The following is a 71,017-nucleotide window of genomic DNA, read 5'->3' on the forward strand; positions in this document are numbered from 1 at the left end:
TCTTTGAATGTGCTACTGTCAAAGAATATCTTGAGAAAATCAAGAGTTAGTTTACTGGGTCTACCAAGGCCACAACAAGTTCACTTATTAAGAAGCTTGTGAATGAGAAATTCACTGGTGGTAGCATAAGAGAGCATATTTTGAAAATGAACACTACGACATCTAAGCTAAAGGAAATGAATTTGAAGGAGGAGGATTTCCTGATTCATTTAATTTTTGCTTCTTTGCCAAAAGAATATAACACCTTCATTGTGAATTACAATATGCAGCCTGAAAGATGGGGCATAGAAAGGCTCATCTCAATGTGTGCTCAAGAAGAGGAGAGGATAAAATCCTCACAGGGTGAATCCGCTCATTTTGTGAAGGATAACAAAAGAAAGAACTTTAATGGCAAGAATTCTAAACCACAAGGAAAATCTAAGCGGGATAAGGCCTCTTCCTCCAATTCACAGGGAAAGAAACCCCAGGATTCTGAGAATCAGCAGTATGGTAGAGCTGAAAAAGATTAGTGCAAGCACTGCTTCAAGAAGGGACACTACAAGAGGGATTGTCCAGACTTCCTGAAATCTCTGCTAAAGAAAGGTGATGAATTTATTACATTTGTAGATGAATCCCTGTATTTATGTTATGATAAATCCACTTGGTGGGTTGATTCAGGTGCAACTACTCATGTTGCAAATTCCTTACAGGGGTTAAGTGGGACGAGAACCTTGCAAAGAGGAGAAAGAACGATTAAAGTTGCAAATGGAGTGCAAGCCAATGTTGAAGCTATTAGAGTTTTTTCTTTAGAATTGAATAATGGTTTTGTACTTAGACTTAAAGAAGTACTTTATATTCCTTCTTTGCGTAGAAATTTGATAAGCATTTCGAAACTTGATGATGATGGAATCGATTGCCACTTTGGTGGTGGCAAGTGTAAGATACTGGTTGATAATAAATGTGTTGGTCTTGCCTTCCGACAAGACAAGCTTTATTTATTATCTCTTGCTAAGAATGCGAACAATGTATGCGATGAGAATGTGAATGATTCCCCATCTGCGGATGTAACTAAGAAGCGGAAGAGAATTGATACTGTCTCTTCGAAATTATGGCATTGTCGCTTGGGCCATATTTCGAGGGGGAGAATAGAACGATTGGTTAAGGAATCAATTCTCCCGCACTTAGAATTTTTAGATTTAGAATAATGTGTTGATTGTATCAAAGGAAAGTATGTCAAGAAAATTAAGAAAGATGCCAAACAAAGCATAGGAATTTTAGAAATAATTCACACAGACATATGTGGTCCTTTTCCTGTGAAAAGTGTGGATGGTTATGACTCGTTTATAACATTCACAGACGACTACTCTCGTTATGGCAATATTTATCCAATTAAAGAAAGATCAGAAGCATTAGATAAATTCAAAATATTTAAAGCTGAAGTTGAAAATCAGCACAATAAGAAAATCAAGATAGTACGATCAGACCGAGGTGAAGAGTACTATGGGCTACATACCCCATATGGCCAAATTCCTAGACCATTTGCAAGGTTCCTACAGGAAAATAGCATAGTTGCTCAGTACTCCACACCGGGGGTGTCGGGGACCTAATACCGAGGTACCCCAGAAGGTGGAACCGATAACCACCGAACGTAAAAAACTTCTGGACGCATAAGGGCGCCGTTTCATCCCTTGTTCGAATAACAGGAGTTTGGTTCCACCCCGCCCAAACGCCTTTGGGACCGGCTCGGTCTCTCCCGAGGGCCGAGGGATAAGCTCCGTCTCGCCCGACGCCTTTAGGGCGGGCTCGGTCTCGCCCGAGGGCTTGCGGGATAGTTTCCGCCTCGCCTGACCCCAGAGGGGCAGGGTCGGTCTCGCCCAGGAGATAGGGATTGGTCTCCGCTTCGCCCGATGGCGAGGAACGAGCCTCACCCTGCTCCGTATCTAAAGTTTGGATTCACCTTACCTGACCACTTCTCCCTGTTCCCTTAGGATGATAGAAATAGGGCAAGACAAGACGTTCGGGTCAACCATGGCTCCAAGAACCATACCCTGCGCCCTGACAGGAAAAGTACTACCAGGGGAGGATGGGACGGGTGCTTTAGACCCTTCCGGGCGCCGTAGGGCCCGAAAGGTTGTATCGGTGCGTGCTCCTCACCCTGTAGAATTGTAGGCGCCGCCTTCAATCCTGGGACACGGAACCCGACGAAGATATACGACAACCGCTACACTCCAGAAGAAGATTTGCTATTTCCACGAACGACGGGAATTCCGTCACCACGCTGTAGACCCGAGGGAGCGGCGCCCGCTTCCCGACCCCTCAGGTCCAAAGCCAGAAGGCCTTGACCTCGACGTTACTCCGGACCCCGATCCCACGACACTCCGACGAAGACTCACAAGAACCGGAAGACGTGCGGAGCAAGGCTGGGAAAGGCTAATGAGTCAAAACCACTGTACTACAGCCCATACCCTGAGCAGGGCAACATTCTAGTAATCAACCTGACACTCTACAGGGATATCAGCAGTGTTGTAGGCACTTATCTTCCTTAGCACTCATCAGAATAAAGGACCGAACCGGGTAGACGTGAACCACAAGACTAGCTAAAGCCCTTATCCTTGTAAAGCCAGCCCCTTGATCTATAAAAGGGGATGCGCTTCTCCCATAGAGGAGGGAGGAGAAAACAGCGAGACCACGGACAGATACACACAGTCAAGCGGCTACGAAGCTCTTGACCTCCTTTCAACCCTTTCATCAGAGACTTGGGACCAGTCCCTCTCTCGATCGTTTGTACCCTTTACTACAGACCAGTTCACGGTGCTAATAACACAAGCAGCAGCAAACTGGACGTAGGGACATTCGGCCCGAACCAGTATAAATCTTGTGTCCTTTAGCGCTCCATCTAGGCCTAACGCGCATTACTATAAATTTATTTGTCGGTGCTTGTACGAAACACCGACAGTTGGCGCGCCAGGTAGGGGCTTTGCGCGTTCCAAATCAGGCCTCGGATGGCCACCCACGCAATCACCTGGGCCCCGGGCGCACACGTGCGTTTCGGTGACCTAGACTTCATCATGACACTAGGAGGAGAGCTGGCGCTGACTCACTCAGCCGCCCCATCTCCCCCTTCTATCAACCTCAGCCGTCTTAGGCTCGATGGTCCACCGGGCAACTCCCTGGGAGTCCCGTCATCAAGGGAGGCTTCTCACAATGCCGCCTTATGTCCGGGAGGGTCCGTACGGAGCGCCCCGATAGCAGTTTCCGATCGGTCTCCGCAATGCTACGGCGACCACTGGCCGCCTTCTGGCGCTACGTATGGTTCAAACACCCACGGACATCGAGTTCGTGGGGGTGATTGAGCAGGATACGGAGACTCTCTATGGGCTCCTCAACGAGGAACCAGGATCGTTCTCCAGCTCGGATTCCAGTAGGGGGAGCCACCACCCTTCTCGGGAATGCTTCATGACGCAGACCCCCGAGGGTCACGTCGAAAGTGTCCCCAGGGAAGAGGTGACCCCCACAAACAACCCTGACTGTGGATCCGGGGATGAGACGGCAGCCCCATCTCGCCTAGGGATGGAGCAGCTGAGGGCCTGTCAGCAAGAGATCGATGAGGCCGGGCAAGGGCTCGTCCGGGAGTACGCGGACATCAATCGCGAGATTGAACGCCGCAAAGACGGGGGGCGTGCGCGCGCCACGGCCCGCACCGTGCACCAAAGGATCCTCACCGACGATGGGGCCCTTCCTCACTTTGCCCGAGCTAGTCAGAACATCACCGCAGCAACCGCCTTGCTGCGGGGCCTTCCGGAGGCCACGACGTCCGAGGATCGCCGCGCCCACCTGAGAAATTCGCACGTTGCTCGAGCGGGCGGGGGCACAGCAGGTGGAAAGTTCATTGTCTCGACGACACAAACCCAACACCAGCCAGCGCGTGCCCTTAGTGCGTCCCACCAAAGACGTGTCCGTCCACCAAACACCGCCAGGCGGCAGGCAGCTCTCTGCCGTCCCAGTGCATCAACGCCTCGGCCGTGACCGTGACGTACATAGCACCATCGATGCCTGGAGACGTGCCCACGGCGACGATGGTGAAGCAGCACGCCACGGCTACCATCCCCGATGTGGCGGACGCTACGACGGCAACGAGGACCGGAGCCCGAGCCCCGGCCTACCAGGCCCTCAGGCCTTCGGTCGACACATCCTCAACGCTGCAGTTCCCCCTAAGGTATCGACCGCCTACCAACATTCCGAAATATTCTAGCGAAACAAATCCCAGGCTTTGGCTCGAAGACTATCGGCTTGCATGTCAGGCCGAGTGGTGCGAGTGACGACAACTTCATTATTCGCAATCTCCCGCTGTTTTTGGCCGATTCGGCGCGAGCATGGCTCGAGCACCTACCGTCCAATGCTATTCAGTGTTGGGCCGATCTGATGGAGATCTTCGTGGGCAACTTCCAGGGCACGTACAAACTGCCCTAGAAACCCATGGGACCTCAAGAACTGCCGCCAGAAGGCCGATGAAACCCTCCGCGGGTACATCCGGCGCTTCTCTCGACAATGCAACGAGCTCCCGAACGTCGCCGACGCCGACTGTGATAGGAGCCTTTCTGTCCGGGATGACCTGCGAATCCCTGGTCCACAAGCTAGGACGAAGGGGCCCGCGGACTACCAAGGAACTCCTGGACATCGCTACCAGTCACGCCTCTGGAGAGGAGGCGGTCGGAGCCATCTTTGATCGCTCCGACGGAAAGACAAGGCGGGATGAGGACGCCGGCGAAGGCGCCTCCAACCGTCCCGCCAAAGGGAAAAATAAGAAGCAACGGCGCGACAACTCGCTCATGGCCGCTGCCGACCGCAAAGGTGGCCGGAAGCCCGCGGAGGGCACTCCGAACCATTTCGAGAAAATGCTCGAGGGGCCATGCCCGAACCACGCCTTCCCGGCCAAGCACCTATACAAGGAATGCGGCCTCATGCGCAAATACCTGGCCGGGGGCCTTAACAAGGGGGAGCAGGGGAAGGAGCCTGTCCCCACCACCGACTGACACTGGAGGAGAAGGACGACGCCTTCCCAACGCCGACCGGCGCCCTCATGATCTTCGGAGGATCAACGGCCTACGACTCCAGGCGCCGCCAGAAGGTCGCACGTCGTGAGGTTTATACCGCCGGACCGGCCACGCCAGCCTTTCTCCGGTGGTCGGAATCCGCCATAACCTTCGACCGGACCTGACCACCCGGATGCCATCCCACACCCGAGAAGGTACCCGCTTGTCGTCGATCCGATCGTCGGTCCAAAGCGGCTCACCAAGGTACTGATGGATGGGGGCAGCGGCCTTAACATCATGTACGCCAAGACGCTCGACGAGATGGGCGTCGACCGTACGAACCTCCGTCCCATCCGAGCACCTTTCCATGGCGTCGTACCTGGGAGGCAAGCCGTGCCACTAGGGGCAGATCGACCTGCCTAGTCACTTTTGGGGATCGGTCCAATTACCGACTGAGACCCTCACCTTCGATGTAGTGGGGTTCCCGGGGACTTTCCACGCCATATTGGGGCGACCATGCTACTGCGAAGTTCATGGCCGTGCCCAATTATACGTACCTAAAGCTGAAGATGCCGGGCCCCCGCGGAGTCATCACCATCAGCACCTCCTTCCAGCGCGCTTATGAGTGCGAGGTCGAATGCTGCGGACACGCGTCCGCAGTCATCGCCTCCGGAGAGCTCGCCACCCTTAGGGAGAAGGTCGTCGAAGAGGCACCCGACGCAAAGAAATCAACCGGGTCGTTCGAATCAGCAGAAGGCTCTAGGGAGGTCCTCTTGGATCCCAGCGGCTCCGAGGGCAAAAAAGCCCGTGTCGGGACCGCGCTCTCCTCTGAATAGGAAAGCGCGCTCGTCGACTTCCTCCGCGCCAACAAAGACATCTTTGCGTGGAAACCCTCGGATATGCCGGGCATCCCGAGGGAGGTCGCCGAGCACACTCTCTAGATCCTCCCGGGCTCCAAACCGGTGAAACAACGCCTGCGCCGCTTCGACGAGGAGAAACGCAGGGCCATCGGTGAGGAGATAGCCAAACTACTGGCCGCAGGATTCATTAAGGAAGTATACCACCCAGAGTGGTTAGCAAATCCTGTTCTTGTCCGAAAAAAGAGCGGGAAATGGAGAATGTGTGTCGATTATACCGGCCTCAACAAAGCATGTCCAAAGGATCCATTTCCTTTGCCATGAATAGACCAAATAGTCGATTCCACCTCGGGGTGCGAAACCCTCTGCTTCCTTGACGCATACTCCGGCTACCATCAAATCGCGATGAAAGAGTCCGACCAGCTCGCGACATCTTTTATCACTCCCTTCGGATCGTTTTGCTACATTTCAATGCCGTTCGGTCTGAAGAATGCTGGGGCAACGTACCAGCGCTGTATGCTTAATTGCTTCGGAGACCTCATCGGGCGAACCGTTGAGGCCTATGTCGACGACATCGTAGTCAAATCCAAGCGAGCTAACCACCTTGTCGCCGACCTTGAACAAACCTTTGCGAAACTCTAGGCAAACGACATCAAACTCAATCCCGAAAAATGTGTTTTCGGGGTCCCGAGGGGCATGCTACTCAGGTTTCATCGTCTCCGAGCGCGGCATCGAAGCCAACCCGGAGAAAATATCAGCCATCACAAGAATGGGCCCGATCCAAAACATAAAGGGGGTTCAGCGGATCACAGGGTGCCTCGCCGCCCTCAGCCGATTCATTTCGCGCCTCGGTGAACGAGGACTCCCCCTTTATCGACTCCTGAAGAAAGCCGACCGCTTCGAGTGGACAGCCGAGGCTCAGGAAGCGCTTGACATGGTTAAACAATTTTTAACTAAACCGCCAGTCCTAGTCCCTCCATGCAACGGAGAGTCCCTCCTACTATATATATCGGCCACCACCCAAGTGGTTAGCTCCGCCTTAGTAGTAGAGCGAGAGGAAGAGGGGCACACCTTCAGGGTACAGCGCCCTGTGTATTTCATCAGCGAGGTGTTATCCGACTCCAAAACCCGCTACTCCTAGATCCAGAAACTCCTCTACACCGTCCTCATCACCAAAAGGAAGCTACGCCACTACTTCGAGTCACACCCCGTGACAGTGGTGACGTCGTTCCCCCTCGGCGAGGTCGTTCGTAGCCATGACGCTACGGGAAGAACCACAAAGTGGGCACTCGAGCTGATGGATCAGGGCATTTCCTATGCCCCCCGAACAGCGATCAAATCTCAGGCACTAGCTGACTTCATCGCGGAGTGGACCGAGGTCCAGATGCCACCAGCAGCCATCGATCAAGAGTATTGGACAATGTACTTCGACGGATCGCTGATGAAGAAGGGCGCTGGAGCAGGACTGGTCTTTGTATCTCCCCTTGGGGTCCACATGAGGTACATGGTTCGGCTCCTTTTCCCCTCATCGAACAATACTGCAGAATACGAAGCGCTCATCAATGGCCTACGAATCGCCATCGAGCTGGGCATCCGACGCCTCGACGTCAGGGGCGACTCTCAGCTGGTCGTCAACCAGGTCATGAAAGAGTCATGCTGCCATGACGCCAAGATGGAAGCATACTGTAAAGAGGTCCGATGACTGGAGGACAAATTCGACGGCCTCGAACTCAATCACATCCCCAGGCGCCTCAACGAAGCAGCCGACACGCTCGCAAAAGCAGCGTCCGGCCGAGAGCCGGTCCCAACAGGCGTCTTCGCCAGTGATCAACACAAACCCTCGGTGCGCTACTGCGGGGTCGGAACAAGCCAACGACGGCCTCTCTAGTCCGACCCCTGGGGGCCGATCCGCCAACTACGCCGCCCGACCCTGAGGTCATGGAGCTTGAAGAGGACCCAGTAGGGGAGTCCGACCCTCCCGGTGACTGGAGAACGCTTTACCTCAACTACCTCCTCCACGACATACTACCGGACAGACAAGACGGAATCCCGACGGCTCGCACGACGCGCCAAGTCCTTCGTTCTTGTAGAGGGCGAACTCTACAAACGAAGTCACATCGAATTCTGCAACTCTGTATCCCTAGCGAACAGGGAAAACTCCTGCTGGGCGACATCCACAGTGGAGTATGCGGTCATCATGCCGCACCGAGAACCTTGGTTGGGAATGCATTCCGACAAGGCTTCTACTGGCCCACCGCGGTAGCCGATGCCGAGCAAATTGTACGCACCTGCGAAGGGTGCCAGTATTACGCTCGGCAAACGCACCTCCCGGCCCAGGCTCTCCAGATGATCCCCATCACGTGGCCCTTCACGGTCTAGGGGACTCGACCTGGTTGGGCCACTCAAAAAGGCGCCCGGGGGCTTTACCCACCTGCTTGTCACCATAGACAAGTTTACAAAATGGATCGAGGCCCGACCAATATCCACAATCAAATCCGAGCAAGCTGTTCTGTTCTTCCTCGACATCGTCCATCGCTTTGGAGTCCCAAACTCCATCATCACAGACAACGGCACGCTAGTTCACCGGTAGGAAATTCATTCGATTCTGTGATGAACAACACATCCGGATCGATTGGGCAGCCGTCGCACACCCCCGGACGAACGGGCAGGTCGAGCGCGCAAACGGCATGCTCCTTCAAGGCCTCAAGCCTAGAATTTTCAACCGATTGAACAAGTTCGGCGCACGCTGGCTCGCTGAGCTCCCGGCCGTGCTCTGGAGCCTAAGGACAACTCCTAGCCGGGCCACCGGCTACACACCTTTCTTCATGGTCTACGGTTCCTGAGGCCGTTCTTCCGACGGACCTTGACTATGGAGCGCCAAGAGTCAGAGCGTACGACGAGCAGGGAGCCGAGGCATCCCACCAAGACGCCATGGACCAGCTGGATGAAGCCCACGACATCGCCCTCCTCCGTTCAGCTAGGTACCAACAAGCGTTGCGGCGGTACCACAGCCGACGGGTGCGAGGTCGAGCCTTCAACGTCGGAGACCTCGTCCTCCGTCTTGTGCAGAGCAACAAGGACCGCCATAAACTCTCCCCACCCTGGGAAGGGCCCTACGTCAGTCGTGGAAGTACTTCGCCCAGGCGCCTACCGGTTGAAAACCATCAACGGCGAGGTCTTCACCAACGCCTGGAACATTGAGCAGCTACGTCGTTTTTATCCTTAAAGCATACACTATTCCTTATCAGTTTTTGTCATAATAAAACCCCGATCCTTAGTGACTTCCGACCCCTGCAAATCGCGAGGGGTCAGACCTCACTCGGGGGCTGGCATGTGACATATGAAATACAACTATTACGCTTGCAAAAAACCTCCTGTGTTATAGCTGCGAACATTCGCTAGGCTTTCCATTCTTCTCATAAATAAGTCCTAAGGGCTAAGATTTTGGGAACAAATTCTGAATACAACTAGTAGGACTGCGGGAGACCCGCGCCCCAGCGGCTGCGACCTCTTTGCTCACCAGCTCATTTCAGAACTGATTCGCCCACGTTCTTAGTTTTTTACGACTTAGATTGTGAGAAGGGTCGGGGGACACTAAAACCGTTTCTACAAAAAGAGAGAAACTTCTGAAACTACTTGCCATAGGCAATAGATGAAGTTTTATCCTTTTTGCCATAGGCAATAGATGAAGTTCTGTCCATTTTTTGCGCAAATTTGCTCATTACAAAAGGACTAACATACTTGTAAATTCAGGACTGCTTACTCGGGGGCTTCCCCCATAAAAGTATTTCAATTCCAGTCTCTGCTTAGCCTCCTACAGGTACTACTGCGACCGCCGCGCCACGCTCTCCATCGGCGACCAGGGCGTGTACACGGGCCAGCTCGTCTACTGCGACCGCCGCGCCACGCTCTCCATCGGCGACGTCCGGGGCGTGTACACGAGCCAGCTCGTCTACCCCGGTCGCCGCGCCACGCTTTCCATCGGCGACATTCCGCCGCTTCGCAGGATCCTCGAAGGCGCCATCATCTACAACGCCTCTGCTTGGGCGTCCGGGGACTACGCCATCGTCGACGACCACGGATCCCGACAGCGACGTCTCCGCCAGGGCGTCTGGGACTATGCCATCATCGCCGGCCACAACCCTGACAACGGCGTCAGGGCAGGGAACCCCTCCCGCCAAAGAAGGAGCACGGCGAACGACGCGAAGTCGACGACTGCACGGCGCCCCCCAGCGTCCCTTCTCCTTCGGCAGCAGCGACCCTTCACCAAGGGCGGCATACACCATCTCATCTACGTTGGATGACCTCCGGCTCGAACATCACGCTCCAGATTCACGAACGGATTTGTGAGTTTTTTCTCTCTCTCGGGCATTACTCTTCCTCACTCAGGAACCGCCACGACGCACGGATGCATTCGGGGGAAAGGAAGAAGAAGGAGAGATAGCGGCTCAGAGGCAGAAGATGAGGTGGGATAGGAACTCCCCTCCCCCTCCCTATTTAAAGAAGAGCCACTGCAGCTAAGGAAAGGCGAAAGGTTGGATGAATACCCCTCTCCCTTCTCCTCTTTAAAATACAAAATCAATGCTGATTGATACCTGAGGGGACGCGCCGGAACTAATGGGACGCGCCCCGAGCGATGAGGCGTTCCTCCCCTGGTCAAACTGGACACTGCCCGGGTATGGCCCGCCACTGACCCGCTCCGGACGCGGCAATTAAGGCGCCCACGTGGGCAGCCAACCCTTCGCCTCCCCAAGCAGGACCACGGGACGGTCCGACAACAGGACAAGGTTACTCCAACCTCATCATCAGGGCCCGAACCCCGCACGAACATACCGCCAAGGTAACGTTACCAACCCCGCCTTCATTTCAATTATATTATACATATATAAGACATCCCGACGCTTCGTGTCACATCACGAAACGACCGTCGCCTCATTCGATATAAGCAGCGATAGGCCGAGGTTCGAAGGCCGGCCCACGAAGGGCTCGAGGCCGCCTCGTGCCGAACAGAGCCAGGGAGAAATAACTGAGACAAGCCCCAGCGGCCCTGCCCGACCCCGCTCGGAAGCGGATAGGGACGTCTCAACCTTTTCTCGTTCGATTCTAACCCCGAGCCGAACCCACAGAATCTCCGTCGAGGAGAGGCCATCGGGCCGCCTGAGCCTATCGAATAGCTCGGGCATCTGCCGGGAGGCGGGTTAAGAAGTTGTGGAATGCCACCAGAGGGCTCTGCCGACCCCATCAGCAAATGATGGACCCGGACTCCACATGAACGTACCCGTTAGTGAGCTCGTTGAGCAGCGATACTCGAGCCGTCGAGGCAAGTGTCGTTCACTCAGCCCCTCCGATTGCGAAAACCGAGGACAGGGGTAACACGCAAATAACTGGCCGACCCCTATCAGACCCTAACAAGGCTCGGGGGTTCGAGCCTATCAATACAGGGGCACAGGTTCGAAGGCCCCACCTTGCCGAGCCCATAGAATCCTCATTTGGGGATTTCTGTTGGAAGACAGGGCGGGGAATATTGCGATATCATTCATGGACTTCGTCGACCCTGTCGCCAAAACCACAGTTCCGACCTCCAGTAACCCCCGACCCCAGCAAATGCAGGGGGTCGGACCTTACTCGGGGGCTGGTTAAGGTACGGCCACCTCCTTTCTTTCTTTCGAAACAATCTCCTCGCATCACGACCAGCGGCAAGATTCGGGGGAACAGGTTGGTAAGATCGCAAAAAATCAAACAAAACGAAATTACGACGCAAAATCACGAAACCGCGTCCAGACTCGAAAATACGACACTTGTCCACATATTACATATAAGTTGCTTTCAAAATTGTTCGACTAACTACTCCCGCGGAGGGAGAACCATCTCTTTCAAATTGTCCGCCAGGTTTTTCGCAAGGGGAGCAACCATCCTCTCCATCTCCTCCAGCTCTTCATCTTCGTAGATGGACGGGAAACCTTCACTCATCACCTTCAGGTTGATTTCCTTCTCGTAATGAGCATGAGCGACGGTGAAGGCCTGGGTGATCCCGGCGTGAAAAGCACTCTCCTCGAGTTGACCCACCCGAGCCGTGATACCTGCGGCACGAGCCGCGAGCGGGCTGGTCTCCACCGGCTCTTCCACCTTCAGGGCATCAAGGACCACCCCAACCGCAGCTTGCAGGAGATCGTGCTCATCGCTCTCAACCTGAAGGGTCCTTCGTACATGGGCAAGCTCCTTTTCCAGCTTGACGGAGACGTTTTCGGTGCTCAACCTACGGCTTACCGCGTCACCGAGCTCCGCCCGGAGAGAGCGGACCACCTCGACGTCCTCGTCCACCTTCTGCTGAAGGGCCGTGGCCCTACTCTCGGCTTTCCGCCGGAGGTCCCGCTCCATCTCCAGCTCCTTCAGGACCTCGCCGGCCTTCTGATTAGCCGTGGCATTCCTCTGCAGCAGCTCGTCCCGCTCCTTTTGGAGCCTGGCGATCTCCTCCCCATCCAGCTTAGACCTCGCTGACAAATCCTCGAACATCCCGTGGGCCTCCTCGCGTCCTGACGCGCCTGGGCCTCCCGCTCCTGGCGGTAGCAAGCTGGGCGGCCATGGCCGCTCGTAGCCGGGCCTCCTCGGAAAGGCGATCCCTCTCCGCCTTCTGCTCACGGAGAAATTGGGACTTTTTCCGGCTACGAGCAACAAGAATCTGACGAGGAAGAAGACCGGTATCACAAAAGCAAAAACACAAAAACATGCGAAGAAAGAGGAAGGCCCAGCAAATACCTGAGAAGTAGGAATAACGATCTCACGGAGAGCTCCTCTGGCCTGGTCCAGGGCGTCCAGCATGGTCGAGATCCCGATGTCAAGACCCTCCCGCTCCATGCTCTCAGAATGATCATCGAGCGAGAAAAGAGCCGACGTCGGGTCTTGAGCGGACATCCACTGGAGCGGCGGCTCCCCCCGCGCAGGGGAGCGGTCTCCTCCCGACAAAGGGGTCGGGGGCGGCTCCCTCCTGACCCTATGCGGCACCACCGCCGCGCTCGAGGATCCTCCGACTGGATCCTCCTCCATCTGGGCCACTTCAAGCGCCACGGGCGGATCCACCTGGGCCGCCGATGGCGCGGATTGAACTACGCCCTCGAGCGCTACCACGGCCGTTCCCGGCTGGTCCTGGCTTGGCGCGGTCATGACCACCTCCACCGGCGGTATACGGCCCTCGGCCGGCTGTACTACGTCCGCCATGGAGGAAGCAGCCTGCTCGGTAACCTCCGCGGGCGTGGGCGCCACCGCAGACGCCGTCGGGTCGGCCAACGCTGGCCCCGACATCGGCACCACTCCTGCCCGAAACAGGGGTGATGGCAGGCGACGCCATCTGTCCCGTTTGAATGGCGAGGCTCTTCCTGGGCGCCAGCCCCAGAGGGTGACCCGTTCGCAAGAACCTGTACAAAGGTAATAACCATTAGGTCAAAATAGACATGGAAAAAGGATGAAAACAGGGGAATCAGCAACTTACGTTGTCGTCTTCGGCCAGCGAAAGCGTTTTGGGGACCGATCCCCAGCTCCCTGCCCTGATTCATCTGGGTGGGACCGTTTCGAGCCTACCCCCTGCCCCAGGGCACTGGGGGCTCACCTCTTGAAGCGCGGCACCAGAGCCGCTCCCCTCCATCGTCCCATGGGGCGCGGCACCAGAGCCGCTCCCCTCCATCGTCCCATGGGGCGCGGCACCAGAGCCGCTCCCCTCCATCAGTCCCATGGGGCGCGGCACTAGAGCTGCTCCCCTCCATCACCTCACAGGGCGCGGCATCAGAGCCGGGCGCGGCTCCGGTGCCACCCCCCTCCACGATCAGCCTCGGGGTCGGCGGCAGCAAGCCCGCCTCCCCCTGTCCACCGATCCTCGGCCGGCACGCCGTGCGAAGCGGTGGACTCACCGGCCTCCACTGACCTCATCGATTCACTTCCCTCTACGTGAAAAGGGAAGGGCCCCTGCACGGGTGGGTCGCCACTTGTCAGCATGTCCTCATCCTCCAGGACGCCCCAATCCACGTCGACGGCTACCTCATCGTCGTCGTCATCATCATCATCATCATCGTCGTCATCCTCACTGCTCACGTCCTCTCCCCTATCCCGTGCCTCCTGCTTCAGTCAGTTTCGCCTTCTTCATCTCCTCCTTTGCTTTCTTGTCCCGCTCGGCCGCGAGCCGATTCGCCGCCGCCACAACCTTGTCCTTCGGCAGCGGAGCCGGACTATCCTTGAAGACTAGCCCCCTCGGCTAGCCCCAACATCACAAAAGCAAGTATTAAAAAAGGGAGATTCAGGAGAAAGAAAAGAGTGCGGGAGAAGAGGGCTTACGAATTCGAAGAACCCAGGCTCCGGCCGCATTGGAGGATGCCCGGGCACCGGATACACGATGTCGAGGACCCTGCCGGCGGAATCCTTCGTCGGCTCCATCGCCTCCTTGATACGCTGCGCCACTTCCGAATAAGGGAGCGCCTCGTCAACGAGCACCGTCCCCTCGAACGATATCCCGGGCATCATCCGATGCAGGGGAAGCACACGCGCCATCAGTGGCGCCACCCTCCTCGCGTGGTAGGCGCCGATAATCCCCGTCCCCTTTACACCCCGACCCTTCAGGGCATGGAGGGCGGAGAGAAGGTCAGGAGATGTGTTTCTTGTCTTTAGACTGGATGCCCTAGCCCCACGACTCCGGAGCATCCACAATAAGACGTCCGGTGTACTTCGGTAGGGTGGCACTCACATCATCCCTAACATAAAACCACTGCGAATGCCATCCCTTGTTGGATGTCGCCAGACGCATGTATGGGTAACCCTTCGACCGGGTATGGCGCAGATGAATGCTGGCACACCCCATCGGCGCGTGCACGTCTTTCCCCCCAATCTTCCTCTTCGACAGACTAATGTTAAAGAAGTACCGCCACAGATCAAAATGGGGATCGATCCCTAGGAAACCCTCGCACAGGGCAACAAACGCTGCCATGTGTTGAATCCCGTTGGGAGTTAGATGCTGCAGCTCTACCTCATAGTAATCCAGCAGCCCCCGAAGGAATCTATGTGCGGGTACCCCGAATCCCCGCTCATGGAAGATGGCAAAAGAGACGACATACCCTTCCGGTGGCACCGGCTCGCCCTCGTCGCCAGGTACCAGCCACTCCTAGGATGGCGGACAGCGGGCGGAGAAGGCCGCGGCGGACGAGGCCCTCCAGACGCCGTGGGGTGATGTTAGATCTGCCCCACAACTCCATTGAGGCGATGGGGGGAAGGGCGGGCACGAGCTTGACGACGGACTGCAACACGAGCGCAAGCCGGACGATGGTGGCGATACGGGCACAGGAAGCTGGGGCGGTTGGCGGCGGATGTTTCAGGACTCAAAGGCAGGGGAGCGAAATACGGAACCCTGGGGGCGAACCCCGTGGTTTTATAGGGGGCGACGGACGCGAGAAGGGCAACCGTCCGCCTCGATCTCCGGGCCTACCATGCGCGCCACCGCGTCACGTCGCGGGACACGCGCCCGCAGTCCCTATCCTCTCACCCCAAAGAATCTAGGCGGACGGTTCGCCTTCCCCAGGCAAATCCGGACTCTCTACCCACCTAGGAAACGCAAGCCACGAAGGCCTTTTTCTTTTCTCTTTGACCCACCTAGGGCCCAGAAACTCGGAGGCCGGCCCAACTAAGGTAGGATCCGCGAACAATCCGAAATCAAAGGCGGAAGCACCAGTTAGGTCAGCCCTGAATCAGTTCCCAGCGAATGGGATACCATGACCCACTCAGGAAAACATCCAGTTAACGAAAAGCCAAGTCCTTCAGCCTTACCCACGAAGGGACCGATACAACCCCCCGGGCGACTCTACTCGAATCACCCGGGGGCTCGGGGGCTACACCCATCGGGTGCGCTCGCGCGCACCCTCTGGCAAAAATAACTTCGACGAAATCAGAAAAAACACCCTCCAGGCGGTTCTACTCGAATCACCTAGAGGCTCGGGGGCTACTGTCGGGGACCTAATACCGGGGTACCCCAGAAGGTGGAACCGATAACCACCGAACGTAAAAAACTTCTGGACGCATAAGGGCGCCGTTTCATCCCTTGTTCGAATAACAGGAGTTTGGTTCCACCCCGCCCAAACGCCTTTGGGACCGGCTCGGTCTCTCCCGAGGGCCGAGGGATAAGCTCCGTCTCGCCCGACGCCTTTAGGGCGGGCTCGGTCTCGCCCGAGGGCTGCGGGATAGTTTCCTGCCTCGCCCGACCCCAGAGGGGCAGGGTCGGTCTCGCCCAGGAGATAGGGATTGGTCTCCGCTTCGCCCGATGGCGAGGAACGAGCCTCACCCTGCTCCGTATCTAAAGTTTGGATTCACCTTACCTGACCACTTCTCCCTGTTCCCTCAGGATGATAGAAACAGGGCAAGACAAGACGTTCGGGTCAACCATGGCTCCAAGAACCATACCCTGCGCCCTGACAGGAAAAGTACTACCAGGGGAGGACAGGACGGGTGCTTTAGACCCTTCCGGGCGCCGCAGGGCCCGAAAGGTTGTATCGGTGCATGCTCCTCGCCCTGTAGAATTGTAGGCGCCGCCTTCAATCCTGGGACACGGAACCCGACGAAGATATACGACAACCGCTACACTCCAGAAGAAGATTTGCTATTTCCACGAACGACGGGAATTCCGTCACCACGCTGTAGACCCGAGGGAGCGGCGCCCGCTTCCCGACCCCTCAGGTCCAAAGCCAGAAGGCCTTGACCTCGACGTTACTCCGGACCCCTGATCCCACGACACTCCGACGAAGACTCACAAGAACCGGAAGACGTGCGGAGCAAGGCTGGGAAAGGCTAATGAGTCAAAACCACTGTACTACAGCCCATACCCTGAGCAGGGCAACATTCTGTAATCAACCTGACACTCTACAGGGATATCAGCAGTGTTGTAGGCACTTATCTTCCTTAGCACTCATCAGAATAAAGGACCGAACCGGGTAGACGTGAACCACAAGACTAGCTAAAGCCCTTATCCTTGTAAAGCCAGCCCCTTGATCTATAAAAGGGGATGCGCTTCTCCCATAGGAGAGGAGGAGAAAAATAGCGAGACCATGGACAGATACACACAGTCAAGCGGCTACGAAGCTCTTGACCTCCTTTCAACCCTTTCATCAGAGACTTGGGACCAGTCCCTCTCTCGATCATTTGTACCCTTTACTACAGACCGTTCACGGTGCTAATAACACAAGCAGCAGCAAACTAGATGTAGGGACATTCGGCCCGAACCAGTATAAATCTTGTGTCCTTTAGCGCTCCATCCAGGCCTAACATGCATTACTATAAATTTATTTGCCGGTGCTTGTACGAAACACCGACAGGGGAAGCCTCAGTAGAATGGAGTAGCTGAAAGACGTAACTGTACCTTAATGGATATGGTAAGAAGCATGATGAGTTACTCCACATTACCGATTAGTTTATGGATGGAGGCACTGAAAACCGCCATTCACATACTTAATCGAGTACAAGTAAATCGGTGCCTAAAACACCGTATGAATTATGGATAGGAAGAGAACCCTCACTTAACCATTTGCGTGTGTGGGGCTGTCCAGCTGAGGCAAAAGTGTTTAACCCAAACATAGGAAAGTTAGACTCCATGACAATCAGCTGCCATTTTATTGGCTATTCAGAAAGATCAAAAGGATATCGCTTCTGTTGTCCTAACAGACATACGAAGATTGTAGAAACAAGACACGCTGTGTTCTTGGAGGATAACATGATCAGAGGAGCATGGTAGCACGAGAAATCGGCCTACAGGAGAAGTGGGTACGTGTACCCACTCCGATGGTTGAAGAACCATTCTTCACGCTACCTGCTGCTATTGCACCGACAGTGCAGGACACTGTAGTGCCAACACATGTTGCAAGTTCTCCCGTGGCGACAATGAATGAACATGAGGAACCTGTCCTTGAGGAACCTATCCTTAAGGAACCTATAGAACCAAATGTTGCACATGAGGAAGAACAACAACAGCCCAATGTGGAACAAGTGCCAGAGGCACCTAGAAGGTCTCAAAGAATAAGAAGATTAGCTATTACTGATGACTATGAAGTTTATGAAACAGAAGAATTTCAGATAGGGGATGATCCCACCTCATTTTAAGAAGCCATGAGAAGCGACCACTCATCAAAGTGGCTTAAGGCCATGGAAGATGAATTGAAATCAATGAGTACTAATAAAGTTTGGGACTTAGAAAATATTCCTAAAGAAGCCAAAATAGTATGCTGTAAATAGGTCTATAAAATGAAATATGATTCCCAATGGAATATAGAAAGATTTAAAGCGCGACTTGTGACGAAAGGCTTCACGCAAAGAGAAAGGATTGATTACAATGAGACGTTTTCTCCAGTCTCATGTAAAGATTCCTTCAGAATTATAATGGTACTTGAAGCCCACTATGATTTGGAGTTACATTAAATGGATGTAAAGATGGCTTTCCTAAACGGGGATTTGGAAGAAAATGTTTATATGGCATAGCCGAAAGGTTTTGTCGTAAAAGGAAAGGAAAATATGGGATGCCGCCTGAAGAAATCAATCTACGGATTGAAGCAAGCTTCAAGACAGTGGTATTTGAAGTTTGATAGAACGATAAAAGGTTTTGGGTTTAAGGAAAATGTTGAGGACAATTGCGTTTACGCAAAGTTTAAGAATGGAAAGTACATATTCCTAATTTTGTATGTGGATGATATCTTGCTTGCTAGTAGTGATATCAATCTACTAATAGAAACGAAGAAATTCTTGTCCTCAAACTTTGATATGAAAGGTCTCGGCGAGGCCTCGTTCGTTTTGGGAATAGAGATTCACCGAGATAGAAGAAAGGGGGTTCTAGGATTATTGCAAAAGGCATACATAGAAAAGGTCCTAAAGAAATTTAGTATGCATGCATGCAGTCCTTCACCTGCTCCTATAGTCAAGGGCGATAGATTTGGGGAACATCAGTGTCCCAAGAACCAATATGAAATTGACCGAATGAAAGCGGTACCGTATGCTTCAGCTGTTGGAAGTTTACAATATGCTCAAGTGTGTACACGCCCTGACTTAGCTTTTGTTACCGGGTTACTTGGTAGATATCAAAAGAATCCAGGAATTGAACATTGGAAATTAGTGAAGAAAGTCCTGCGTTATTTCTAGGGTACGAAAGGCCTCATGCTTACGTATAGAAGATCTGATACCCTGCAGATAGAGGGGTATTCAGATTCTAATTATGCGGGAGATGAAAGAAAATCCACGTCAGGATATGTATTTACTCTCGTAGGAGGGGCTATATCGTGGAAAAGCTCCAAACAAACCGTAACTACATCCTTGACAATATATGCTGAGTTTGTAGCATGCTATGAGGCAATGGGGCAGGTGAATTGGCTGAAGAAATTCATACCCGGATTGAAAGTGATTGATAATATAAATGAACCACTGAGATTGTATTGTGATAACAATCCAGCGGTACAGTATGCTCACAACAATAGGTCAAGTGGTGCTGCCAAACACATTGACATAAAGTACTATGTTGTGAAAGATAAAGTTTGGAATCATATAATAAATCTTAAGCATATAAGTACAGAGAAAATGCTCGCGGATCCGCTCACAAAGGGCTTACCACCCAACGTGTTCAGAGAACACATAGCCGGCATGGGTTTAAGGGAAAGCCTATGATTCCCGAACATACGAAGGGCCCAAAGAAAGTTTACATTTCAAAATGGAGAAGTGTATTGTGGCTGTTAGTCTAACGGCACTAATTGTTGTGACGATGGGACAGTTCTATGCACTAATCTGTGACGAAATAGGATGGAAGCAAGAAAAATATGAATTGAAAGTTTTGAGTATGAAATTAAGGAACGAAGAATAGATGAGAGATCAAGGGGGAAAATGTTAGGTTTGATCTCTCACCAGTTAGGCCCAATGGCCTTTTGGGCCTTGTTCTCACGCCCTGATCGGGGGCGCCCAACCCTACATAGTTGGTGGGCCCCCATCGCACAGCGCTATAAAGGAAAGGTGGGGGCCGGGGCTCGCGGTACGAGGTTCATCGCGCCGCCAGTCACCTCATCGACATCCTAACCCTAACCCGATCTTGAGAAGGGGCGTTGCCAGCGACGGGAAGCACCACCGATGCCGGCAACGCCACCCCGATGCACACGCCGCCGCCAAGGACGCCACTGCACCGACTCCTCTCTCTCCACCGAACGTCGCTGTCGGCGCATAGATGGCGTCCGCGAACGAGATCCCGACCGGTGCTTCGACCACTACGGCCTTCGATGGTCTGCAACCTCTCACTCCCCTTTTCTCTCTACCTCTCTATAAATCTTGAACATGTATTCCTATTCTATGTACCCGATCTGGTGAACTTGACTCGATTGAGTCCTAAAAAATCTAACACCCACGTCCATGTATGGCGCGGAGCTTTCGGAAACGGACGACGTCGTAGGGACGTCCGTGGCGACGCCGCCGCCGTCGCTGCCAGCCTTGTGGTTGCGGACCGTGAGTCTCCACGGGAACACAGACGGCTTTGACACCACCATGGCGTCGACGCGTAGTGTGCACCGGACCATGAGGCTGTCCGTGTGAAGGCACGACGATGCCTCCATCTCCCGCCTTCTGGAGAACTCAACGTAGCCCTTGCTGTGCTCGTGTTCGCGCACCGCCAGCGTGCTCCTGGTGGTGGCGTCGTCGAAGACGGTGTCCCGGCCGGTCGCGTCCAAGATCGCTACCGTGAGCTCGAAGCGGCCAAACGCCTCCGTGCGGAGAAAATTGCTACTATGTGACGCGAAACAATGGGCTTCGTTATTATAAGATTTCAATCATCGACTTTCCTAAAACGCCATTTAAAACGTTGGCACTTTGTTTTACATGACATTTGGTCCTTTTAATCACTTTTCTCATTTCAAATACATGTATTTTGCCATGGGATAACCGTATTGCCCTTCAGTCATATTCACAGTAAGAGTGGGCAGGCAGGTGCGTGGGCTGCCTGGCTGCTGCCGCCGCCGCCTGGCCTGGCCTGGGCTGCCTGGCATGCTTGCCGCCGCCGCTGGGGTATGTCACACATTATTAAAATTCACAAAAATACAGTAAAAATTCCTAGAAAATTAGAGTAAAATTATGTCCCTATCGCAGATTCCTACAAGATCGCTGCACTGCTTACCCTTTCTTGCCATGAAACCAAACAATTTTAGTGTTGCGATCAAGCGAGGAACAGAACAGAATCGAAGCTTTCCCAATCCCACGCGAGCTTAAACCGAAGGCAGCAGCCGAGGAAGAGGGCTAAATAATTTTTCACGTCCACACTGACGGTCTCGGACGGGCGCGGGCGGCGGATGAATCACGCGCTCCTCTCGTGCACGCACATACACAACTTCGATTTAACCTTTTGGCCAATCGAAGACCTGCCGTAGTAGATGCGCGAATCCACTACTGCCCAGGCCAGGCGGCGGCGGCAACAGCCAGCCTGCCCAGGCCAGGCGGCGGTGGCAGCAGCCAGGCAGCCCACGCACCTGCCTGCCCACTCTTACGTGAATATGACTGAAGGGTAATACGGTTATCCCATGGCAAAATACATGTATTTAAAATGAGAAAAGTGATTAAAAGGACCAAATGTCATATAAAACAAAGTGCCAACATTTCAAATGTTGTTTTAGCGAAGTCGACGATTAAAGTCCTATAATAACGAATCTCATTGTTTCGCGTCTATAATAGCAATTTTCTCCTCCATGCGGCACTTGACGAAGACGGCGACGAAGTCGCCCGTGTCGGGGCTGAGGCCCGCCGGGTATACCTTGATGTGCCAGGAACGGCCATGGAAGTCGAAGGGCTTGGACTTGAGCACCCCTCCGGCGGGCAGCCGCGCCGCCGCCTTGGAGTACTTTGGGAATGGACAGTCAAAGGTCTTCGTCGACAACATCTTGTTACTTATACTTTTGTGATTGGCCAGACAGATACAAAGCGGTAAGATAATAAGGCCCTGCCGTGCGAGAGCGAGAGAGAGAGAGAGAGAGAGAGAGAGAGAGAGAGAGAGAGAGAGAGAGAGAGAGAGAGAGAGAGATAACACGCTAGATATATGGCACGAAAAACGTGTTCCACCGTGTCTCCCCGTACATATAGAGGTAGTAGAGGAACTCCTTGTGTAAAGGGCATACGAGGAGTCCGTGGCGAGCTCGACCCGTACGTGCGTTTCTATATTCTATCATGCTGATGGTGCAGCACTTGTGTAACCATGGTTCAAAAAGGCGCTACTAGGCGCTCGTCTAGACTTGCTTACACGCTGGACGGAGGGGTGCCGCCTCGCCTATGGCGGTAGGCGGAGGGATAGGCGGCGTCCACCCAGATCCAGAGTCGCACTGCATGAGGGAGGAAGTCGCACCACGAGCGAAGGTCACTAGCGGGGGAGGAGGACCGGCGGACGGTGGGCGGAGGTTGCCGATTGGGGAGGAGGACCAGTGGACGAGCCGGTGGGCGGAGGTCGCTGGTGAGAGAGGAGGAGCGGCGGGCTCTTGCGCGTGCGGCCGGCGCGCCGGCCAAAGGAGAGAGAGAGAGAGAGAGAGATGCGGGAGAGGAACCAAGCGGCGGCGGCTGTGCGTGTGTGGCCATGCGGGAGACCGAGCAGAGGAGAAAGAGGAAGGGATAAGGTGTTGGGGGGACTTGGGCTTTGAGCCGTTTACTGTTTATAGGCCTTTCTCTTTAATGAAGTCAACTTATCTTATGTTTTCTTTTCCTTTTTTCAACATATACGTGTGTATATACTATCGCCTAAAAAATGCCTTGGGAACGCCTAGGCTAGCCTAGGCTCTAGGCCGTGGGTCATCGCCTAAATATCGCCTAGTGCCTTCTTGAACATTGTGTGTAACTAGCTACCATATTGACGGAGAACTAATTAATCTCGCGTCGAGTGCAAGCGTCCCTAGTTAATACCATCTAGTAGATGGGTTCTTGTCTCTCGGCCGCCGGAGACGGCGGGCAGGCGTCGGCGTCGAGCGTGTCCGGCACCCACCAGTTCACGATCCGGGGCTACAGCGCGACCAAAGGCATCGGCGTCGGCAAGTCCATCCTCTCCCGGTACTTCACCGTCGACGGCCGCACGTGGTTCGTGCGCTACTACCCCGACGGCTACAACTTCCAGTCGTCAGGGTTCATCGCCTTCTACGTGCAGACGCTCTACAAGCCAGTGTGCCGCCCCGTCCGCGCCCGCTTCACCTTCGAGCTCCTCAGGCCCGACGGCAGCGTCGCCTACGCGCTCCGCTCCGACCGGCCGTGCAACTTCGACACGCACTGCAACAGCTGGGGGATCCGCGCCTTCGTCGCCCGGAACGATCTCGAGGGCGCGTACCTGGGCGTCCTCCACCAGGACACCATCAAGGTGCGCTGCACCGTCGAGGTCGTCAATAGCCAGAGGAAGCGCCGCGGCGGTGGTCGTCAGGCCACCGTGGCGTCGGCGTCGGACTACGCGGCGAACGCCATCAGGTTCTTCATCAGCGGCACGGCGCCATTCGACGTCAAGTTCTCCGTGGGCGGCGTGACCTTCGAGGCGCACGCGCTGGTGGTCGCGGCGCAGTCCGAGTGGTTCGCGGCGGCGCTCTACGGCCACGGGGGCGGCGAGAGGTGGGTGGAGGCGGGGCTGCCGTGCATACCCATCTCCGGGACGACCCCGGAGGCGTTCCAGGGCGTGCTCCACTACGTCTACCACGACGCGCTGCCGGAGGACCTGATCAAGGCCAAGGGCGAGGCCGACATGATGCCGCAGCTGTTCGAGGCCGCCGACATGTTCCTCATCGGGAGGATGAAGGCGATGTGCGCCAGCCGACTGCGCCAGTTCATCAACGACGACACCGTGCGGAGCATCATGGAGCTGGCGCAGGCGCACTCCTGCGAGGAGCTCCAGCAGGCGTGCCAGAAGCACTTGGGCCGCCCTAGGCCGTAGGCGAACTCCTGCAAGGAGCTCCAGTTTTGTAGTAGAGTACCAGCTAGAGTCTCCTTCCATTATCTAAATTGAATTACTAGTAGACCTCGTTTTGGGGGAAACTGTTGTTTCGGAGATGCTAGCGCCCAGACGCGTCCAAATGTAGCTCCCACTGGCGTCGTGGCCCATCAACAGGAATCCAATCTCAAGTTGCCCGAAGCGGTATCCCTGCCCTGTCCACGTAACAAAGAAGGGGAGAGCATGCGCTCACGTCCGCGTTGCCATCCCTCGGCGCACCCCTCCACCTCCCCCCGCCGCGCCCCTCTACAGTCTGAGAAGGATGTAAGGTAGCAAAAGGCGAGGAGCAGACACCGAGACGTGCAACAGCAGACAAGGACGGAGCACCCGATCTACTTTTAAAATATCTAGATACAATACTTGCAACATTAGTATGAAGACAGGTGAAACACTTAAAACATGCTTCTGAAACACTTGCAAAAACACATGAAAAAAGCACTTGAAACCATTGCAAACATACGCAACATCCACATAAAACGCTCTCTACATACGTGTGAAATATACGCAATATGCAAATAAACACTCATGCAACATACATCTGAAAAAAAACAGATGAAACATTGAGAATAGACTTTTGCAACATACTAACTATTGCAACGTATGCAATATCCCGATCTAGTTTTGCAACATCCTGCACTACTTGAAACAAACGCCTGCAACATGCACTTTCCAAGCGCAACATCTACTTGCTGCTTATGAAATGGAGGCTCGCCGGCGTGTGGAGTTCACCAGAGGTAGCCTGCCATCGCCACCATCGACCAGATTGACTCTGCTCATGAGGCTAGTGGGGACTCCTTCGTGGCCGCCATTATCCTGGACTCCATGTAGGATATCAGCCCCTGCAGTCGGCGCCGCAGTCCCCACCATCATCGGATCTCTCGTCGCGCAGTGGATATGGTGGAAGGAGCAGTGAGGTGGAGTGGGGCAGAGGCGCAAGCGGTGCCGCGCGATGCGGACGAGCAGCACGAGCGGGTTGGTCCGTCCGTCCGGACAGACACCCGGGTCTAATCATCATCGTTGTTGATTGATATTCTTCTTCTTCTTTGCGGATCATTCCTTTTGTAATGTCAAATTGTCATGCTTTTGGTTGTCTTTAGCAACTCAAGTCTAACTCTTTGATTTGTTCTAGCCTGCAGGAGACCAGGAGGTTTGTATTGTCAGAAAACTAAAATCAGAGAAATATTAATCCAGTTCATATGTGAAAATTAAATTGCTAGTCCTTGAGAAAACAATTATTTATAAAAAAATGGATATGAAAGGGAGTCCTTGAGACAGGCGGAGGTTCATCAAGCACAAATATCTTCCCTTTCATATCCGTTTTAAGAAATAATTGTTTTTGCGGTAGGAATAGGATGGTCGGGAATTTAGGCCTCTGTAGTAGTCTTGTTTTTATGGACCAAGTCGAAAACCAGGTTTTGAACTTTTGGTTGACATGTTTTGGAGATTCTCTTAGGTTTGGTTGGCAATGTCGCTACGTCTATATGCTCATGGGATGGTAATAACGGATGCACACCATGTGCTCGCTGGTTTGTCCCAACGAGATGATCAACTGATTCAGTAAACTAACCAAATAACCATGCCTAGGTTTATGCAGAAATAAGGATGGTTGCCATATCTATTTATATCTCTTATATTTTCAATCCTCACAAGCAAATCTGTCTTTACATACATTCTCCACTAGATGGTGTTTGGTTCATTCTCCACTAAGATGGTGTTTGGTTCATTTTGGGAAGTGATACTATTAATATAAATGGATCACCCCGTTATCGGTTTGAGATAAACAGAAATCAAGCTTTGTTTGGTTAGCTCCCGAGGAGAGTGATGTGCGGGTCGTAATTGTTAATGCCGAAGGACAGACAATCACCCTGTTCGCTTGTTGGTTTCAGCCAACCCAAATCAGCCAGCCAACAGTATTTTCCTCTCACAACAAATCAGCATCAGTCAGCTCAAACCAGCCCAGAAACCAACCAACGAACAGGCCGAATATCATTCTTCTGAAGGCTCGTATATGATACCGCGCCAACCAATCACAGGGCAGCCAAACTAAACGTTAAGTAATGTGACTCAATCCCGCTGTAAACCGATAGCGGGCTAGGGCAAAAAGCTTAAACGAAACACGCTCTAAGTACCCTACTACCTTGGATACTCCCTGAACAAGTTTAGGACAAATTAGTATGACAGAGAAAATACCATAGTACCTTTTATTGATCGGAGTAGTCGCATAGTTGCACATTGATCGGTGACTATTTGGGGAAATTCAATCTTTGGAGTCTCATGGGATGGGGAATTTGAGGTTGTGTTCGTGGAAAAGATGGAGATGGGAGGGGTGCAGTAAATACAAGGAGCTTCTGAGAAAAATAATCCTAGAGTGTAGACAAATTTTTAGACTAGGAATCTATTTATTTAGGATATATGAAGTATTCATATCATCCCGGTTAAGTGTAACTTTGTAAGGTACTGTTTGATTATGAGACATAGTGCGATGGGACAGTTCAGATTCAATTTTGAGGACCTCACTATTTGGTCGAGAGACTGGTATAGTCCCTGTCATCTGTTTGGTTTGGAGACATGTGAAAGTGAGATTTGACTATAACATATGGGACCTACCTGTCAACATTTTTTATTTTTATTCTTCCTCTTTTCTTCCCGACCTCTCCGCCCGCATCCATCTCCCACGCGACGGGTCCTGCGCGCTCGCGCCGCCCGCGCCCGTGACTGGAGCCCTCGCTGCTGCTGTGACTGAGTCCACGTCATCACTCTGTTATGCACAATACTACTGTAGGATGGCAACGGATCGGGTTTGGTGCGGATATCCGCGGGTTTCGGGTTCTGCGGGTTCGGGTTTGGGGATGGTTTTTCACCCACGGTTTTCGGGTTCGGGGCCCCGAAACCAATCGGGTTCGGTTTCGGGTTTGGTTTTCCACCCGTGGATATCCAATGGATATCCGAAATAAATCATTTGGAATTAAAACTCATATTTTATAATATACTAATAATAATTTGTAAACTTAGATTATTAAATTTATTTAAAGTTGACTCATGAAAATATTTATTATTTGTTGCCTCTTGTTTATACATGTGAATATGTGTATATATATCCGTGGGTTTCGGGTATCCATTCGGGTTTCGGGTATCCGTTCGGGTTTCGGGTATCCGCGGGTTTGGTTTTGGTGATGGATTTCCACCCGAATCGGTTTTCGGGGTGGGTTCGGGTTTCGATTTCAGGTTTCGGTTTTGGATACATGGAGACTCCACCCGATCCGAACCCAACCCGTTGCCATCCTTAACTGTCATCCCTCTTGATTACAGTATTTTTTTTTAGAAAACCTCTCGTGACACGGAGTTTTTACTGATATAAGCTGGAGCGCTCTATAAGCTGCCCTCGTGTAGATTCCCTGCTCCCGACGACCCATCGACGCCGTCCATGCTGTCCTCCTCCCCGGCGCCGCCACAAGAGGGCTCCGCCGCCCCCTCCTCCTGGGCGGAAGCCGTGTCCTCGGCGGCGCTCCGGCACTACCGCTCCCTGCCCAGGAAAGGGAAACCGCAGGGGCGCGAGTCCACGGTCCTCGCCGCCTTCCTCCTCTCCTCCCTGCAGGACCCGCACAGCCTCACTGTCCTCTCCATGGGCACCGGCACCAAGTGCCTCGGTGCCTCGATGCTCAGCGCCCGCGGGGACCTCGTCCACGACGCGCACGCCGAGGTCATCGCTCGCCGCGCGCTGCTCCGCCTCGTCTACTCTGAGATCGGCCGCGGCGCCCCGCCTGAGTGGCTGGTTGCTTCCGTGGATGGTGGGAGATGGAGGCTGAGGGATGGACACTGCCTTCATCTCTACATCACCCAACTCCCATGTATGTGCCATGGCAACGAGTAAACACTGATGTTCTTCTGTTTGGATTTCGATTGCTTGTCCTAGAGCATGCTATGTAGGAGTAGAAGACAATGCTGAGCTAGTAATAGCTAAAATTTGCATTGCCCGGACTAATTGATCAGCAACCCTTCATCTGAATGTAAATTGGTACTTCTGCTGCTGCACTTTCTGAGACCTGTCCTATCATTTTTCGAGTCTGTTGTGGCAATATCCTGAAATAGTTTAATTACAGAACATAGTTTGATGGTTCCAGTTCATTTGGTAAATTTTTCTAGGTGGAGTCATGCCAGTACCGCTGTCACAGTCGGAGTTACCAAGGGAACAGCTGGATAGTGTGAATGGAGGTATGCTTCTATCTTGATGTTGGTGTTATGCATAGCAGTACTTTCAAGTTTTAGGTATGGTAGTGTCTTCCATGGTTCATGGTCTGGTGACAATTAGTTTGAGAATTATTTAGTTTACCAATCCGATGGATTTTAGTTATGATGGTTACATTATTTTGTTTGCTGCCCTGATCAGGGGAAAAAAATAGTAGCATGGAAGTGTGGTGCTCCTAGCGATGAATTTGACCTCCCTGCAACTGTCCAGCTAAACTGGAACAGTGGAACTGGACTGCTTACATTCAGCCTAACTGGCGCTGCAAGAGCCAGCCAGCAACATCTGCAGCCCAAACAGTGGTTGTGACTGTTGCTGCAGCCATGCAGAAGCAAACAGCCGGAGCTTGCTCTCAGTTCTTCAACTGCAGCCGATTGGCTGCGCAGCACAGCCACAGCGCAAACAGCGCTTTAAGTAGAAGCGAGCAGAGTTTGATACGGTCTGTAGGTGTTTTAAACAGCGCAAACAACACAGTTTTTCAATGCTTAATGGGGGATCATGTTTAAACTCTGTAGGTGTTTGATACGGTCTGCGAGATTGGTAAATGTTCGCCTTTGTTTCCATTGGTTCTACCAACAGAAATTGAATTCATTGTATTGCCGCAATTTAACAAAACTATATTTCCTCCTATTAATTTGCCATATATGTTCTAATATAAGTATACTACTCTGTATGTATATCAGATATTAGCTTTGTTCAGAGGAAGCCAGGGCGGGGTGATACAACATTATCCATGAGCTGCTTTGACAAAATCACCCGCTGGAGTCTTGTAGGAATTCAAGGTTCGGTGTCCATGACAGTCTCTGAATCAATTACACTTCTACGGATAAGATCAGAAATTTTTAACATGAGCTATTCATCATGTAACTGTAGTTATGATATGTGGAACTTCTGGCTTCTATGTGAACAGTAGAATTGGCTATGCATCATCAATTCAGCATTGCTATTTTCTTGCATCCCATTACTTCTTTTGTTATGTTATGCACTTTAGTGATTACAAAGTGCCCAAATGGGATAAATCCTCTTTCTGTGCGTTCTTCAACAGGTGCATTGCTGTCACATATACTGGAACCCTTGTATTTGTCCACCATTACTATTGGACAATTACCTGATGGTGCTCCTGAAGGGTTCTCTATTGAAAATAATATCAAGAAAGCTCTCGATGCTCGCCTGTCCTCTCTATCCAGCAAATTGCCACCTCCTTTTAAAACGCAGAGGGTTGGTCATCCTTTTCTTTTGTTCCAGTAACTTCTCTATGATAATGAATCATTTCTATCTGCAGCCAAAGGTTTTTGAGGCACCTGTCCCACCAACAGAGTTTCAACAGATTTCTGGAGACGTACCCCCCTTGACATGCGGGTAGTATACGGTTTGTTCCATGAGCTGGACATTTTTCACCCTTCTGTCTTTTTTCTTTAAGCATCCGTTTATTGTGCCATTCTTTTTTACTGAAGTGTTACCTTTGTCATTTATCTTTTACTAGGTACTCGATCTGTTGGAATAAATCCGGTTTGCATGAAGTTGTCTTAGGAACAACTGGTAGGAAACAAGGAACGTCTTCAAAGGCGGCACATTTGCCCTCCACCGAGTCATTGCTCTGCAAGTAAGAGGGTCCTTCCTTCCGTTAATTTCTTCCATCGCAATTCTGATGCAAAACTGTTGAGTGGACTGTGTGTTGACTGCTGTCCCAGGAGAAGACTGCTAGAAGCATTCATGTCCCTTGAACATCCATTGGTAGGGCAACTCAAGTGTGAGGAGCTATCTTACCGTGCGCTAAAGGTATTTCGTGATCTCTTGGATAAACTGATGTTTAATAACACATAGCGTTTGAATTCCGCTAGGTGCTTCCTATTTATTCACCTGCTACCATCCAAGAATCGATTATAGACGTGTCTGATTTTCTATTCCTGTTGCAGGATACGGCTCATGAATATCGTCACACGCTTGAGCTCCTCAGGAAGGCCCCATTTTTTGGCTGCTGGCGAGCTAAGCCTACATTTGTTGATTCGTTTGCAGTTTCACGGTGATGGCTCATGAACTGGTGAATACCATCACCTTGCTTCCTTTTATTTATTTAAAAAACATAGGACCGGTCCAGTTTTGTTCTGTGTGAATGAATATGTATATGTTGGTGGTGGTCCATGAATGAATCAAACTGAATATATGCATGCGTGCAGCTGTCACTTGATTCCAAGCACCCCTCCCCTGTATTTTATGATTTGATCATCTTAACTTCCTACTGCCTCCGCGTACTCTGTGAGTACATGACAGTGGCATAGAAATTCCAACAAGGGCCGGGTAGGAATGCAGGACCTAGCCAGTAGCCACTGATTCCATAAAATCACTCGTCTGGGAAGGAACAAAAACTATAATAACAAAACAGAAGAGAAAGCATATAATATGGGCTGAATTTTCATGGTGTATACGTATGCAGCCCATCTCCACCTCAACTTGCTATCTTGTCTGGTTGGTGAACCTGAGAGGTAAAACATCAGTTCTCTGTCTCTCGGACATTCTGAACGATAGGATTTCAAGTTCTTTTACTCGAGATGCCAAGTTTATCAGGAGGTGGCGCGAGCACTGAATAACTGACTTGCCTTTCTGCTCGCTTACTGCTTCCAGCACGCGGTGGACGCGGGCCGCGGCTAGTAGCAAAAATTCCTGGAGGGAGCCTGCGCTGCCCTGCGACGAGCTTTTCAAGTTCCGTTCATTGATTCATTGGTAGACCGCCAATGACCCAGGATCTGCCTGACTGTCTCTGTCCATCCAATCAATGATGGAGGCAGAACAGATGGGCTTGTGGCCGCGGCCACCACGTGACCCGTGAACGAAGCAACATGCCAACCACGTCATCCTCATCAGAAAGGCGATTTGCTGATCCCATATGAATCTGATGGTCCTCTCGACCTCTGCTGGTAGGTGGTGGCAGCGGATGGCTCATGCTTGCCTGGATGAGGAGCAAGCACGAGAGGGAAGAGAGACGGTGGGCGTCTCAGTCTGGCTCTCAGCCAAAGTAGAGTGACTTGGCCATCCGGGAAGGGAAAGGAAAGAGATAGTGATAGCACGCTTAATCGGGCGGGCAATGCCAACGCCCGTCGGCGAAACGGCTCCGAAAGCAATCAATCTATCAATGGGTCCAAACCCTGGAAAATCTCCCCTTTCGTGCAAGCTACTGAACTCGCTCGCCTGCTGGAACGGACAATCCTGGCAACGCATGTGGCCCGCCCTCGTTATCCTCCTTTTTTTTGGGGGGTCTGCAACTGCAAATGTCTACTGACAGGATCACAGCCGCTGGTTGGACTCGTCAGAGAACTCGCAAGACCCGGCAGCTCCTCCTGCTTCGTACTACCAGTAGCACGAAAACCAGGGCGCCACGCTAGCCCGATCCCGGGCCGGCGTTCCTGTCGACGAGACAAAAGTCTCCGCCCGCCCACGCCCACGCCCAAGGTCTTCGAGCCGGCCTCTCCACGCCGCCACCCACCAATACGGTGACAAGGATTGCTAGCGCCGATGAGCTATGCTTCGTGGAGTCTTTGCTCACTACTACTCCACGCTAGTCTTCAGTCCTCTCACACGGCTACACCAGCCAGTACCGAGTAGTACAGGCTTTCAGGTTTCCTCCAGCGCCGCTGGCCAATGGCGCAGCACCACGGCAGCTACCCCCTGGTGGTCGCCGCCGCCGGCCCCGAGCTCGACGACGACGGCCACGCCGCGCGAACCGGTACCACCACCACCACCACTGGCACCCTCTCTCTCCCGCGCCTTGCGTCCGTTGGCGGCAGTAGTAGTCGCGCTAACAAATCCCCCCCCCTGGTTTCTTTGATCGTTAATTCTCGTCGGTCCATGGGCGGCGGCAGGCAACCTATGGACCTGCTTCGCGCACATCATCACCGCCATAATCGGCTGCGGCGTTCTGGCGCTCTCGTGGAGCGTCGCGCAGCTGGGCTGGGTGGGCGGCCCCGTCGCCATGCTCTGCTTCGCCTTCGTCACCTACCTCTCCGCCTTCCTCCTCTCCCACTGCTACAGGTCCCCCGTCTCTGACGGTGACGACTCCCAGAAACGCCAGAGGAACTACACCTACATGGACGCCGTCAGGACGCACCTGGGTACGCTACCTCAAGTCTTTTCTTGCGTTGCGACCGTGCGTCTTTGTTCTTGTTCCTGTGACTCCTGTCGTCTTTGTTCTCAGCTCCGTGTATAGTACTGTATGTGCCTTTGCTCACTGCTATCTTTCTATGGCGACTGATGAGCAACACGTGCAGGGGAGAAGCGCACCTGGCTCTGCGGCCTGTTGCAGTACCTCAACCTGTACGGGACGGCAATCGCCTACACCATCACCACGGCAACATGCCTCAGGTACGTATACCCCGATCCATTCCCGCTCTTCGATCTCCTGGATATGTTTTCCACTTGGCAGCCGGGCCAGCCATGCACGGTAATGCTATGCTAGCCTAGCTCCGCTGCTGAGATCATGAGGGCACACTGTGGCAGGGCGATCATGAGGGCCAACTGCTACCACAGCCAAGGGCACGACGCACCCTGCGGCGCCGGCGGTGATCACCTCTACATGCTGCTCTTCGGGGCGGCCCAGGTGGTGCTGTCCTTCATACCCAACTTCCACAACATGGCATGGCTCTCTGTCGTCGCCGCCGTCATGTCCTTCACCTACTCCACCATCGGCCTCGGCCTCGGCCTCGCCAAGACCATAGGTAACTGACATGCATCATGTGCTTGACAATTTTGGTGGAGGTTCAGCAGCATTGATGCAAGCTTGGATGTGAATATTCTTGTGCGTATATATCGAACCGATCAGAAAATGGGGCGATCAAAGGAAGCGTCGCCGGAGTTCCGATGAGCACCCCGGCGCAGAAAGTCTGGCGAGTCGCGCAGGCCATCGGCGACATCGCATTCGCCTACCCGTACACCATTGTCCTGCTGGAGATACAGGTATGCAGCCATCTTCACTTTTCAGAGCGTGAACGTGTTAGTTAAAGGCTAAAGCAGCGTGAGTGTTCACTGTTCAGTGGATAGTACTGGTATATATGTTTTTGCTGACAACTCGCAATTAATTAAACAGGACACGCTCAAATCGACGCCACCTGAGAGCGAGACGATGCGGAAGGGGAACGTCGTCGCGGTCCTGGCCACCACATTCTTCTACCTCGCCGTGAGCTTCTTCGGGTACGCCGCCTTCGGCAACGCCGCGCCGGGCAACCTGCTCACCGGCTTCGGCTTCTACGAGCCCTACTGGCTCATCGACTTCGCCAACGCCTGCATCGTGCTCCACCTGCTTGGTGGCTACCAGGTATGTAGCAAGTGACACAGCACACAGGACACGCACGCTGCCACGCTCATGTCGCCACTCGCCACCGCCTGCAATGCAAGCAAAAAAGAACAGCGCTAGTTTCTCTCTGACAAAACAAAGTCGTCACTTGAGAGGCTTGGCTCTGTTTCATGCAGATGTTCAGCCAGCAGATCTTCACCTTCGTGGACCGATCCTTCGCGGCCAGGTTCCCGAACAGCGCGTTCGTGAACAAATCCTACGCCGTGAAGGTGCCCGGCGTGCCGGCGTCGTGGAGCTACAGGCTGAACCTGCAGCGGGTGTGCTTCCGGACGGCGTACGTGGCGAGCACCACGGGGCTGGCCCTGCTCTTCCCCTACTTCAACGAGGTGCTGGGCGTGCTGGGCGCCATCGTCTTCTGGCCCCTCGCCGTCTACCTCCCCGTCGAGATGTACTGCGTCCAGCGCAGGGGTCCGGCCGTGGACGCGGACGTGGGTCGCGCTCCAGGCATTCAGCGCCGTCTGCTTCGTCGTCGGCACCTTCGCCTTCGTCGGCTCCGTGGAGGGCGTCATCCGCAAGAGGCTCGGCTAGTGTTGTGTGCTAGTATTGCCTTTTCTGTCATGCATGTCACGATCGAAGTGTAACGAGAGCAAACTGTACCTAAGTTTTTTTTTATTTCCCTGTGTTGTGTGTTCGTTTTAGCCATGATGATTGATGAATATATATATCTAACCGTGCGTGTTTATTAGATCCAAAAGCTCTTTGTTTATTGGTGATGCTGTTCACCAGGTCGTTGTCTTTAATCCATGGCAAGAGGTTTGTTTGGTTGCTTGTAGAAGGGGCCACCTTGCACTGATGGGTGCGTATTAGTAATCTTTGGGAGAATAAGGTTAGGTGTTTATATTCAAAACCAAAAGAAAAGAACAAGGTTAGGTTGCTCGCATCAATATGCTGTTATGCCTAGATCAAGCATCTGTTGTTCATGTTAAATCGCACGCAGATTCTACATGATGGCTACTTGGATACACATACACAAGATTGAGCTTCCCCGACTAGTTTGCGAATCCTAAGAGCATCTCTAGCTGAACTCTCGCCTAGCCTCCTGTCTTCCTTTGAGCCCCTCATTCCTCCACTCTTCTTTCTCTCTTCCCATAAAAATGATAAGTGGGGCCGATTAGTAAGGCTCATGGCATATATAGGCCCCGTTCGGCTTACCTTATATCCGACTTGTTCGGCTTCTTTTTTCAGCTGAAACAGTGTTTTTCTCTCACAACGTTTTTAGCCAGAACAGTGTTTTTCAGCCGAACGGGGCCAGTGTAAAGTAGGGAAGAGTTAGGAGATCGTTCGAGTGCGTTGAGAAATAGGAGTTGAAATATGGATGAGTAACTCTCATTTGAGGTGATAACCAGCCAAAATACGAGGCATCGGTTAGAGCTGCTCTAAGACAGTTAGATTTTTTCAGGAGCGCCGATGAACCGAAGAGCAGGTCTTGAAACTGTGAGAGCATGATTTTTTTTTTGGAAACACACATGTGCAATTAATTGTTGTGCAGATCTTCATTTTATTAAGTCGCTCCAATGCATCAGCTAAGGTAGACTATTCAGAATCTAATCCTGCAAATACCTAATTCTTCGAGACTCCAAGAATAAAAAAACCTTGTTATACACATTTTGTACTGAACTTTTATATTATGAAGAAATCCCATTACTACAAAATAATGGACAATCGTTTTGTAATGGAACATGATCATGAGATATAGTATAGTATGCAAATAAACTCAAACTCTTTAAGTATTCTTTACCCAACAAGTTTGTGTCTTAATGTATAATAATTGCAAGGCTACTCCATCCGTTATGGACTTTTCTAGATACATAACTTTTACTATATATTAAGATATACACCTATGTTTATACACATAACAAAAAAACAATGTATTTAGAAAAGTCAAAACATTTTATAATTTGAAACAGGAAGTACAGACCTCGTGAATGAATTTTGCCATTAGTGCTCTGGGTAAGATGCGAGTTTGCAACTCTAATACCCTAAACTAGGGTTCGATGGGTTCCTCTGGTGGCGCCGCCAGAGTCAATCACGCCTCGACGATCTACATCGCCCTCCCCACCAGATCGAGCGCTGGTTTGCGGGTTGTCCTCCGGGACACCGGTCGTTGCTGGAGTTCTCTGCATGGCGGGGACGTAGGGCAAGGAGAAGGTGGATGAGGTGAACGAGGAGATGATGGAGCTAAGTCTGGAGGAGCGGCTTGAAGGTTTGAATCTATATGGTGAAGAGGAGGAGGATTTGGATTTCTCAAGGTGAATTTGAGGAGCTAGTGAAGGATGTGCAGTTGGCTTGCCCTCTTTAGGGATTCATACAACGAGACCCTTAAGTCATGCCACATTATTTGGAGCTATGAGAATTGCTTGGGCATCGGCAAAGGAGGTGACCTTCAAGGTGCTTGGCCCGAATCTATTTTTAGTCCAACTTCATTGTCTCGGAGATTGGACGAGGGTGATGGATGGAAGCCCCTAGCTGTTCAGAGGTGCAGCAAGCGGTGATGGAAGAATATGATGATTTTTTCGAACGTAAATTCTTACAAGCTAGACAAGATTCCAGTTTGGGCTCGAATCCAAGGCGTTCCGGAAGGTTTAATGAAGAAGAAGGAGCTTGTAGAAAAGGTAGCTAAGAAGGTGGGTGATCCAATTACAGTGGTGGTGAATGAAGGGAAGATAAATCCGACAACTTATCTCCGGGCGAAGATTTGGCTCGTCTTGAGCAAGCCACTAGTGCGGATGGTCCCGATTACATTGAAGGAGAGGATGACTTACCTGGTACAATATGAGAAGTTGCCGACCTTTTGTTTTCATTGTGGTCTCGTGGGTCATGAGGTCACAGAGTGCGGCGATGGTGTTCATAGAAGAGACAAATGCGAATGGGGTGACTGGCTGCGAGTTCCTTTTGCGCCTATGATGATGGGGAGAGATGGAGGTGGTAGGGGTCGTGGTCATGCAAGAGGTCGTGGACGCAGGGGAGGCCGTGGTCCTTGGACGGAAGATGATGGAGAGGAGATGGATACCTCACGGGACGAAGATGTAGACATGTATATGACTCATGAATCCGGGAAAGAGATGGCACAGAAGTGAGAGGTACAGGGCGTGTGGCTCAACAAGTTAATCTGCTGGAACACACCCCTCATCTGGACACCAACACTAGTCCGTTGAAGGAGCATGACAAGAAACGTCTGAGAAGGAGTGGTGGCGAGGGGAAGGACACAAACAACAATTATGTAAAATCGGCGCTCTCCTTTGAGGAGTGACCGGGCATAATAAAAATCCTGGCTTGTGTAAGGTCGAGATGGCGGACTAGAGGGGAGGTGAATAGTCTTTTCTAAAATTAATCGTGTTGGCTAACCGAAATAAGTGCGAAATTAATACTATCAGTCTAGCCAAGACTACACCCCTCTATCTTTGTTCTCTAGCACATTGCAAAAATCCTAATTAAGCAACAAAGGTGTCAGGTGTAACATCTCTGGTGTTACGAGCTCGTTTAGCACCGCGATTTAGACCTAAGTAAAAATTCCAAAAACGGGTTTCTCGGATTTTTTATTTAAAACATACTTGATGCGATGAGCGAATCCTGTGCGACCCAGATTTGTGGACTTGAATCAACGTCCAGGTTAAATTTCAGTGCCTAAAAATATTTAGAAATGTTGAACGATAATCCTAGCAAATAAATAGCGAACGGTTTGTTCTATTAGTTTAAGCAGGAAAAGCAACCTTTATAAATAAAATAAAATCTATTAATAAATAGAACGATATACACATATAAAGCTTTTGAATCAAATTTAAATTTGAACTTTGCTGAAATTTTTCTGTGCCTAGACGTTGCAATTTGTGTAAAGTAGTAAACCGTTATATATATATATATAAGTTACGACGATGACTCTAAAGCAAGTGCTACAAACGAGCTCCATTGATGATAGAACGTGCTGTTCCTGCTCTGCTCAACACTGTTTACGGTCATTCATGTCAGCACCGTCCAGATGCCTCTGCTGTCCCTGTCTATGCCTATTTCTGATTTGCTCTTTCGAGCTGAGCAACCGAGCCTGAGCCAGCACGTGTGCTTCTGGCGTTTAGTCATGACACGTAGACAAGGTTAGGTTGGGTCACTTCCGTGTCGTTGCTTGCTCTGTCCTCGGCTTTTGCTTTTTCTTCTCTCTCTGCCTTGATTTCTTGCTGCAGATAAGCGTACACGAGCTGGCACTTGACCGCACATTCTAGCATTATCTCGGTGGCCAGCACTTTTCTGCATATATATATATATATATATATATATATATGTCTGCATCTGCCGAGCACCCCACGGTCCCACAGCGCCGCTCCAGCTCTGCTGCAGAACGTGGCCCGGTTCCTGCCATGCCTTGTACATTCCCTGCCTGTACGTGCATCGGCACCGGCCACGCTGTGTCGTGCGCCCATATCTCTTGCCATGTCCTTGACGTCGTCGTGGTTCGCTGCCGCTGCTGTCTCGCCGGCTTGTGCACTCTCTTCTCCCCCTTTCTTTTCTTCAACCGAGAGGAGGCGTCAATACTCTTTCTTTTTCTACTTGCCGTGGTCAGGCGTCACTACTCTGCCTTACTTGTCTGGTCGTGCTCGACTTTGTTTGTTTGGTCTTGTCCAAATATTTTAATGGGAGCACCGTCAGCCAACGCCCTTCACAGCACAGGCAAGCCGAGTTTCATGCTGCTACCTTCTTCCTTTTTCTTTCTCTGCTGCTCTCACTCAGCTCTTCCTCTCTGGCTGCTATTGCCATCGCCGTTTTCCCATCGTGTCTGCTGTGCCGTTGCCCAGCTCCCAGCATGACCGCGCGCACCCCTCGGCCCCGCGCTGCTCCTCGGCGCTGCTCCTCTTCCTCCCTATGGCGCCTCCCCACGCCTGCAGCAGTCGTTGTGCCGCACCGCAAGCGCTACGCCCGTCGTCGCCCGGCCACCGCGCGTGAGCGCGTGCATGCCCTCGGTCTGCGCCGTGTCTCCGCGTGCCGCACCACCGCATGACGCCGATGCTACTTCGCCTCGCCTCGCGTGCCCTACAGCACCGGCTAGGCCACACCCCCGTCGCCGAGCAACCGCGCCTACCAACCGCAGCGCAACCGCCATGGCCACCCGTAACTGCAAGCCGCCGTTGCACTCTGCTGCTCTAGGCAAATCTCCAGCGGCTGCTCCCGCATCGCGCGTCGCTGGGCTGCCGGCTGGCCGTAGCTGCTCGCCCCGCGGCCGCTGCTGGCCATGCCACCCCTCCTGCTGTCGTCGACGCTGGGAGCACAATGTATATGAAAGTAATTACAAGCTTGTGTAACAAGGCTGTAAACCAACAGAAAGAATAAAGTTGACATGGTGATTTTTCTTCCGAGGTTCACGTGCTTGCCAACACGCTAGTCCCCGTTGTGTCGACCGCTCACTTAGTGGTACGTCGGCTAATTGGCATCACCCTCCAAGCCCGCACGTCGGGCACCACAAGAACCTACCCCTAAAGTGAGGGTAGCTCAATGACACACTTTACTAGAGTTGCTCTTCGTGGCTCTCGTGGGGTAAGCACAATGCCCCTCACAAACTCTTCTCTAGAGCACCACACAAGCTTCTTGCGGGCTTCGACGGAGACCACCACCAAGCCGTCTAGGAGGTGGCAACCTCCAAGAGTAACAAGCACCACCGGCTTGCAACTTGATCACCTAGTGCCACTCGATGCAACCTTACAATGCAATCACACTAGAATCGCTCTCTCACACAATCGGATGATCACTATCAAGCATATGTGAGATGGAGGACTCCCAAACACTCACAAGCATGGACACACCGAGGTGCTCAACACCAGCCATGGCCGAGACCACCTTCTGTTTATAGCCCCATAGGCTAAACTAGCCGTTACCCCTTCACTGGGCAAAACTCGGGACGATCGGACGCTCCGGTCAGATCGATCCTTAATCGACATAGACAGGGAAAAGTGTAACCGGGCTATGCCCTATTGGCCGCAGGACACAACCCCTCACACCCACCAGTACCAAATCTATATCCCTGCCTGGTCACCATTTTCCTTTCCATTATTTCATCATGATATCATAGTTTAATCACCTATTTGCGAGTAACGGCAGGTTACTCATGCTACCAATATCCTGAGCATAGCAGCTACTCAACCTGTACTAGTAGGACTCATGGGTAGATATACTTATGCATGTAGTTTCCATAAAATGCATGTAACGTAAATGCATATCATATAAATATATTCAGTGATCATTTAAAAATAGGGGTTATGCACCGGGGCTTGCCTTGGGTGGATGCCGGGTCAGCAAGGTCAGTACCAACGGGCTCCTGGGCTCCCTCCTATGCGAAGAGCTCCTCCTCATACTCCTTGATCACCTCATCGTACTATGGCTTTCCAACGGGTACGAAGTCTACCTGTTCGTGATCTACATGAAATGACGATGCAATGCTTAATAAGATGACAACAACAACTCTTCGCCTAAAAGTACATCTATTAAACTACTAAGTGAGGTCTACCCACTAAGGCTAAGCTGCGTACCACCACCACTAACAAGTATGAACGTGACATACATTCCTATAGCAATTACCAATGTTCTTACTCCAAACGCTAATTTACACTATATGCGGTAAAGCAAAGGTAATAGCCACTCTATCTAACAACTCATTCTAAGGCTACAAAATTTACAGCAAGCATATAATATCCTAGTGAACATACTGTAAAATTTCTAAAGCTAAAACTATTACCAATTTGCCACAAGAATTCCTACAAACATTAATCTACATAATGCTAAGTTTTCTAATTAGAATTTATGAACCCATAATCATAACAGCTAACTGTGAACTAACTACACTAACAGATAGATGGTATTTTTGCGAACTTAACAAAATTAGTTTCACTATTTTTGGACAACCTCGCAATTTACTACGATTTATTGAAGTTGGATTCATAACTAAAACAAATAAACTCTCTTATTTACTGGAAATGACGAAAACCGATTCTCAGTCCTTTGGCCCACTCACGCTGGCCCAGCCCAGCGCGCCATCTTGCCCGCGCGCGTCAGCAGGCCACCGCGCGGCCCACGCGGAGGCGCGGCCCAGTCGGCCAACGGCCCACGACAGGGGAAGGCCTGCGCGCGAAGGCAATTATGCACGGGCACCCCCGAACTACTTGATATTTACCGCGAGCGCTAAGACACTATTTACCCAGTCTACGATTTTACGATTACATCCTCCCCTTCCTCCTTCTTTACCACGATGGTGCCCCTCGGCACCAGTGCGTGCACCGGCGCGACGGCGCGGGCACTGAGCTGCCACGCCGACGACACCCGAGTCCCTAAGACCTAACTAAGGGGCCAATGAGTACCTCCAAGGCAGCACACGGTGTCTGGAAGCGGTTCGGCGAGCAGGGGTGTCGTCCCATATTCCCTCCTCGGTAGTGAGCCCGGACCTGCAATGGCGGAAGCGTTCCCGTAAGCCACAGCGACAACGAAGCAAACCAAACAGCTAACGAGCTCAAGTAACCACCCACGAAGACCCTTGCGATGATGGTCTGGCCGGAGAAAACCCGAGTGGTGCTGGCCACGTGCGCACTGACGAGATGACAGCGCCCGGCGATGGCACGGCCACGGCGGTGGTGGCTGGCCTGCTGCGAAGCTACGGTTGAGGTGCACAGGGTGCTCAGGAGGGAACGGCTAAGCTGAGGGTGCACTAGATTGCTACAGGGTGCTCGGAGTGGCTGGCTTGCCGTCGGGGAGCGTCTGTGCGGTCTTATGGACCCGGTGGCGCGGTATTTCAAAATTGCGGCCTTGTGCAATGGCATACACAATAAGGTGGGGACGGGACGTGGCTAGATACCTAATGAAGCCAAGCGTAAGCCGAATTAGAGTCTAATGCTATGGTCACGGTGAATTGGGAAGAGTCATCTCAGTGGCCATGGAGACAGCGGGGCAGGAGAGGTCCTAGCGCAGCTTGGCTCGGTCTGGCTGCAGCGTCAACACAATGAGCCAACACATTCCTACGGGGAACAGCGGGACGTGCCCCAGGTGGCTGTCTGCATGGCCACTACAGCAAGGTGACAAGCATGGTATGGCGCCATCGCAGCGGGCAGCGCCAGACAAATGAGGTAGCGCGAAAGTGATGCTGAGGTGATGGCGGGGCAGGCTATCGCCCAGCTCACGAATAGCCAACATGATGTCAATGGACGTAGAACCGGCGGGGCGATGGGCAGCATGTAGCATAGGCCCAGCATGCTCCTGGCCAAGGCAATGCAGAGCAGGGCATGGCGTGGCAGAGCTGGTCGGCGGCCTGGGCGCAGCGTAACAGCCGGTGAGGTGGCGCACGCTAGTGGGGCAGCAACGGCCAAGGCAAAGACGCAGGGTCAGTGCGCGTCAATGTCACGGCGGCATGAGGATGAGGACTGCGCCTCGGCGCGCAGTGCGGGTCAGCAGCGATGGCGGACCGGGCAGTGGCGGTGGTCGTGGATAGCGCGGTGGCAGGCGGCCTTGGCGCACAGCGCCAGAGCCGTGCGCGTGCTCGGCGGGATGGTGGGACGTGGTGAGCGCATGAACGTGGCTGGCGCGGCAGAGCACTGGCAAGCCAGCAGTGTGCTAGGCCAGCGGTGACCGCGCCCAGTGCTAACTCAAGTGACGTGCACACTTTTTAAAGCAAGTAGAAAACTTGTACACGATGCTCCAAAAGCTGAACTAACTATTCAATGCACAAGAGGGTACGTTGGGCTATCTAACAGAGCCAAGATATCGTACCACATCCTAAGCCGATCGCTCTACAACCATCACCCAAGGTGGCTTCGTCGACCCAGTTGTAAACCTACGCGAAACGACGTCGCTCCAAACGATTTCACGTCGAATCCCCATTTCGGCCTATGAACACACTATCTAACTATCCTTGCCCACGACTAGCTAATTATCGTCGTTCACAAAACGCTCTTTGGCCTTTTCGTTTCTAGAACCATTCGATTAGACGGTATTATATGAAATGTAACCACGGACTCATGTTTCGTATGATTGTTTTAAGTGCCGAACATCAAATTATAATTCATGTCATACACATGCACATAATTTAGATGCTTATGAAATGTTTAGCAGGAATCACACCATGTAACACAGAGGGTGTTACAATCGGGAGGGACGCGTTAGGCCAGCCCGTTTCACCGGAGTCGCTGTCGATGACCAAAGTTGTCTCGCACGGAGCATCACTGGGCCACCAGAGCCATCGCCGTGCTCACCGCCATGCAATAGAGATTCAACGGTAGTACCAGGAGATGAGTTGGGACGAGGGGAATCGATAGAGGTAGGTCTTGCCACCGGAGAACTCGTCGTCGGCGAGGTACCTGTCGGTCACCGGGACCAGCACCGTGGTCAGCACAGGCGCTGGTTCAGCCCCCCTATCAGTGAGAGTGAGTGAGAGAGGGGGAGTAAGAAAAGGATTTTGTCCTTTTCGGTTTTTCCAAAAAATGTTAAAAAGATCTGAAACTTGATTAATTCATAACTAAATAATTAAAACAAATAAAATTGTGATTTTTTTGTGTAAGCTTGTTATCTTGAGTTTCATAAGAGAAAAATATGATTTGGTGGAAATTAGTACTTTTGCTAGGTCTAAAAATTTCCTCTTTTAATTAATAAATAAACCTTCTATGATTTTTATAGGTTAAAATAATTATCCAAAAATCTTGAAATTTGGCATATAAGTTTTACATACTAAAATCAACCTCCACAAAAAGTTTAGTCCTGTTTTGATGAAAATAATTTGCTCACTTAATTTGGATGTCTTTTATGAATTAATAAAAATACAAAAATGATTTCCTTAAATCATTAGAATGAATTGAGTGAACTTTGGGGTTGATTGTGGACCTTGGAACCCTAACACCTTGCGGTTTCATGGTAATTACTTACATGATTGTGTTCTTATAATTAACATGTTAATAATAATATTGTTTAGTGAGTAATTAATCCAATAGTTTAGTGAAGGAAAATTGTACTCAAGCTAAATTAATCATGTTGATCATCATGATACATGTGTAGCACTTCATCATCCTAAAGTATGCATATTTATTTATGTTTAGTGAACGTGATTGGTGACCCTAGTGTTGAACAAGTCCCAGAGGAGGGTTTTCACTCTGTGGAGGTTGGGTCCAGGGACTGTGTTACTTCTAAAATATCTAACAACCCCAACATTAAAGGCAAGCTCCGGAGCATAACCCTTTCCCTTGAGTTTTATAAACGTTATTCACTTAAGTCTTATGAATGATGCATTTAAGTAAAATAGGAGTTGTTTGTATAACAACTATTGCATGCCTTCCTTGATATTTTCATATCCTTCCCTGTCACCCTATTAGTTATAGTAGTTTTATAATGCTTAGTTTTGCTTAGTAGCAAAGAGTTGTTTAAAAAGTTTATGATGCAATGGATTTATAACCAGGGGCAACCCTGAGACTTAATGATATTATTGAATTAATCTAAGACCGGGCGGACTCTTTACTTATGTTAAGTGAGTCTTGATGTAGTGCCCCGCCTGAGTCAATTAAGAACCATTCGGTGTTCGCCCTTGAATCAAGATTTTATAGTACTAGCCACATACTCCGGTAAGCCTAATACCTTAGATATTCCATTATATGAAAGGCCAACTACGCACTGGGAGTGGAGAGATAGTGAGAGTAGCGTGTACACATTCTGTGAATCCACTAGGAGTGGCACAGGGAGGTGGAGTATTGTGCTCTCGGGTAGAGCTGGACCTGTTCCTGTTTTGGAGGATCTAAGTGAGGGTTGATATATGTAGGTTCGGGACCAGTTCTAGACCTGCATATGTCGTGTGGTAAGGAAACCCCAGCTGGGTCAAATCGATTCGAATCATCATTTGCTCTATGGTAACAGGAGACTTGATACTTGCACCATCATCATAGTTAATCAATGAAACATGGTTACTTATGGTTATGAGATAAGATGAGATGAGCTGATTAAAGAAGTGAATGATTTAGACCATGTGCAAACTAGATACCAATAATGACCTAATACAAAGCTAAAACATTGAAAGTAAGGATCAACGTCAGTAAGCTTTTATGCAAAAGTAATTTTGGTTCTTACTACAGACTTACCTTGATTCCCCATAAGCCTGCATATCCTTGGAGTCTTTCTTTTTCATTGGTTAAGACTTGTTGAGTACCTTTGTACTCAGGGTTTGTTAAACCCTTGTTGTAGGTGAGCCTCATGAGCAGTTAGGCTTTTGTCCCTGCTGCATGGCGGTTTTGGAGGAGTCCTAGTAGTAGACAATTGTTGTGCACCCTTGGGCAGGGTGAACTTCTTTTGACTGTAATATAAGTGGTACTCTTTTTGTTACCCCACTGCCTAGATGGCTAAAACTTATGGTTTCTAATAACTAAATAAATGGTTTGTAAACTTATCATTTGTAAGACTTCCGCCACTTACTCTGATGTAAAATATTTGTATATTTGTATAACTATTGTAATACTGCAATGCTTCCTATGATGTATCCTGCTCAGAAAGGTAAACATGGATGATTTCGGTTTCCCCTGAGGGCACCCGATAGACTACCAGAGTTGTCTGGCTCCCATGTGCAGTAGTTAGAAGTTTGAAGGACAATGACATGCACGTGTGGGCCATATAACTTGGGTGGTTCTACGACAACATATGCGATGATGGTTTTTAAAATCCTGAAAAAATATGCAAAGGGATGACGGACACTATATCGCATTTTTGGTGGGGTGATGACAATGAAAAGAGAAGGATTCATTGTCAAGCTTGGTGGAAATTATGTGTTCCAAACGGTAAAGGAGGCATGGGCTTTAGGGATTTTCATAGCTTCAATTTAGCCATGCTTGCCAAGCAAGTCTGGAGACTACTATGTGATCCAGACTTCCTATGTGCAAGGGTCTTAAAAGCAAAATATTACTCGGATGGTAAGTTGCTTCAAGCAAGGATGATGAGTGGGAGTTCGTTTACATGGCAAAGCATATTTGCATGCCTTGAATGTTTCAAACTTGGATATATTTGGCGAGTCGGAGATGGTACACAAATAAACATCTAAAACGATAACTAGATTCCAAGTAGCCACAACATGAAAGTGTTGACTCCTCGAGGTAATATTTTAGTCTCAACGCTGGATGAAGTTATTAATCCAATTAATGGTCGATGGGATGAAGAGCTGATTAGTCAATTAGATCCCTTTTCTGGTCTATGGATGTGCATCGTATCCTCCAAATTCCAATTGCCCCTGGGTGGGAGGATTTGATTGCATGGCACTTCCATTGGAATGTCTTATTCTCAGTGAAATCAGTCTATCATTGTCAATGGAGACATAGCTTTGGAAACAATGTGCAGTAAGCAGTGGCGAGTGGATTAGGGGCGACGCCAGTTGGCGGCAGCTATGGAACCTAGTGAAAGCTCTAGTTTGGTTTTGGTGAATTGATGAAACCTAAGTGCTAACCTAGTTTATCAAGTGATCATGAGATAGGTAGCACATTCCAAGTGGTGAAGCAAATGGAGATCATAGCATGATGATGATGCCATGGTGATGATCAAGTGCTTGGACTTAGAAAGAAGAAAGAGAAAAACAAAAAGCTTAAGGCAAAGGTATAAACCATAGGAGCTATTTTATTTTGGTGATCAAGACACTTAGAGAGTGTGATCACATTTAGGTTTGATAGTCGTACTATTAAGAGGGGTGAAACTCGTATCGAAATACGGTTATCAAAGTGCCATTAGATGCTCTAACTCATTGCATATGCATTTAGGATCTAGTGGAATGCTAACACCCTTGAAAATGTTTGTGAAAATATGCTAACACATGTACACAAGGTGATACACTTGGTGGTTGGCACATTTGAGCAGGGATGAAGAAGTTAGAGGTAAAAAGAAGTTAGTCTTGCTGGTCACTAAGTGACCGGACGCTGGTCTCAGAAGTACCGACGCTTCTAGTCAAGTGTGGCAGCGTAGACGCTAGTGTCGGTCAATCGACCGGACGCTGGGTCATGGACTGATCGGACGCTGGCGAGGTGAGTCCAGACCTATTGTTGGACAGCGCTCAGAGGCTAAGGTCTCTGACCGGACGATGGTAGGGTTCGATCGTGCATGACCAGACGCGTCCGATGGATGAATTGCGTTTCTAGAACCTTACTGGAAACGACCGGACGCTGATGGCTCAGTGTCTGGTCAGTTATAGCACAGCGTCCGGTGAACACAAGTTACCGTTAAAGTTGGGACACGTGGCGGTCATTGGGCAACCGGACGCTGAGGTCCAACGTCCGGTCAACTTGACTGGAGCATCCGGTCAGCCCGTGTTGTGCCCAGTGAAGGGGTACAACAGCTCTATTTTGTGGGGGCGTCTATTTAAGCCCCATGGCCAGTTGAAGCTCATACCTTTGGCAATTTTCATTGACATAGCAACCTTGTGAGCTTAGCCAAAGCCCTCCCACTCATCTCTATCATTGATTTATCATCCTTATGAGATTGGGAGTGAATCCAAGTGCATTGTTTGAGTGATTGCATCTAGAGGCACTTGGTGTTTGTGTTTCGCTGTGGATTTCGCTTGTTACTCTTGGTGGTTGCCGCCACTTAGATGGCTTGGAGCAGCGAAGATCATCGAGCGGAGGTTGATGATTATCTCCGGCTCCGATCGTGGTGATTGTGAGGGGATCTTGACCTTTCCCCGATGAAGAGCTAAAAGGTACTCTAGTAGATTACTCATGGCTTGTGTGATCCTTATCTTGTGTTGGTTGTGTGGCACCCTATTGAGGGTTTGGCGTGTGAAGCCAATTAGCGCGTGAACCTCCAAGTAAGTGAATCGCCACAACAAGGACTAGCTTGCCGACAAATAAGTGAACCTTGGTAAAAATCATTGTATTCATCATTGATTCTAAGGTGATTGGTCTTCATTGTTATCCATCCTTGTGATTGATTGATTCCTTCATCTACATGGCGGTATAACCTTCTTGATCACTCTCATTACATTACCACAAACTAGTTATCAAGCTCTTTAGTGTACCTAGTTGTGAGAGTTTGCTTGCTTGGTTGGTGTGGCTCTTTAGTTACCCTTTGAGAGCACACTAACATAGAGGAGTATCTTAGGTATTGTGTGAATGGATACTATCTAAACTAGAATTATGGTAGGTGGCTTGCCTTTTTGAGTAGGCTAGCGCAACACTTGCTTCACCTCATAATTGTCTAACCATTTTGTTAAGTATTGTTATAGAGATTTTTATTAGGCTATTCACCACCCCTCTAGCCATTAGGACCTTTCAAGTGGTATCAGAGCCGAGGTCACCGTGATTTGAGGCTTAACAACCTTCGGTGTAAAATGGCTCAAATCAACAACACCAAGAAGCCACTCTAATTTGATGGTACAAATTATCCTTATTGGAAGTCAAAGATGACCACACACATCAAGTCAATCAATAGAAAGGTGTGGAAGGTGGTAGAAACCAAAATTGAGATTGATGATCCAGAGAATCCCACCGTGGCTGAAGAAGTGCTTCTCCAAAATAATGACATTGCTCTAAGTGCCATTCATGATGCAATTGATGAAAGAACATTTGAGCAAATCAAGAATATTGAGATGGCACATGAAGCTTGGAAGGAGTTGGAAGAATTATTTGAAGGCACTCAAGCCGTGAAGGGTGCTAAGGCATATATCCTCAAAGAGAAGTTTACAAGCTTCAAGATGAAGGAGGATGAGAGTGTGCCGAAGATATTCCATAGGCTTCAAGACTTGTCAATGATCTCAAAGCACTTGGAAAAGAGGTGAAGGACAAGGACTCCTCCCATAAGTTCTTGAGATGCTTACCTTCAAGATTTGACACATTGGTCACCATTCTAGTAAGAAGCGGTTTGGACACCATGACACCAAACCAAGTATTGGGAGATATAATGACCGATGATACTTATAGAAATAATGATGAGAAGGAAGAAAAGAAGGAGAAGAAAGATGAGAAGAAGGATGACAAGAAGAAGAGCATGGCATTCAAAGCCATATCATCCAAAGGCAAAGCTAAGCAAGAAACATCAAATAAAGAAGATGAATCTTGGGATGATGATGATGATGAGAAGATGGCTCTCTTTGTCAAGAGATTTGGCAAGTTTATGGTGAAGAAGGGCTATCGTGCTAGAAGAAAGAAGTCTTTATCCAAGAATAAAGAAGAGTCAAGAAGGTGCTTCAAGTGTGGAAGCAAAGATCATCTTGTTGCTCAATGCCCATACAATAGCGATAATGATGATGACAACAAGAAGAACAAGAAGAAGGACAAGAAGGAAAAGAAAGAGAGAAAAAGGACAAGATAACATTCAAGAAGAAGAAGGGTGGTTCATATATAGTCACTTGGGATAGTGATGCTTCCTCAAGTGATGATGATGATGATAGTGATAATAACAAGACCACCAAGAAGAAGGTTCTTGCAAGCATTGCTATCAATGAGAAGCCTTCTCTCTTCGAATCTTCATCATGCTTCATGGCTAAGGCCACTAAGGTACAATCTTGTGATGATGAAAGTGATGAAGAACATGATGATGAAAATAAACATGAAAATGAAAATGATAGTGATAGTGATATTGATGAACCTACTAAAGATGAATTATTTGACATGCTAGAAGATACTAGAGAACACTTTGACATCAAGAAAAGGGAATGCAAAAGCTTGCGTGAGGAACTAAAGGACCTTAAGCAAGCCTTTGATGAGCTCAATACATCTCATGAGAGGCTAGAGAAAGCCCATGAGAAGCTTGGCAAAGCTCACAAAAAGCTTGAAAAGGCTCATTCATCTTTGCTTGATGAGCAAAATAAAAAGAAGCATGTTGAAACTTGCAATGTAAGTTTAACTTGTGATATAATTGATGAATCACTATCTATGCCTATCATTGTTGCTCCTACTAACCCTTCTTGTAGCACCTCCACTTCTACCTCATCTAGTAGTGATGGTATCACTTGTGACACCTCACTAGTGGTTGAGAATGAGAACCTCAAGAAGGAGGTCAATAAGCTCACTCACACTTTAGCTAAAGCTTATGGTGGTGAGGACCGCTTGCTTATGTGCTTGGATAGCCAAAGAGCTTCTCTCTATAAAGAGGGATTGGGCTATATCCCCAAGAAAGGCAAGGCGACCTTTACTCCTTATAAGACTAGTTTTGTGAAAAACAATGGTCGGTTTTACACTAGTTGCAAGCAAGTGGGTCATAAGGAGCATGAATGCAAAAACAAAAGCAAAAATGCTAATATATCCATCATAAAGCTTGATTCATGCTATATGCTTACTAAGGGTACAAATGGTGTGAAGGCTAAGTTTATTGGTAAACCATGGATGGGCTCAAAGAAGAAAGCCATTTGGGTACCAAAGAGCTTAGTGACTAACCTTCAAGGACCCAAATAAGTTTAGGTACCTAAAAGGAATTGGTCTTTTTTTATAGGTCAATTACAAAGCCGGAGAAAGGTATTGGGTTCTTGATAGATGATGCACTCAACACATGACCGGTGATGCAAGAATGCTCAACTCAATCAACACCAATGGCAATGATGGTTATGATAGTATCATATTTGGTGACAATAGTAAAGGCAATGTCAAAGGGCTTGGTAAGACTACAATATCTAATGAAATAATCATATCAAATGTGTTGCTAGTAGAGAGCTTGAACTTTAATTTACTATCCATAGCTTAATTGTGTGATCTTGAATTCAAATGCATATTTGGGGTAGATGATGTAGATATCATAAGTGTAGATGGCTCTAACTTGATCTTCAAAGGTTTTAGATATGAGAATCTATACTTGGTTGATTTCAATGCTAGTGAAGCTAAATTATCTACATGTTTGTTCACTAAGTCTAGCAAGGGTTGGTTATGGCATTGAAGGCTTGGTCATGTTGGAATAAAACAATTGAATAGATTGGTTAAGCATGACTTAGTTAGAGGCTTGAAAGATATTGTGTTTGAGAAGGATAAATTTTGTAGCTCTTGTCAAGCCAGCAAACAAGTTGGAAACACCCATCCTAAGAAAAGCATGATAAGCACTAGTAAAGCATTTGAGTTATTGCACATGGATTTGTTTGGGCCAACACAATACACTAGTATCAGTGGAAATAAATATGGCTTTGTGATAGTGGATGATTACACTAGATACACATGTGTATTCTTTCTAGTGGACAAAAGTGATGTATTTACAATATTCAAATCATTTGTCAAAGGCATTCACAATGAGTTTGAAACAATCATCAAGAGAGTTAGAAGTGACAATGGTAGTGAGTTCAAGAACACTAGAATTGATAAGTTGTGTGATAAATTTGGAATTAGACATCAATTCTTGGCCAAGTACACTCCACAATCAAATGGCCTTGTTGAGAGGAAGAATAGAACACTCATTGATATGGCAAGGTCTATGCTTAGTGAGTACAATGTGAGTCAATTTTTTTAGGCCGAAGCTATCAACCCGGCTTGCTATTGTAGCAACCGCCTCTATTGTCACCGATTGAAAGAGAAGACATCATATGAGCTCTTGAATGGTAGAAAGCCCAACATTACATATTTTTGGGTCTTTAGTTGCAAATGCTATATCTTGAAGAAAGGCACAAGATTGGGCAAGTTTGATAAGAAATATGATGAAGGATTCTTACTTGGTTATTCCACTACAAGCAAAGCATATAGAGTTTGAAATATGGATAGTGGTACTCTTGAAGAAGTTCATGATATTGAATTTGATAAAACCAAGGGTTCACAAGTAGAGAATGATAATTTGGAAGATGTTAGAGGCATTCAACTTTCAAATGCCATGAAGAACATGGATATTGGTGAATTGAGGCCTAGGCAAGTGAATGATGATGAAGATGATCAAGTGCAAGTGCTCTCTAACTCAAATGTGCAAGATGATACAAATCAAGCTAGTACAAGTGGATCTCATGATAATGAACATGATCAAGTGGCTAGTACATCATCTCAATCCAATGATCAAGCAAGTGCAAGCAATCAAGTTCCAATACTCCAACCAACCAATTTGCAAGAGATCATCCTTTGGACACTATCATTGGTGATATTTTAAGAAGTGTACAAACAAGATCAAGATTGGCATTATTTTATGAACACTTCTCATTTGTGTCATCCATTAAACCAAAGAAGATAGATGAAGCATTGAAGGATGTTGATTGGGTGAATGCTATGCATGAAGAGTTAAATAATTTCACAAGAAATAAAGTATGAGAGTTAGTAGAAAGACCAAAGGGACATAATGTGATTGGAACTAAATGGATCTTTAGAAACAAGCAAGATCAAGATGGGATAGTAGTAAGGAACAAAGCAAGATTGGTAGCACAAGGCTATACATAAGTTGAAGGTCTTGACTTTGGAGAAACATATGCCCCGGTTGCTAGATTGGATGCTATTAGAATCTTGCTAGCCTATGCTTGTGTCCACAACATCAAGCTTTATCAAATGGATGTTAAGAGTGTATTTCTCAATGGCTATATCAAAGAAGAAGTATATGTTGAGCAACCTCCCGCTTTTGAAGATGATAAGAAGCCCAACCATGTGTACAAGTTGAAGAAAGCTTTGTATGGTTTGAAGCAAGCACCTAGAGCATAGTATGAGAGATTAAAAGATTTCCTACTCTCTAAAGGATTCACAATGGGCAAGGTTGACACCACTCTTTTCATCAAGAAGATTGGAAAAAATCTATTTGTATTACTAATCTATGTTGATGACATCATATTTAGATCAACAAATCAAGATTTTTGTGATGAGTTTAGAAAGATGATGGCTAATGACTTTGAGATGTCCATGATTGAAGAGTTGAGTTACTTCCTTGGTCTTCAAATCAAGCAATTAAAGAATGGTACATTTGTAAGTCAAGGCAAGTACATCAAGGACATGATCAAGAAGTTTGGAATGATTGATAGCAAAGTCATTAGCACACCAATGGGAACAAATGGCAACTTAGATAGTGATGCAAGTGGAAACATGGTGGATTAAAAGTTGTATCGGTCTATGATTGGAAGCCTACTCTATGTGACCACATCTAGACCGGATATCATGTTTAGTGTATGCTTGTGTGCAAGATTTCAAGCCTCACCAAGAGAAAGTCATTTAAAGGCTACAAAGAGAATATTGAGGTACTTGAAGCATACACCAAATATTGGTTTGTGGTATCCCAAAGGAGCAAAGTTTGAGCTAGTTGGTTACTCCAACTCAGATTATGCGGGATGCAAGGTTGAATGGAAGAGCACCTCGAGCATATATCAATTATTAGGAAGATCACTTGTTTCATAGTCATCAAAGAAGCAAAATAGTGTTGCATTATCAACCGCCGAAGCCAAATACATATCCGTCGGTAGTTATTGTGCACAAATACTTTGGATGAAAGCCACTTTGAGTAACTTTGGAATCAAATTCAAGAAAAGTGCCATTGCTATATGACAATGAGAGTGCAATCAAGTTAACCAACAATTCGGTTCAACATGCAAGAACAAAGCATATTGATGTCCGCCACCATTTCATAAGAGATCACCAACAAAAAGGGGATATTTGCATTGAGAGTGTAGGCACCGAAGATCAACTTGCCGACATATTCACCAAGCCATTGGATGAGAAAAGGTTTTGCAAGCTAAGGAATGAGTTGAACATATTGAATTTCTCAAATATGTGTTGATGCACCCCCACTAATATGACATGCCTCTCCTTTGAGCTATTCAAGGTAAAAGTTGATTAGCATGACATACATCCTTGCTAAAGACATGTTTAGTGCATCTAGTCACGTTTTCAATCTTTTTAGGACCTTCAAGTGGTTCTATTTTATTAGGCTTATTCATGAAAATCAAATGAATTTGATGATTATATAATATCACTATTGCTTCTATGCTTGACTTAATCTAGTGATAGCATATGACATGTTTATGGGCTTGTAAACCTAGTGTTTAATCTAGAAAATAAACTCTAAGTGTTTAACTCAACATGGTACAAGATAACCCTTATTTGGAGGTGTGAAGAAGTTTGTCCTTGGATCAAACCAAGTTAAATATCTTTGGTAAATGATCTAGATTAGACTAAATTTGGGTAAATGATCCTCACCCCATTGATTGACATTGATAATCTCAACCCTACAAGTGGTACTATCTAAGCCTTTGTGGTCATTGATGACAAAAGAGGAGAGAAACAAAGATATAAGTAAAACAAAGACATAAGTGACAAAGGGGGGAGATAGTGCACAAAGACAACACAAAGGGGAAGAGAAATAAAGATACAAGTGATCACACAAAGGGGAAAAATATGACAAAGGAAAGGAATCAATTAAAATTTTGAGCACACAAGTAGGGGGAGCAAGCTCATAAACTTATATGGTGCATTTGAATGTGCATTTCATATGTTTGCTTGCATGTCATAAGTTTTAAATTTCAAATATCCATGATTGTGTGGTGTATGCTAGTGGTAGGTTTGAATGATAAAATGAAAAACTAGCATGTATAGGATATCTAATGATTTTATTTCCAAGTATCTCCAAGTGGTATCAAGCTAACTATGATGCTAAGGATGGTATAATGATGCACTCCGATTGATATCACGCTTCAAAGATCCATCTTTTATACCTTAGCATTATTTAGTAGATATTGACTCTTATATTTCCTATCTAAGCATATGTGCAAGCTACAATCCAAACTCTTAGCACATATGTAGGGGAAGCAATTGCTACCATTTAGGGTTCATAAAACTTATCCATATTCTTTTACACATGGTAAATATGCTTGGGCAAGCAACATGGATTTAATTGAATTTTATTTCATATCTTTGTATAAGGGTTGTTATTAATTACCAAAAAGGGGGAGATTGAAAGCTCTAGTTTGATTTTGGTGAATTGATAAAACCCTAAGTGCTAACCTAGTTTATCAAGTGATTATGAGATAGGTAGCACATTTCAAGTGGTGAAGCAAATGGAGATCATAGCATGATGATGATGCCATGGTGATGATCAAGTGCTTGGACTTGGAAAAAAGAAAGAGAAAAACAAAAAGCTCAAGGCAAAGGTATAAACCATAGGAGCTATTTTATTTTGGTGATCAAGACACTTAGAGAGTGTGATCACATTTAGGTTTGATAGCCGTACTATTAAGAGGGGTGAAACTCATATCGAAATACAGTTATCAAAGTGCCACTAGATGCTCTAACTCATTGCATATGCATTTAGGATCTAGTGGAATGCTAACACCCTTGAAAATATTTATGAAAATATGCTAACACATGTACACAAGGTGATACACTTGGTGGTTGGTATATTTGAGCAAGGGTGAAAAAGTTAGAGGTGAAAAGGAGTTAGTCTCGTTGGTCACTAAGTGACCGGATGCTGGTCTCAGAAGTACCGGCGCGTCCGATCAAGTGTGGCAGCGTAGACGCTAGTGTCGGTCAATCGACTGGATGCTGGGTCATGGACTGACCGGACGCTGGCGAGGTGAGTTCGGTCCTATTGTCGGACAACGCTCAGAGGCTAGGGTCTCTGATCAGACGATGGCAGGGTCCGGTCGTGCATGACCGGACGCGTTTGGTGGACGAATTGCGTTTCTAGAATCTTACTGGAAATGACCGGATGCTGGTGGCTCAGCGTTCGATCAGTTATAGCGCAGCGTCCGGTGAACACAAGTTACCGTTAAAGTCGGGACACATGGCAGTCGTTGGGCGACCGGACGCTGAGGTCCAGCGTCTAGTCAACTTGACCGGAGTGTCCGGTCAGCCCGTGTTGTGCCCAGTGAAGGGGTACAACGGCTCTATTTCATGGGGGCGTCTATTTAAGCCCCATGGCCGGTTGAAGCTCATATCTTTAGCAATTTTTATTGACATAGCAACCTTGTGAGCTTAACCAAAGCCCTCCCACTCATCTCTATCATTGATTCATCATCCTTGTGAGATTAGGAGTGAATCCAAGTGCATTGCTTGAGTGATTGCATCTAGAGGCACTTGGTGTTCGTGTTTCGCTGCGGATTTCGCTTGTTACTCTTGGTGGTTGCCGCCACCTAGACGGCTTGGTGCAGCAAAGATCGTGGAGCGGAGGTTAGTGATTGTCTTCGGCTCCGATCATGGTGATTGTGAGGGGTTCTTGACCTTTCCCCGGCGGAGAGCCAAAAGGTACTCTAGTGGATTACTCGTGGCTTGTGTGATCCTCATCTTATGTTGGTTGTGCGGCACCCTATTGAGGGTTTAGCGTGTGAAGCCAATTAGCGCGTGAACCTCCAAGTGAGTGAATCGCCACAACAAGGACTAGCTTGTCGGCAAGCAAGTGAACCTCGATAAAAATCAGTGTGTTCATCATTGATTCCGAGGTGATTGGTCTTCATTGTTATCCATCCTTGTGATTGATTGATTCCTTCATCTACACGGCGGTATAACTTTCTTAATCACTCTCATTACATTACCGTAAATTAGTTGTCAAGCTCTTTAGTGTACCTAGTTGTGAGAGCTTGCTTGCTTGGTTGGTGTGGCTCTTTGGTTAGCCTTTGAGAGCACACTAACATAGAGGAGTATCTTAGCTATTGTGTGAATAGATACTATCTAAACTAGAATTGTGGTAGGTGGCTTGCCTTTTTGAGTAGGCTAGCGCAACACTTGCTTCGCCTCATAATTGTCTAACCATTTTGTTAAGTGTTGTTGTAGAGATTTTTATTAGGCTATTCACCCCCCTCTAACCATTAGGACCTTTCACCTAGCTCTACCTAGCAAAATCAAAACCTTTGCTTGGCGTGTACTTCATGGATGTATCCCGTGCTTTGTTATTTTGGCAAACAAACATATCATGAATTCAGGAACATGCCCTATATGTCAATCGGATGCTGAAGACATAAGGCATGCGTTGTTTGCTTGTTCTCGGGCTAGAGAGGTGTGGAGTGCACTCGGTATTTGGCAGCAAATTCAAGCGCTAATGGCAGAGGATAGATTTGGCTCGGTTGTTCTACAAGAAGCAATTAGAAGGGGAGGGCGAGCTGTGCAGTGGAGTAATGTTGGCCTATCCGAGATTATTTTGACAGGATGCTAGTATATCTGGTGGCAGCGAAGACAAGTAATTCATGATATTCAATCACCATCAAGGTTAGCCCTGTCCATCGCAGCGATCACGCCAAACTATAACATGGCGACCAAACAAAGTGCTGTGATCGGGCTGGCGGAAACCGCCTCAGGGTATCTTGATGATCAATGTCGATGTTGAGTTTAATGAGATCTCAGGATCAGGAAGCACATGCGCTGTAATCAGAGACTCCACAGGCGGGTTTATCGCTGCGTCACACAGCTACATTCCACATGTCGTGGATGTGGCCATGGCGGAAGTTGCAGCTCTGAGAGATGGAATTCTACAGGCGCAGCAGATCAGTTGTAGTCGAGTGGAGTTCCAATTAGATTGTATGAAAGTCGTCACAACAATGCAAGAGGGAGGTTTCTCGGCCACAACAGCAGGGACGATATATGATGAATGCGAGCAATATTAGAATGATTTTAATGTTATATCTATTAGTTATTGTATCAGGGAGTGTAACTCCGTTGCTCGTGAGTTAGCTAGGCAAGCTTTGGTAGGCAAAGTTTGGATAGATGATCCCCTACCTTCATTTCGAAAATGCTTGTAAGAGATGTAACCGTTTTGTCCAATGAATAAAGCTGGCTGTAAGAATTTTTTTAAAAAAGATGCTGAGTTTGCAAGGAGAGACTGGGTCCCGTGTATTCCCGGTACACAGGCCAGGCTTTGCTGAGATATCCTCGGAGTCGGGCCTACCTTACCCAGTAGGCCAGCCAGCCAGGCTTGGCCTGTTGGGCCACATCCTACTGGACACCAATCTGGCTTTCTGGGCCGTACACGGTTACCGCGTTCCCTCCCGTGTTCTGACCCGTCCGATCGGGTCACAACCAAACAAAAACACCTGCCCCTTCTGGCCTTCTCCTCTCCTACTCGAACTCGACACTTTCCCATCCCCTCGCCGTCCGCCGCGATTCACCCCCGCCACGCCCGCCGCCGTCGACGCAAAGCCGCGCGCGAGGCCTCTGCCCTTCGCCCGCAGCGATGAAGCTCGTCCACCGCAACCTCGTCCGCAACGGGCCTGGCTCCGTCAAGGTCCTCTTACCTCTCGCTCCTCCCCTCTATGTCGCTCGGTGCTCTCTGTGCGAGCACTCCGGTTGCTTGTTGGGTTCGCCTTGTTCTGGCGGGCTGGAGCTAGGGCTGACCCAACCGCTGGGGTTCCGTGGGTTGCTTGATTGCTGCTGATTCGGCTTACGGTCGTGGTCCGCAGTTGGTGCCAGAGGAGGAGGACGACTTGTGGCACGCGTACAACCTCATTGCTATCGGTGACAACCTCCAGGCCGTCACCGTTCGGTGAGTACATTTTTTTATTGGTTCAGCTCTTGTGCCGTTTCACCATGAGGTACTTCTCGCTGAGACGCTGACTAGTGCCCCTGTGGATGTGAAAAGCCGCTGCAACTTAGGCTATCCGGTTTTCCAGCTTAAGGAGTGAAGTTTTGCAAAGCTTTTCGATTTGTGTTAATCTGTGACAGTTAGGGATCTTGGTCTATTGAAACTCTACTGTAGTACCAACTACCAAGGCATGGTTATCATAGTTTTTACATAACTCCAGAAATGAGATAGACTGACAATTTTCAGCTGTTCAATAGGATTTGGGATGTGGCGTATTTTTATCCACTAATTCTACTTTATTCAAAGGGTTCTTTGTTGCAGCTCCCCATTGGTTATTACACATTCATACTTATGTACTGTGCACATACTTTCAAGTCTTGGATCATAACTGCAACCTTTTTGGGGATAGTAGTTCAAGTCTCCATCCATTGCTTTCTCTTGCATGTGTGCATATATTATGTAAATTTTGAATGTCCTTATTTGAAGTTATAAGGGATTGTTCTTCTTCTGGTTCCAGGAAAGTGCTGAGAGAGGTGGCATCTGGAGGACGTGATGCCGAGCGTGTGAAGCTTAAGTTAGAAATTGTAGTTGAGGTGATGCATCATCTTTCTGTGTTGTCTTTCTTTCTCCATGATTCCATATATTATCCTTTGACATGTGAATTGACAGCCATCATTGTTGGTTGTTAAGTTAGCCAACTTTGTGGAGTTGTGGGTTAAAATTGTTGCTGACTTCAGGATATCTCTATTCCAGACATGTGTGAAAAAGGCCTGGAAAAAATGCTGCGTAAACTGATAGTTCTGTCAAAACTGAGCAAATACTTTTAGGAGGATCTAGTTAAACAAACCTGTTATATTTCTAGCTGTTGATTTTATTTTCTCTGTTTCTTTTGGCTTTGTTTCCTATCCTTTCCAATGCTATTAAACCTTAACCACTTGTCGACGTTGATAACTGAGTGTGTCCTTTGTTTTGTAATGAAGTCTGTAGACTATGACAAGGAGGGATCTGTCTTACGTGTGCGTGGAAAAAATATCACTGAGAATGATCATGTGAAGGTTAGTGATTTTTTTTACTTAATAATACTACTATGTGATGTAAATAACCTTGTTAAGCTAATCTCTTTCTTCCTGAATGAAGATTGGCCAGTTCCACACGTTAGAGCTTGAGCTGAAGAGACCTTTTGTTCTACGAAAGGTATTGTGTAAATATCAAGCAAGTTTATCTCAATAAATATGAAAGATCTAATTATTCTGATTTTTAACCCTATGGTATAGCCTGATACTTCTCTCTTTTCAGTTAGTACTTACTCCTACTGTCTTGGAATACAAGGTATTCCTAGGAAATTTAGAACATATTACGTGGCAAACCAAATGACACATGTAACCCTTCTTGGTTACCTATTTGGGTTAGTAATAGAAATTAATAGTCCTTATAAAAAGTAGAAATTAATGGTAGGTATGCATGTGAATGTTGCCTTTTTAAACTGAGTTGGAGGGTTGGTTCATCTAGAATCCCTTATTATTTAGGAAAACTTTTGAATGCTTGGATACCTTGTAATAATGTACTAGCAGCTGTTTGTCTACACTCTACTATATAAATTACAGGTCCTGCCATATTCTTAGGATGTCCAAACATGTGCAGTTTTTTTCTTCTTCTTCATATAAGCTTAACCCTTCTTCTGTATCTTATGTGGCAAGGCCAACCTGTTAATGTAATAGGAAAAACTAAGCACCTCCATCAGCTGCCACATCACTTGTACATTCTAATAAGCATACAAAAGTCATCAACATTTTTTGAATTGCTTGACATGAGACTTCTGGCTACCTATGCAATGTTTCCTATGCCGATTATGCTTATTGTTTCCACTTATTTACTACCAAATTAAAAGCTTGCAGTTTGAGGCATGATAGTGCCATTGTTTTGTCCCTATCTTCTGAGCTTGATGATTGCTGCCCATGAACCTAATGTTCTTTTCAGTTTTTTTTTTCTTGTAATTTTTATAATAACTTTGTACTTCGGAAAGCAATCAGAATGTTTCAGCTTTTCTCTTTTTCGCTATTGATGTTAGAGTAGTATCCTCTCCACTATGCTCATCATGCTGCATTGCAGTGGAATTTTGGAGCATTAATTGATATTTCTCGGGGTGATGCGTTTCAATCTTTTTCGTTGCTACTTTTTTCTTCAATGAAGCATGTGCATCTTATGTAGGAAATTTGGGATTGGTTGGCACTTGAGACCATCCAGCAAGCATGTGGTATGTGATTTTGACCCGTCATTTGTATATATATGGATTATCTGCTCAATCAAATATTAATCTCTTCTTCCATTTCTAAAATAAGTTGGTGTTAACAATTTAACATGGTGTGCATATGATACCTGTTGTGCTTTGCCATCTTGTGAGTTTGACCAAGATATAAACCACTATTTGGCTCCATTTCCTGAGATTAGCTTTTCTGCATTGCCTCATTGCCTCATTTTCTGATTAGCTTTTAATTGAGTCTATCCAAACCTATTGTAGATCCTGCTGCAAGTGCTGATCTAGCAGTTATTCTCATGCAAGAAGGACTTGCCCACCTATTCCTCATTGGCAGAAGGTGTGTGGAACTGTTGCGTCATCACAAAATAACAAATATTTGATTTTTAATATTTATTTAATTGTTTTATTTTATGTGTCTAAGATGTCAATGTTGGTATCTAGTACATAAGAGTTCATTTCTTAGAATTAGCACTTCTGGACTCTGGTTCACTCATGCTAAGAGTGTCTGTGCACCACCTGTATAAATCCTTTGCTTTCTACACACCTTTTATATGTTTTTCCTGTTCTGTATATGTGGGCCATTTATTCATTGTTGGCACTTTCGGAGGAATAGTAATTCCATGAATGTGAAAATAAGAAAAAGGAGAAATATTCTGAATATATTTTTATCTGTAGGTTTCCTCTCCCTAAGCGGTTACACATTTCAAGATTATAATTTATATTTTTAACTGAACATGTATAGCCATATATATGGCATCCTGATGTATCATTTTCTTGTTGTCTTTTTAATGGTTTCGATTCCTCTGAACAGCATAACAGCAACCCGGGCACGTATTGAAACATCAATTCCTAGGAAGCATGGCCCTGCAATTGCTGGCTACGAGACGGTATGATGACTGGTTCTGTTAATTAACTACATGACAAAATTGCTATGTTTACTTCCTACTGATTTCCACTTTCTGTTGTTCTGTAGGCCCTCAAGAAGTTCTTTGAGCATGTTTTGCAAGTAAGCTATTCACACGAAGTTATGCAAATGTGAACATGCATACAGGCAACAATTGACCAATGCATTACATGATTACATCTACTTGGTTGAAGGCATTGCTGAAACACATTGATTTTGAAGTAGTCCAGTGTGTTGTAATTGCAAGCCCAGGTTTTACGAAGGTAATCCTCACTTTCTTAAAGGGGAAACAATGTACTATACAGTAGCTCCTTTATAAGGGGCATAAGTCTCATCTGTGTGCTGCTAGGCGTGTGTTCACTCTTCATTAAGTCTGGTGTCAAAATCCATCTGTCATTATGTGCTAGTTACCACCGTTACTTGCATAAAGTTGAATACTCGTATGCTAAGGAAAAAATATCAACTTAAGTTGTTTTTTGGTTCCCTTTTTATCATGAGACTTTTCCCTGTGTGCCATTATAAAAGATCGTAATCCCCTGTGTGCCCCTGAAAAAATTCAGCGGTCTTCAGCGCCACTACTCCAACTTTTTCGTGTCATCCATGCCACTTCCGTCAGTTTGGGCTCTAACGCCGTCAAACTGTAGGTGTGAAAAGACGAAAATGCCCTTAAGTTCAAATATGTTATTAATTTTTTTTTAGCATCTTAACGACTTCAAATGAAAAAACTCAAAACTAGAAAGTTGTAGATCTCGTCGAGATCTATAATTTTCATATAAACTTTTTTTCATTTAATTTCACAAAAAAAAATAATATAATTTTTCTAAGATATATTAATCATATCAAATCATATTTTTTTGCGAAATTAAATGAAAAAAAATTTATATGAAAATTATAGATCTCGACGAGATCTACAACTTTCTAGTTTTGAGTTTTTTCATTTGAAGTCGTTAAGATGCTAAAAAAAATTAATAACATATTTGAACTTAAGGGCATTTTCGTCTTTTCACACCTGCAGTTTGACGGCGTTAGCGTCCAAACTGACGGAAGTGGCATGGATGACACGAAAAAGTTGGAGTAGTGGCGCTGAAGACCGCTGAATTTTTTCAGGGGCACACAGGGGATTACGATCTTTTATAATGACACACAGGGAAAAGTCTCTTTTATCATAACAGGATCAGTTCCGTGATTATTTGTTTCTTGAAGCTGCACGGCGAGATTTAAGAGTAATAATTGAGAACAAGCAACGCCTTGTTCTGGCACATGCAACATCAGGTTACAAGTGAGTTCTTCCATCTTTCTATGCCTGGATAGTTTTGTTACATGGGGATAAGGTACTAGTACCGATTCTTAAACAGTGTAATATGTACAGTTTTATGCAAGCTGGCTAGCATTAGCAGTTTAGTTTTCTGATCTGTTGGGAAACTTATATTATCAATTACTATTGTTTCATAGATGGTCCTTCTGGAACGATGATCCTCTTAGCTAATTCTGTATTTGCTAAATGACTACTGGATTGTGTTACTTATTTATTTGATCATATTTTTGCCCTTTTACCCTTTCAAGTGTCCTAAGTTAATTTCTATTTGTTTGCTGGTTTCATTTGTTAGGCATAGTTTGAAGGAAGTTTTGGATACCCCAGGTGTGATGGCACTGATAAAAGATACAAAAGCAGCACAGGAGGTAAGCCTGACTATAAATTATACATGTTACTAGATATGCTAATTTATGTATGAAGCTTTCTTAAACACTTCGGTTTTTTAATGCACATTATACACTCAGTATAAACAGATAATATCATATTCTCTTAGTTGTTAATCTTTGTATTTGTTTTCTAATTTCTACTTTGCAGGTCCGAGCTCTGCAGGATTTCTTCAATATGCTTACTAATGTAAGTGTCTTCAAGTGATTTTTTTAACAGTTTCTAAGTGTGCAATAACTATATGGAATTTCTCTATTCTGGTGCTACTGTTTTGAGTTAACCCTTTATGCGTGTTAACTTGTGCCCTTTTAAAAGATAAAGTTAAATAAGGATTTTATCTGTATGAATTATAGCTGCTAATGCACTTAGTTGAAGCATATCTGTTTGCTGATTAATTTCAGGACCCAGCTCGTGCTTGTTATGGACCAAAGCATGTTGAGATTGCACATGAACAGTATGCTGCTGTCCAGACTCTTTTAATAACTGATACTTTGTTTCGGTAAGCTGCTGTTCATAAAACTTCGATTTGTTGTGATTGTCAATAGAACATAAGAAAGATTACAATCCTAGAAAATAAAGGCAAATCTCTCTTGGAGAAGAACCATGCAGGCTCTTATATTAGGCTATCTAAGCTGCCGTAACTAGCTAAGGATATTTGGTTTTGCCTCGCATGTTACGAGGAAACAATAGATTAGATTAATGAACTATCTGGGATTTCCAAAAAAAAAATGTTAGTTTTCTTGTCCTTAATTTCCCTGATATATATGGCACTCGATACCAAGATGACCGCAGTAGCAATCATCAGACCTAACTAATAATGAGTACAAACTTGGGAAAAGAATGCAGTCATTCCTGGATGTAGGCAGTAGGCTACCTTTTCTTTCATTGCGAATCATATTCTAGGGACATCTTGTCACTGAACTCACTCAGCTAATGATATTAACAGCATTTTCAAACTGGTCATTTCCACAAGCGCACTTAATTTATGGTCCTCGGTCAACAATCAACAATTCCTTACTGTTATGCCGGCCATAACAAGTGACGTCCAATACACAGTACTGAACATATTGTTCCTATGCACATCTAATATGATTTGAAACAGGAGTTTATGCATTACAACTACTTTACCTATGTCTTAAACTTCTAATTTGAAATATTCTCCCTACTCCGTTCTGTCCTACTTGTCCTTGGTAGTACTTTACTACATGGAATTTCCTGTGGTGACTGGTCAGAATAACAATCAAACCTTCTCTTCACTTACAGGAACACTGACATTGCTACGAGGCAAAAGTATGTGAACTTGGTTGAAAATGTCAAGAAAAGTAATAGCACAGTGCACATATTTTCCTCAATGCATGTCTCTGGCGAACGTGAGTACTTCGCATTTATCATATGATTTGTCCATGATTATTCATTTAGTCAGTTTCCACTGTAATCAATGAAAATGTACACACTAAGCTCTTACTCCTGATGGATAAGTCTCATGTGTGGCTGGTCTTTGTGGGGCTGTGATGCTCACATGGTCCTTGTGGCTGTTTTTCTGTTTTTAGGACAGCATCTTAGACTAGAGGACAGTATCTTAGAGGACAGCATCTTAGACTAGAGGACAACATCTTAGCTAGGACAGTATTTTAGCATTTTAGACTAGCATCTTAGACTAGCATCTTGGCATATCCTTGGCTGGCTAGCAGCCTATAAATATGTAACCCCAATCCCTCAGGTTGGTATGGCATTTGTGTGAGCTTGTGTGAGAAATAGACAAGAAAATTGCCCCAACTCCTAGTGTCATCCTCTCTCGATGAGAGTAAGAATTCTCCTACTGCCAACAAGTGGTATTATCCTGTAGCCTGAGCATCTCTTGCTCATCTTCTCTCCCAGCCCCACAACAGCCCCAGCTGTTGGCAGCAGCAGCTCCTCCGGCCGCTCCTGTTCACTCCTCTCCCAGCTCGTTTGAAGCAGCCCTCTCCCCACGCAGCAGCCCCCCGGTAGCGCGTCATGTCCGCAGGACAGTCTCAGCGCTCGGTCGCCTCGAGCACGCGGCGTCGGCAGGAGGCCGAACTTGCCGCGGCAGAGGAACGCGAGCGAGCGGCGGCAGAGACCGCTGCGGTGGCGGCAAGGGCGTCGAGGCTGGCAGCGGCGGAGCTGGCAGCAGCCAGAGCGGAGGCGGAAGCAGCGGCGGCGGCGAATGCAGCGCGTGCGGCGGCGGCGGAGGTCGAGGCTCTGCGCGGCAGCATCGGCAGCTCCATTTCCGCTGACGACACCGCCGACGCAGACCTCGAGCTGCTAGAGAGGGAGGCAGCGCGAGCGCGGGCGGCGCAGTGGGCAGCCGCGCACGTCCACGAGCGTGGCGGCAGCCCAGACAGGCGCGGACGCGCTGGCGGCGCTCCTGGAGGAGGCGCACACGGCGGTGGCGCTCCTGGGGCAGCCGCGCACGCCCACGAGCGCGGCGGCAGCCCAGACAGGCGCGGACGCGCCGGTGGCGCTCCTGGAGGAGGCGCGCACGGCGGCGGCGCTCCTGGAGGAGGCGCGCACGGCAACGGTGGTGGACGGGTCGATGGAGAGCGCGGCCTTCACAGGCAGCGTGGCTCTCTCTCTCCGGATCGGTACCGTGGTTACCACGGGCTCCAGGCTATTGTCAGGGACGTCGGTCCCGGCGGTGGGTGGCCTACCCTCACCAAGACCAACTACGTCGAGTGGGCTGCGGTGATGAGGGTAAAGCTCCAGGTGCGGCACATGTGGGAGGCAGTCCGGTATGGCGACGTCAACTACGACCTAGATCGATGGGCGCTGGATGCTCTCATCGCTGCAGTCCCGCCCGAGATGCAGTTCTCGCTTACCAGCAAGCGGACTGCCAAGGAGGCTTGGGATGCCATCGCTGCGGCACGCATCGGCAGCGACCGCGCCCGCAAGTCCACACTGCAGGCACTTCGCAAGGAGTGGGAGAACCTGGCCTTCAAGCCAGGTGAGGACGTTGATGACTTTGCTCTCCGTCTCAACACTCTGTTGCAGAAGATGGTGCAGTTCGGCGACGACACTTACGGCGAGGAGAGAGCTGTCGAAAAGCTCTTCCGCTGCGTCCCCGAGAAGTACAAGCAGATGGCTCGCTCGATCGAGTCTCTGCTTGATCTCTCCACGATGTCGATCGAGGAGGCGATAGGTCGCCTCAAGGTCGTCGACAGCGATGAGCCACAGTCCCTCTCGGGGCCCATCACCACTGGCGGGAAGCTCCTCCTTACTTGGGAGCAGTGGCTTGCCAGCCAAGGTGACCGAAGGAAGGGGGAGCCTTCTTCCGCGACAGGCGGCCGCAAGCGTGGCAAGCCACGCAAGGCGCGCAGAGACGCCCAGGCCGGGGCGCGAGGACGTGCCGAGGGTGATGCCCGCGGAGGCGCCTAGGGCGGCGCCGCCGGCAGGCACAAGCCGGCACGAGACGACGCCTGCCGCAACTGCGGCCAGCTTGGCCATTGGGCCAAGGACTGTCGACAGCCACGACGCGGCCAGGCCCACGTCGCACAGGCGGCGGAGGAGGAGCCGGCTCTGTTCATGGCACATGCCAGCATCGAGCTACCTCCAGCGGCACCGGCTTCCTCCACCTTGACGAGCCGAAAGCACACGCCCTCCTCGGCGACAGCTCCGGCAACGACAAGACTGACGGGTGGTGCCTCGACACCGGCGCCACCCATCACATGACCGGTCGACGGGAGTTCTTCACCGAGCTTGACTCTAGCGTCCGAGGCTTCGTCAAGTTTGGGGATGCCTCCGGCGTGGAGATCAAGGGCGTCGGCTCCATCATCTTCACCGCCGTGTCTGGTGAGCATAGGCTGCTCACCGGAGTCTGCTACATCCCCGCGTTGAGGAACTCCATCATCAGCTTGGGACAGCTGGATGAGAACGGTTCGCGCGTGGTGGTTGAGGACGGAGTCATGAGGATTTGTGATCGTCGTCGTCACCTTCTTGCCAAGGTATCCAGAAGCGCAAATCGACTCTACGTCCTTAACGTGCAGGTGGCACAACCCCTCTGTCTCGCTGCTCGTTGGGACGACGAGGCGTGGCAGTGGCACGAGCGTTTCGGGCACCTTCACTTTGAGGCCCTGAAGCGGCTCAGTGCCACGGAGATGGTGCGAGGCCTGCCGTGCCTCGACCATGTGGAGCAGCTCTGCGACGTCTGCGTGTTGACGAAGCAGAGGCGACTCCCCTTTCCCCAGCGGGCGAGCTTTCGAGCCAAGGAGAGGCTCGAGCTCGTGCACGGGGACTTGTGTGGCCCGGTGACACCGGCCACACCGGGAGGACGACGCTACTTCCTGCTGCTCGTCGACGACCTCTCCCGCTACATGTGGGTGATGGTCCTCGGCAGCAAGGGAGAGGCTGCGGACGCCATTAGACGCGCGCAGGCTGCTGCGGAGGCGGAGTGCGGCCGCAAGCTGCGCGTGCTGCGCACCGACAACGGCGGCGAATTCACGACGGCTGAATTCGCGTCATACTGCGCTGACGAGGGCATTCAGCGCCACTACTCCGCGCCGTACAGCCCGCAGCAGAACGGCGTCGTCGAGCGGCGCAACCAGACGGTTGTGGGGATGGCTCGGGCCCTCCTCAAGCAGAGGGGGATGCCGACTGTCTTCTGGGGAGAGGCGGTGGTGACGGCCGTCTACATCCTCAACCGCTCGCCTACCAAGGCGCTCGACGGCAGGACGCCGTACGAGGCTTGGCATGGGTGCAAGCCGGCGGTCTCCCACTTGCGGGTCTTCGGCTGCCTCGCGTTCGCCAAGGAGCTTGGCCACATCAGCAAGCTCGACGACAGGAGCACTCCGGGAGTGTTCATCGGCTACGCGGAGGGCTCGAAGGCCTACCGCATCCTCGACCCGAAGACACAGCGTGTGCGCACGACGTTGTGTTCGACGAAGGGCGAGGATGGACGTGGGACAAGGCGGTGGACGATGGCTCGGCTCCGACGTACGACGACTTCACTGTCGAGTACGTCCACTTCAAGGGAGCTGGGGGAGTAGGCAGCTCTTCTTCGGCGAGCGCGTCTACCCCAGTCCCCGAGCCTCCACCGACCCCGGCGCCTGCTACTCCGACAGCTCCACGCTCTTCAGCCAGGACCTCGGCTGCGATGAGTTCTTCGCCGGCTTCACCACAGCCGGCAACGCCACACACTCCAGCACCGACAGGCACCTCTCCGGGCACGTCTACTCCAACACCAGCTCGTGTCGAGCACAGCCCGGTTGAGCTCGCTACTCCGCTCTCTCACGACGAGGAGCGCATCGTACGGTAGGCACCTCTCTGGGCACGTCTACTCTAACACCAGCTCGTGTCGAGCACAGCCCGGTTGAGCTCGCTACTCCGCTCTCTCACGACGAGGAGCGCATCGACGCGTACCACGACGGCGAGCCGTGGTGGTACCGTACGATGGAGAACCTTCTCGGCGATCAGTTGGTGCCGGGACTGGTGCCTCACGACCTGGAGGACCTGGAGGCGCAGTTGCACCTTGCGTGTGACGACGGCGAGCCTCGGTCGTTCGCAGAGGCCGAGAGACACGCGGCATGGCGCGCCGCGATGCAGTTGGAGATGGATGCGGTTGAGAAGAACCGCACCTGGGAGCCTGCTGACCTTCCTCGTGGTCATCGCGCGATCACCCTTAAGTGGGTGTACAAGCTGAAGAGGGATGAAGCCGGTGCCATCGTCAAGCACAAGGCTCGCTTGGTGGCACGAGGTTTCGTGCAGCAGGAGGGGGTCGACTTCGACGACGCCTTTGCTCCCGTGGCACGGATGGAGTCCGTGCGACTCCTCCTTGCGCTAGCTGTCCAGGAGGGCTGGCGTGTTCATCACATGGACGTCAAGTCGGCGTTCCTTAACGGCGACTTGAAGGAGGAGGCCTACGTGCACCAGCCGCCGGGATTTGCGATCCCCGACAAGGAGGGCAAGGTGCTCCGCCTGCGCAAGGCCCTCTATGGCGTGCGGCAGGCACCGAGGGCGTGGAATGCCAAGTTGGATTCCACGCTAAAGGGGATGGGCTTCGAGCAAAGCCCGCACGAGGCGGCCATCTACCGACGGGGCAATGGAGGAAATGCCCTGCTGGTGGGTGTCTACGTCGACGACTTGGTGATCACCGGCACCAAGGATGCGGAGGTGGCGGCATTTAAGGAAGAGATGAAGGCCACCTTCCAGATGAGTGACCTGGGGCCTCTCTCCTTCTACCTGGGAATCGAGGTACACCAGGATGACTCTAGGATCACGCTTCGACAGACCGCCTACGCCAAGCGCATCGTTGAGCTAGCTGGGCTCACCAACTGCAACCCAGCTCTCACTCCGATGGAGGAGAGGCTCAAGCTGAGCCGCGACAGCACGACGGAGGAGGTGGACGCTACGCAGTACCGGCGTCTTGTGGGGAGCCTTCGCTACCTCGCCCACACACGGTCGGACTTGGCATTCTCCGTCGGCTACGTTAGTTGGTTCATGCAGCGACCGACGACGGAGCACCAGCAGGCTGTGAAGAGGATCATCCGCTACGTTGCGGGGACTCTCGACCACGGCCTCTACTACCCGAGGTGCCCTGGGGCGGCACACTTCGTCGGGTACAGCGACAGCGACCACGCCGGCGACATCGACACCAGCAAGAGCACGAGCGGCTCTTCTTCCTCGGCAAGTGCCTCGTCAGCTGGCAGTCGGTCAAGCAGCAGGTGGTGGCCCTGTCCAGCTGCGAGGCCGAGTACATAGCGGCCTCCACCGCTTCGACTCAGGCGCTCTGGCTCGCTCGACTGCTTGGTGATCTCCTCGGCAGAGACACTAGAGCGGTGGAGCTCAGGGTGGACAGCAAGTCCGCTCTGGCCCTGGCAAAGAACCCCGTGTTCCACGAACGTAGCAAGCACATCCGGGTGAGGTACCACTTCATCCGAGGCTGTTTGGAGGAAGGGAGCATCAAGACGAGCTACATCAACACCAAGGACCAGCTTGCGGACCTGCTCACCAAGCCCCTTGGGAGGATCAAGTTCCTTGAGCTCTGCTCCAGGACCGGGATGGTTCAACTCTCCCACAAGACGACGCACAAGACTTAGGGGGAAAATGATGGATAAGTCTCATGTGTGGCTGGTCTTTGTGGGGCTGTGATGCTCACATGGTCCTTGTGGCTATTTTTCTGTTTTTAGGACAGCATCTTAGACTAGAGGACAGCATCTTAGAGGACAGCATATTAGCATTTTAGACTAGCATCTTGGCATATCCTTGGCTGGCTAGCAGCCTATAAATATGTAACCCTAACCCCTCAGGTTGGTATGGCATTTGTGTGAGAAATAGACAAGAAAATTGCCCCAACTCTTAGTGTAATCCTCTCTCGATGAGAATAAGAATTCTCCTACTACCAAGAGTGAGAATTCAGCGACTAACAACTCGGTCCGGTCATTAATAAATGACGTTTCATCAAAAAATCTAAAAGGGAAGGAACAAGTCATTTTGCATGTTCGAAACGTCATTAATTAGTGTCCGGATTAGTATAATGTAGTATGCTTTAAATAATAATCATAGATTTTATTCTTTGGAAGCAATTGGGAAAACATTATTTACTTTTAAAATGTTTGCTGCATTCTTGTATTTAAATTACACTTGCCCTTTGTTTGAACAGAGTTAGCGCAACTGACAGGAATAGCAGCAATACTTCGTTTTCCCCTTCCTCAGCTAGAGGACATCGAGATGTGATGACACCAACCTTTTTGCTTCTCTTTAACATTCTTTTTGGTTGTGATCTGTTAACATATTACCGATATCATGTGTAACCTTATGCAGCTGATTTGATATGGTATAGGCAACCCTGGAAAGGATTTCTGGTACTTTTAAGATAAGATATCCTAATAGTTGTAAATGATCTGTTGTGCCTTGTCTGCTGGTTCCTTTTCTCATTAGAGCCTGGTTATTTTTCACAACTTATTAGTGCTTGTACATGCTCTTGATTTCAAGTCACCATCGAGTGTTGGAGCTCCAGACATCAAAACTGACGCTCTTTTTTAGTAATACGATACGGCGTTCATGCTGTTCCGTTGTGCCTCTTTTACTTTATTTTATTTCTTTGATTGATGACAAGGGCGTCATTTAATGACTTTATATGGAATCACCTTTAATATATGCTCAGCTGGAACTCTCCTGGAACCTCTGGTGCTCTGATGGCCAACCTGTGCATATCTGTCACGCATTATTTATTTGTTCGATTATTCGTCCCTTTTCTTTTGTTTGCCTTTTCGGGCGAGGGGAGGGGAGTCATGCAAGGCGAAATGCACCAGACTGCGTTGGAATCCTCTGAGTCTCGCGCGACGCGGAAACACACATTTCTTTCGTAATCATAGGGGAAAACTATTATAATTTGAAAAATATGTACGCGTAGTGGTCTGA

General features: G+C 49.1%; 4 protein-coding genes and 1 pseudogene across 5 annotated transcripts in view; 4 read left to right on the top strand and 1 right to left on the bottom strand.

Annotated features, from left to right (window-relative positions):
* LOC136492464 (BTB/POZ and MATH domain-containing protein 1-like) overlaps positions 1-4,084 on the bottom strand; it is a 7,306-nt gene extending 3,222 nt beyond the window's left edge. The window contains exon 1 of the mRNA XM_066488472.1: positions 3,925-4,084. Coding sequence (XP_066344569.1) covers positions 3,925-4,084 — 160 coding nt within the window. The remainder of the gene's footprint in view (positions 1-3,924) is intronic.
* An 18,712-nt stretch (positions 4,085-22,796) lies between these two features.
* On the top strand, positions 22,797-23,792 carry LOC136492465 (BTB/POZ and MATH domain-containing protein 1-like). Its single transcript, XM_066488473.1, has one exon. It carries the CDS (start codon positions 22,797-22,799, stop codon positions 23,790-23,792), a length of 996 nt encoding a protein of 331 aa, XP_066344570.1.
* Positions 23,793-27,224: 3,432 nt separating this feature from the next.
* LOC136493963 (tRNA-specific adenosine deaminase TAD1-like) lies at positions 27,225-30,254 on the top strand. Its single transcript, XM_066490089.1, has 8 exons — positions 27,225-27,697; positions 27,993-28,061; positions 28,776-28,874; positions 29,138-29,310; positions 29,375-29,451; positions 29,576-29,695; positions 29,784-29,871; positions 30,009-30,254. Exons 1-8 carry the CDS (start codon positions 27,274-27,276, stop codon positions 30,117-30,119), a joined length of 1,161 nt encoding a protein of 386 aa, XP_066346186.1. The 5' UTR covers positions 27,225-27,273; the 3' UTR covers positions 30,120-30,254.
* Positions 30,255-31,406: 1,152 nt separating this feature from the next.
* Positions 31,407-34,106, top strand: LOC136493965 (probable amino acid permease 7; annotated as a pseudogene).
* A 23,185-nt stretch (positions 34,107-57,291) lies between these two features.
* Positions 57,292-70,496, top strand: LOC136492639 (protein PELOTA 1-like). 2 transcript variants are annotated; one of them, XM_066488627.1, is made up of 16 exons: positions 57,293-57,487; positions 57,663-57,745; positions 58,302-58,377; positions 58,765-58,839; positions 58,922-58,978; positions 59,993-60,038; positions 60,303-60,378; positions 60,853-60,928; positions 61,015-61,047; positions 61,140-61,208; positions 62,118-62,224; positions 62,553-62,625; positions 62,795-62,833; positions 63,046-63,143; positions 63,908-64,014; positions 70,257-70,496. In XM_066488627.1, exons 1-16 carry the CDS (start codon positions 57,437-57,439, stop codon positions 70,328-70,330), a joined length of 1,140 nt encoding a protein of 379 aa, XP_066344724.1. In that variant the 5' UTR covers positions 57,293-57,436; the 3' UTR covers positions 70,331-70,496. The 2 variants fall into 2 exon arrangements, with proteins under 2 accessions (XP_066344725.1, XP_066344724.1); XM_066488628.1 differs by lacking the exon at positions 58,922-58,978 and having other exon boundaries at positions 57,292-57,487.
* Positions 70,497-71,017: the final 521 nt, after the last annotated feature.

The sequence above is a fragment of the Miscanthus floridulus genome, chromosome 11 (genome assembly GCF_019320115.1).
Source record: "Miscanthus floridulus cultivar M001 chromosome 11, ASM1932011v1, whole genome shotgun sequence".
Lineage (NCBI taxonomy): Eukaryota > Viridiplantae > Streptophyta > Magnoliopsida > Poales > Poaceae > Miscanthus > Miscanthus floridulus.

Excerpts from the sequence above, each read along its gene's own strand:
- LOC136492465 (XM_066488473.1), top strand. The coding sequence starts at position 22,797 with ATGGGTTCTTGTCTCTCGGCCGCCGGAGACGGCGGGCAGGCGTCGGCG.
- LOC136493963 (XM_066490089.1), top strand. The coding sequence starts at position 27,274 with ATGCTGTCCTCCTCCCCGGCGCCGCCACAAGAGGGCTCCGCCGCCCCC. Across the intron at positions 27,698-27,992 it reads CTACATCACCCAACTCCCAT|GTGGAGTCATGCCAGTACCG; the intron begins GTATGTGCCATG and ends AAATTTTTCTAG. Across the intron at positions 28,875-29,137 it reads GAGTCTTGTAGGAATTCAAG|GTGCATTGCTGTCACATATA; the intron begins GTTCGGTGTCCA and ends GTTCTTCAACAG.
- LOC136492639 (XM_066488627.1), top strand. The coding sequence starts at position 57,437 with ATGAAGCTCGTCCACCGCAACCTCGTCCGCAACGGGCCTGGCTCCGTC. Across the intron at positions 57,488-57,662 it reads ACGGGCCTGGCTCCGTCAAG|TTGGTGCCAGAGGAGGAGGA; the intron begins GTCCTCTTACCT and ends CGTGGTCCGCAG. Across the intron at positions 58,840-58,921 it reads CTGAGAATGATCATGTGAAG|ATTGGCCAGTTCCACACGTT; the intron begins GTTAGTGATTTT and ends TCCTGAATGAAG.